The 72089-nt window shown below is 41.6% G+C and overlaps 2 protein-coding genes across 2 annotated transcripts; one reads left to right on the top strand and one right to left on the bottom strand.

Moving 5' to 3' along the window:
* The first annotated feature begins 18086 nt into the window (after positions 1-18086).
* On the top strand, positions 18087-47980 carry LOC147897095 (putative fructokinase-7). Its single transcript, XM_087381274.1, has 7 exons — positions 18087-18613; positions 19755-19972; positions 36448-36660; positions 46259-46456; positions 46722-46859; positions 47058-47174; positions 47518-47980. Exons 1-7 carry the CDS (start codon positions 18346-18348, stop codon positions 47650-47652), a joined length of 1287 nt encoding a protein of 428 aa, XP_087237400.1. The 5' UTR covers positions 18087-18345; the 3' UTR covers positions 47653-47980.
* A 14658-nt stretch (positions 47981-62638) lies between these two features.
* Positions 62639-63930, bottom strand: LOC147897094 (heavy metal-associated isoprenylated plant protein 44-like). Its single transcript, XM_087381818.1, has 3 exons — positions 63690-63930; positions 63489-63564; positions 62639-63375 (listed from the first exon to the last, which is right to left on the bottom strand). Exons 1-3 carry the CDS (start codon positions 63693-63695, stop codon positions 63071-63073), a joined length of 387 nt encoding a protein of 128 aa, XP_087237944.1. The 5' UTR covers positions 63696-63930; the 3' UTR covers positions 62639-63070.
* Positions 63931-72089: the final 8159 nt, after the last annotated feature.

Here is a 72089-nt window from a genome sequence, read left to right as displayed (position 1 = left end):
GCATCACTTCTGAGCCCTAGGTTAAAATCAATTGATGCTATCTATATGTGCGAAGACATACATATGCAAGTGAGTGCTCATGATACAATCTAATCCTAACTAAGGAAGACTTGGTTTGCCAAATCTTTGTTTTCGTTGGGGATGGCTTGCGTGTTGTAGTAGTAGCACTTCAGTCGACTCCCGTTTATTGTTGTGTTGAATTGTACTCCATCCAATGTTTCTAGCAGCACAGCTCCGATGGGATTCATCTTTCTTACTCGGTAGGGTCCTTGACCTAGATACTTCAGTTTCCCCTTGTGTACTCTGGCATTGTATAACAAGACCAAGTCACCTCCTTGATGTCTTTAGCTTTAATATTTCTGTCAAGCCATGCCTTTCTTCTATGTTTTTCTATTGTCATGGCATGGTAGGCGACTAGTCTTGTCTCTGTATGCTTCTCCAACTGATAGAGTCTTTCTTTCACGGATTCATGGTCTCCCATGCATTCCTATACTGCTATGCGTAGGCTTGGTATTACAATTCTAGTGGGACCATAGCGGTACACCAATTGAAAAGGTGTGTTCCCTGTACTAACCTTGAGTGTGGTTTTGTACGCCCATAAGGCTGCATTCAGTTTCTCTGCCCAATCAAAACACTATGGTTCTACTACCTTGGTGAGGATAATGCATAATATTTTGTTGGTGGATTCATCTTGTCCATTCCCTTGGGAGTAGAAGGGTATGCTTTTTCTATGGATTACCATAAAGCCAAACAAGAGTTCTTGGATTACCTCATTGACAACATGTGTGTCTCTATCCGACACAATTTCAATGGGGCATCCGAATCGGGTGATCACATTTTCGTATAAGAATCTTGTTGTGCTTCTGGCATTTGCCTTTTTAACTGTAATCAGTGGCCACAATGATGTAGCATGCTTGTGTTCCTTTTGCTACTAGATGTATGGGACCCACATAGTCAATCTCCCATTTTTCAAATGTTTTCTGCACAATAACTATTGTTAGGGGATTGAAGTCTTTATGTTGTGGTTTAGTAGTCTATTGGCATACATCACAGCCTTTTACATATTCATAGGCATCTACCCATAGTGTTGGCCACCAGTAGCCTGTGAGGAGAACTTTTCTTACTGTGGCTTTCCCTTGGAAGTGTCCTCCTACAATGCCTTCATAGACTTCACTTACGATTGGTGTGATCTCATGAGGCATTACACATCTTAATACTTGGTCCTTGCCCATCTTGTATAGTTGTCCTATAATGAGTTGATAGGGTGCAACCTTTAGAATTAGTTTTCTGGCATCTACTGCTTTCATTTCAAGGGGTGTGGCTTCCTGCCATTAAGTACCCAATGACATCTCCACACCACTCTAGAACAACATCTATTTGAAATAGTGTGGCATCTGGTAAGTCATCTTCTACTCCAGTGGCTTCTTCTCCCGACTTGACATGAGACATGTGATCGGCAATGTAGTGTTGCGCACCTTCGCAGACCACTATTTTGAAGTTGAATTCTTGAAGCATGAGGAGCCATCTGGTTATTCTTCCTATTGTACACGAACGGTTCACAAGATAAAGCAATGCTTGATGGTCGGTGTAGAAGACAAATTCATTTGCCACCAGTAGATAGTGCCAAAATTTCTTAACACTATACACCATTGCTAGGGCTTCTCTTTCTATGGTGGTATAGTTGATCTCGACATCATTGAGTTGTGACTGGCAAAGTAGAATGGGTAGTCTTTCTTATGTTCACTAGGTTGACAAAGCGCACTCCCAATTGCATACTTGGATCCATCAGCATGAACATGAAAATCAATATCCCAATTGGGAGATATAAGGATGGGTGCTCTGATTAGGCGCCACTTTAAAAGCTCAAAGGCTTGTCGCACTCTTTTGTCCATAAAAATTCCACTAATAATTTGTAAAGTGTTCTAGCTATCATGGCATACCACAATATAAATCTTATATAATAACTGGCATGTCCCATAAAGACCTGTACACCTTTGGAATTTGTAGGAGGAGGCAATTCCATGATGATTTTGATTTTGTCCATGTTAGTTGCAATCCCATGTTGAGAAACAATGTGTCCCAAAACAACTCTGTGGGTGACCATGAACTGGCATTTTGTTGGATTTAGGGAGATGCCATACTCCCTGCATTTGATTAGTACTACTTCAAGACATTTTAAGTGGTCTTTTTTTTTCAAATGGATGCACAAATCATTCAAGAACACCTATAAAAACTTATTCAGAAATGACTTGAAAGCTGTGAACATGACTCGCTGGAATGTGGCCGGGACATTACAAAGGCCCAATGGCATGACTCTATATGCAAAAATACCCCATTCTATAGCAAATGCTATTTTTATTGGTCTTTAGGAGCAATTTGCACTTGGTTATAGCCACTGAAGCCATCCAAGAAGCTATATATTTCAGAGCCTGCCACCTTTTCCAACACTTTTTCTGTTAAGGGTAGGGGATAGTCATCCCTAATTGTGGCGGCATTCACATTCTTTAAGTTTACGCATATTCTGATCTTCTTGTTGTGTTTAGGCATAATGACGATGGGTGAAACCCAATCAATATGCTCTATCTCATAGATGAATCCGGCATCTAGGAGTTTTTCCATCTCGTCATAAACCATGGTGCCATACTCAGGATTTGTGCGATAAGGTCCACATCCTTAGGTGATCACCTTCCCTTATAGGTATTGTGTGTACTTCCATGTCTGATGAAATTCCTTTCATCTCTTTGTATGACCATGCTAGGTAGTCACGGTATTCTATTAGGAATGCTTTGAGTTTGGTTTCATCTTTTTGTCGAAGCTGTTTCTCAATGAAAACCAGATTTTCTTCCTCCCCTTTCAGGGCGAGGTTTATTGTGCATGTTTTTGCTGGTCCCTCATAGATTGGAGTTTCTCCAATGCTGCTTAATTTCTTGAACTTCAGATTCTCTTAGTGGTCTTGGCATTGCTATCAGTGCACTGCCACTTGTGTAATTCTTGAAGTACTCCAACACTTCTCAAAGATTAGCCTCTGATGGTGTTGAACTAGCCTAACATGTGCCATGTGTACTGGGTGGTATAGTTTCATTTACCAATTTTTTAGGCTCTTTTTGACTTTCTTTTTCTGAAGTCTCTTGATCGAGCTTCATCCGCACATGTGGCGTATATTTCTGAAACTTCTTACGTTGGGAACTATGGGGTAACTTTTCCACTAGTAAGGTGTTCCCCAATAAGGGTTCATTTGCTGTGCATACTCCTTCCAATCCCTCAGGGGACCATTCAAGAGGTGGTGGTTCTAATTACCAATTTTTTAGGCTCTTTTTGACTTTCTTTTTCTAAAGTCTCTTGATCGAGCTTCATCCGCACATGTGGCTTATATTTCCAAAACTTCTTACGTTGGGAACTGTGGGGTAACTTTTCCACTAGTAAGGTGTTCCCCAATAAGGGTTCATTTGCTGTGCATACTCCTTCCAATCCCTCAGGGGACCATTCAAGAGGTGGTGGTTCTAATTTTGAGGGAGTTGGCTTTGCAAGATACAATTCGACGATCCTTGTTTGGACTCATTCGAATTCATTGAAGTATGCGGCCTTGGTTTTTCTATGATTTCCTCCAACTTTCTTGCAGGATCTTCTACTATTATTCAACTTTAGAGGTTTAATTATTGGAAGATCTACTGCCATTGGGGCATGCAGAATGGCTGTCATTCTCATAGAATTGATCTTCAATTTCAACATTCTCAGCCTCAATTTCAAGGTCCCAAGGAAAATCTGAGTCATCATTGGTATGGGTACCTTCTTCAGGTTCATTATCCCACTCGAGATCAACCATAAAGAATGGCACCTCTAGATCGATTGGTTCTTCATGTGTGAGGTGGAGGATCTACCTGTAGCACCTTAGCATCATCTACGAGAAGATGGGGTCTAATGAATGGTAGTTGTCGATGGTTGCCAATGTTTGTATCTAGTTATTTACATTGCTTTGTGAATCCCCTACTATGGCATGCTATTGCAAGGGAGCTGATTTGCTTGAGATTGTCGTTGAATATTTGTCATCCAATGCTCTAGGCACAATTGGTTTTATAGCTCCTGTTCCCACATTCACCCTGATTGCGGTGTCGTGATTCTGGATTGTTAGTCCATCAATTCCCCAGTCATGGAGGAATGATGCTTCCTGTAACCAAGGACGTCCTAGTAAGATTTGATAGGATTTTTTGGGGAGATAACAAGATTGTGAATTGAAGGGAAAAGCGAACTCCTACAACCTTTATGGACACACCATTTACTATTCCCAAGGGTTTAGCCCGTGAATCATCAGCAACGCATATGTTAAAATTAGCCTTTTGCATTGGTGGGAGACCCCATTCATCGTAGAGCTCCTTTGATAGGACATTTACACCTGCTCCACCGTCCACTATGGCTTGGACTTCATAATAAGCTTTGTGGATCAAAGGCACAGTAATGTTGAATATGTCATCTCTCTCCCCAATCCGCACAGGGATATCTTCGATGTCATTCATAGGTGGAGAGGGATTTGTGACTTCAATCCATCCTTTGAAACTCTCCCAGAGATTGAGACAATTCCATAGGAGGATTCCGATGGGAATTGACACAGGGCAACTTAGGATGCTAGAGAGTGTGGCTCCTTCAATTTAACATGGCAATACATTATGTTGTGGAGTCTGTTGTTGGAATAGAGGCTCGAGTAAAGTATCAATATTTTGTGGGGCCAAGTCATGGATTGGATCTTGAGCTTGTTTCTCAACCTCAAATTGAGCTTGTTCCTTTTGTACCCATTGTTGAAGTGCCTGAAAACGAGCCTTCTCCACTTCTACATTTGGGTATGGAGCTTCTTTTATTTGAGGCTTGGGAGCTGATGTGGATGATCTTGGCTGCTCATTGCTTGGCGGAGGTGGAGGCACTTGTGCTTTCTTTTTAAGAAGTCGCTTTGGTTAGATTGGAATGTTAGGGTCCTTGGTGGCCTCTTTCTATTGGCATCTAATTACATTCACAGGTTGTGATATTATGCTTGCCGACCCCAGGCTTTGATGGTCCACCCTAATGATGCCGATTGGGACATTAGGCTTAACCTCTGTCTGTTGTGGGACCTTATTTTTCATGGGATAATCCATACAAGCATGTCCTATGCCACAATCTCTGCAGAGTGGTTGGAAGGTAGCAGGGCTACCACAATGAGGACACTCTACGATCTGGTGATTTTCTCCACAACCGTAGCACTTGATTGGTGCTCAATATGTATTGGGATGTACTTGATTTGCATAAATTGGTATTAGACCCTCTACACCTTCTACATACACTAGGTACTCTACTTCATACTCGAATGGCTTGTCTACTTCTTTGGCTTGTAATTGATGTATTGGAACTGCCTGAGGATCTGGATTTGGTGCTCTTGGATATGGTCATGGATTCAGATTCTTGAGTAGTTGTGGGACTTGTGTCTGAACGAGAACAGGATTTAGCCTCAGAGTTAGGGGCGCTTGTGCAAGTTCCAATTGCTTGTACATTGGCATGGGTGTTGCTTGGTATTGTTGAGGTCGAGGCGGGTTGTTGCACATGTTGAAGATGCAATTGTTTTCATCATGGCCGCCGATGACACAGAAATGGCACCACAACCTTAGTGGTGGATTTGCTTGTGCAGTGATCTTGGCTCTTAGGACCAGGCACTCATTTGCTATATGATTGGCCATGCAGTGTGGACACTTGACATTTTCTCGCCGTGGATATGTCTGAGTTGGCAGTTGAGACAAGTGAAGTTTTTATTCCATGGCCTGCATCATGTCTTCTTTTAGCTTCATGGCCATGGCCTCTAGGCAATCTTCATTTGATGTTTCGGCAGTGGACTTGGATTTGCCCTTTTTAGAGTGCTTATCTCGAGCATTGGATCTGCCATCATCACTGCTAGTGTCAGAGTCAGTCATGCCATCCTCGATGTCAATGGTTGCTGCATGAGCAGCACTAAACATTTCATAGCTATCCTTCTCGATTTTCTTTCTTAGTCCTACAATGAACCAAGCCATGAGGTACTTTGCATCAGGGCGTGGGTCACATTTGGTGATTAATCTTTTCATCTTGCCAAGGTACGTGCGTACATCTTCTCGACGGCCTTGTTCGATCTTCCTTAGTTGGAGAGCGGGATCATCTTGTAGCCTCTCCATTTGAAAGCGTCTTTTAAATTATGTTTGAAGCAAGTCCCATGTGGCTTGCTCTTCCACTAGAAAGTCTAGGTACCATTTAGACGCTTCATCAATTAAGGCCATGGGAAACCAAGCCACCTTGGTTTCATGGGATTGATCTCCACCTACTCCTCGACATGCGGCATTAAAATGCTGAAGGAAATGGGCTGGATCTCCCCTATTATTATATTTGAAAAGTTCCAGTTTTCCCAATGGGCGCCTACCTTGATTGTTATTATTTCTGTGATTAAAGAAATTGTCAGCCTCTGCATCAAGGTCAATATGCCCATCATCATCATCGCGAACGGCGGTGTCCAGCCATGTTGTGGTGTGGAGGAGTTAAAGGTATTTCTTGAATTTCAAGGGGGAAATCGGGGTATATGATTGTCGAAGTCGATGGTTGTAGCGGATTTGTATGCAAATTTGGTGAGCGTTGGAGTCAGAGCATTGGTGTATTGCAGTTTGGGCGAGAGTTGCAAAGGGTGTCTCTGTCACAAGTCTGGGTGTTGATGTAGTTGTGTTTGGAGGGTTAGAGTTGTGTTAGTGTTGTGGGGACAGTCGTGTTAATAATGTGCCTAAGATTGTCCCACATGTGTAGGGAAATGTGCCGGTGTAGACAGATTGTCAATCGGAGGTCACGACGTAAAGATATAAGCGAATTAGTACAAAACGAGGCCCACATGAGGGTGCAAATGAGCGAGTGCTAGGGATGCTGAAATGGTGTGCAATGAGCTGGAAAAATGCCCCATAGCATGGTGTTTTCGTGTGTGAAATTTTGGTTCAAACAGGGTCCCAAACAGGTGCAATACAAAGTGTTGAAGTAGGGGTAAAATTGGCCTTTGGGGGGGAGGGGGGCCTTGGTCTTAAGGTTGGTGTGAATGGACTTTAAGTCCAACTAAGGGGTTTGAACTAAGTTAATTCCAGTTAGTCTAACTAGCCTATAACCCTAACTATGGGTTAAAACTACCTACAATTAACTAATCTAACCATAATTAGTTAAACTAACTTTAGTACAATTAGACTAACCTAACTATCTAGTTAGTCTCACTAGCTAACAGTTAAACTAATCTAGCTATGACTAACTAATTGAGAGTTAAATAACTAACCTAAGTTAGAGCTAACCTAACCTAGGTGTAAACTAACCTAGGTAGGGTTAGTCCTAGGATCAAGTTAGGTTAGGTTAGGTTTATTTATTTATTTATTTATTTATTTATTTAAAAAATAAAATCAAATTAAAATTCGGGGGGGGGTGTCACGCGGGTAGTGGCATCAGGGGGGGTTTTGCGAACGGAGGCGGGTGGAGATGAGGGGAGGGGTTGGTGAGGGGAGGAGGATGGTAGAGGAGAGGGTTGAGTGCCGTCGCTATGGCACATGCTATTGGCGCACCAACACGGGCTGCATTGCCCTTGGCGAGGGCACTATGTGCAGGCGTCACATTCTTGCTGGCAGGCGCCGCTACCCTAAGCAGCAAGGGCTTATAAGCTCTTGCTAATAGGTAAGGGCTAAAGCCCTTTAGGTAAATGTAGGGAGAGGAGCGGCCGATTGGGGGGGTAGAGAGAGAGAGAGAGAGAGTAGAAGAGAGAGGGAGGAGAGAGAGAGAGAGAGAGAGAGAGAGAAGAGGGAGGGGGAGGGGGAGGGAAAGAGAGAGAGGGGGGAAAGAGAGAGAGGGGGGGAAAAGAGAGAGAGAGAGAGAGAAAGAGAGGGAGAGAGAAGAGGGGGGGTAGAGAGAGAGAGAGAGAGAAAGAGAGAGAAGGGGGGAAAGAGAGAGAGAGAGAGAGAACGGAGGAGGGGGGGGAAATGGAGGGGGGGAAAGGGGGGGGTGGAGAGGGGGGGTTTGTGTGTGTGGAATGAAGGGGGGGGGGTTGGAAGCAAGGGGGGGGGGAGGGGGAGTAAGGGGGGGGATGGGGGGTGGTGAAGGGGGTGAGGGAGTGGTGGAGGGGTGGTGGAGAGGGAGGGGGGGGGAGGGGGAAAGGGTGGGGGTGGAGATGGGAGGGGGGTGGTGGAGGGGGTGGTGGAGATGGAGGGGGGGGAGGGTGGTGGTGAGGGGGGGAGGTGGAGATGGAGGAGGGGGGGAGGGGGGGTGGTGGTAGTGGTGGTGGAGGGAGGGGGAGGGGGTGCTGGTGCTGGTAGATGGGGAGATGGAGGAGGGGGGTGGTGGTGGTGGAGGAGGAGGAGGGGGGGGAGGGGGGGGGGGTGTGGTGGTGGAGGGGGAGATGGAGGAGGGGGGGGGGGTGGAGATGGAGGGGGGTGGAGGGTGGAGGGGCAGATGGTGGAGATGGAACGAGGGGAGGAAGGGGGGGAATGGATGGGCTGGTGGTGGAGGGGGGAATGGTGGAGGGGGAGGGGGAAAAAAGAAAATAAGAAAACAAACTTGACGGACGAAAAACTTTGATGAAAATCCAAAGGGAGGAAGAGATGGTCACCTGAACACTCTCCAAGTCTTTCTCTATGTAATGGGATTGCTAAGGATGAATGGACGGTGGGTGGATGGCTAGCTTATCATTCTACAAGATGGGCTCAAAGTAACTTGCCGTGTCAGGATGGAAGTAGGGTGGTGGTCATCATTGAGGACGAATGGACGGGTGGTGGATGGCTAGGTTATCACTGCGAGATGGGCTCAAAGTAACTCACTGTGTGAGGATGGGATTAGGGTGGTGGTCGATGGAGAGGGAGGAGTGTCTTGCGTAGGGCTCGGAATGGGGAAGAGGATGGAGGCAAGATGTGAAAGATGAAGTATGAGAGGGATGGATGCACTTTTATAGGGAAGGAGGGGGAGCTATGGATTTAGTCAAACACATGTGCACCTTTGAATTTGTCCATGTTTGAGTAGTCAAATACATGTGCAGCTTTGAATTTGTCCACGTTTGACTAGGGAGGTGGTTTCAATTTTTCTTTTGTGTTATGGCATTTAAAACCTTTAATCATTGATTGTACATAACTTTTGGTGGTTGTGTCAGAATGTGTTTCCGTAAAAAGGAGAAATGTTCAAAATTTCTCGCTCTACACTCTGACAACCATCACATGGTCTGATTTATTCCTTAAGGTGCTGTTTTTCTAGAAAATATGCATTTTCCTAAACCGATAACGAAGAGTTTCAGCTATGTTTTTTTTTTTTTTAAACTTGAGTTGGAATTCTTCTATTGAAGGACAAAGAAAGAGTTGGTTGTTTGTTTGACAACCATGATATAGCACCTTTACTAAGGAAAAATGCATATCCTTGAGTGGATCTCCTGGTCTTATAATCTCCTACATAGTCACTGTCACAGTATCCATGCAACCTTGGATGACTTCCTCTATATTCTATTCCAAACTGTCTTGTACCTCTGATGTATCTCGAGACTCTTTTGGTTGCATTCTACTCAGACTGTTTTGGATTTTCCATAAACTATGCAAGTGATCTAACTGCATAACAAATATCTGTTCTTGTGATAGTCAGGTATATAAGAGATATGATGAGCTGTCAGTCATACCTATCATTGACTGTAGGCTCTTTTGGATCTTTTGTAAGTTTCAAACTTTGTTTCATGGGAGTGGCTGCAATCTTGCAATCAGCCATATGAAAGCTCTTCAGGAGACTATTAACATATTTCTATTGGCTCATGAAGGGATTGTCTGAGTCTCTCTAGAACTCAATACCAAGAGAATAGTGCATAAGTCCAAGATCTTACATGTTGAACTCTGCTACTAATAAGTCTTGTTTTAGCTTGTTAATGAAACTATCATAACTTCCAGTCACAATCAAATCATCTACATACAAAAGTGCAATAGTAATGTCTTCCTCTTGAACTTTGTAGTAAAGAGTATGATCTGCATTGGACTTCATGTATCCCAGGTTAGAAAAATACTTGTCGATTCTACTATACCAACTTCTGGGTGCTTTGCTTTAAGCCATAGAGACTTTTCTTGAGATGGAAAACCTGATGCTCTTTCCTTGGTTCAACATAACATGCTGGTTGTTGCATATAAACTTCCTCATCTAGGTAACCATTGAGGAAAGCATTTTTAACATCTAGCTAGTACACATTCCATCTGTTGACTGTCGCTAGTAATATCAAGAATTGTATGGAATCAATCTTTGCTATCAAAGCATAAGTCTCATCATAATCTTGACTGTATTGCTCTACAAATCCTTTTGCAACTAATCTAGCTTTGTATCTTTCAATGCTTCCATATGGATTATACTTCACTTTCTAAACCCATTTGTTTGCTATGTCCATCTTTCTTGGTGGAAGGTCGCATAATTCCCAAGTGTTGTTTCTGTACAAAGTTTCCATTTCTTCATTCATTGCAATTTCCCATTATGGCTTGTCAACTACGTCTTTGAAGTACATTGGCTCTTCTGTAGCCATGATGGTGGCCATAAGAGCATAATTAGTGGTTTCTATCTAAATTTATTTGCCTTCTAAGCATATGTCAATTTGGCTAGTGGTCTGCTTTCCCTAGTAGACCATCTAAATTGCTCTTCTCAGGGTGTCTCTAGCAATTCTTGCTCTTCTTCATCAACTTTTTCTGTGGGTAACTGAGTAATCTATGTGTCTATCTCCTATTTATTTGATGATTCGCATTCTTATTCCTCATTAAATATTACATCTCTGGAGATTATGACCTTTTGGTTGATGGGATCATACAACTTGTATGCTTTGTTTTCTTCACTGTAGCCAACCACACGATGCATTTCCATGACTTCACATCCAACTTTTTGTGATGATCGTCATGTATGTGGGCATATTCTATGCAACAAAATATCTGGAGATGCCCAATGCGTGGCTTGTATCCAATATTGAATGCTTCATAAGGTGTCATACCTTGAATCGATTCGGTTGGAAGCTGATTAAGCAAGTAGCTTGTAGTGTCAATTGCTTCTACCCAATACTGATTTAGAAGTTGCTTCTCACTGAGCATTGCTCTAGCACTATTTGGCTGCTAAAGTACCATTCTTCCTTTCAGCTCTTGCATTCTGCTGAGGAGTATCTACACATATGAATTGTCTTCAAACGCCATTACTTCTGCGAAAGCTCATGAATGCTGAAGACATATATTGACCTCGTCCATCTAATCACATGAATTTGATCTTTCTGCCTATTTGGTGGCTTTGACTTCTTGAAATTTAAAAAACACTTCAGATTTCTCTTTCACAAAATAGACCCGACAATATTTGCTATAGTCGTTGATGAAAGTTAAGTAGTAAAGTGAATCATTGATGCTGCGAGTCTGTGCATAACCCCATACATCTATATGAATCAAATCAAGAATACCTTGTGCTTGAGAGGTGCTTCTGCCAAAGTTGGTTCTCTTTCGTTTATCGAAGCAACATGCTTTGCAAACTTCTCCAAGAAAATGTAGTTTCAAGATTCCAATTGCCATATTCTGGTTCTTAGTTGCATCAAGCTTTTAAAATTGACAGGTCCATATCTCTTGTGTCATACTATGGAAAGTGGCATTGGTTGCTATTGAGCTAACATGGCATGCAAATCTAGTACTGAAGCTAGCATTCTAAACAAGTGTCCTTCCTTGAATACTTTTCCTACTAGCTGATATCCTCTAGATTTTTCTCTGATCGTACATTCATCTCCATCGAGGATGACTCTGTAGTTGTGTTCTATCATTTGCCCAACTAACAAAAGGTTTTTACTGAGCTTTGGAACATAGAGTACATCTTTCACCAATCCTTTCGTACTAGTGAGATTGTTCATAGGGACAATGTCTTTCCCTTGAATTGGATTTGGTGTGTTATTTGCCGTGTAGATAACATTATTTTGTCCTTCGAATGGTTTCATATCTATGAACCATTCCTGATGTTTTGTCATGTGAGATGATGCACCATTGTCTATGTACCAATAATCTTCATCTACTTGATCAACTTGATAACTACATTCCTCTTTGGAATCACAATCTATGTCAAGATACACTGTATCAGTCTTCTACATATCCTCACTTGCAAGAAACATATTTTGAGGTTCATTGGCACAATGACTATGACACCACGGGGTGATTTCATCTTCCACAAAAATTCCCTCGATTGATGCCAGATTGACCTCCTTGTTCATACTTCTTCTTGTGGCAATCTCTTTCATAGTGTCCAAACTTATGATAGTAGTTGCACTCAATGTTTGACAAATTGGTGGATGCATTTCCTCTTCCTTGGAATCTTACTCTGTTGGGATGATGCTAATGTTGATACTGATGTTGATGCTACTGCGGATGCGAATTGCTAATGGTGATGATGCCGGCAATGACTTTGATGCTGATGACCACTCCTCTAAAATATTCTACCTCCTTCTCTGCCTCTGCCTCTACTTCTATCTGAAGCTATGAATACTTGATTAGTGGAATGACCTTTGCGTGTGTGAATGATCTTTGCTGTGAATACTTGATCAGTGGAATGACCTTTGCTCTATGAATACTTGATCAATGGAATGACCTTTGCGTGCGTGAATGGCCTGAGTCCTAAGTTTTTCACCAAGTAAAATTGATTGTAGCTCTTCTAGTGTTGGAATAGTATCTCCTGCTACTGCAAGTTGATTGTTGTAATCCTTGATCCTAAGAACGTAAGCACGACCAATTATGGAAACTCTGGTTGATTTGGTTTCTGAGTGTGAGAATCCTAGAAGTGTTCTTGGACTTGTAAAGGGCTGTGAACATATCCCAAGTTTCTTTGGATGTCTTCACTGTGTTGAGATATCCTAGCATGACATCTTGCACATTTTTTTGATCAAATGATATGCATATTTGTCTTTCTTGTCCCATTCTGCCTATGCTCAAGCAATGGCAGCTAGGTGCGGACATTGTTGGTGCAAGTGTAGATCCTATTGCTTGTGCTGTGGCAATGGTGGGAGTTGATGTCTAACCATCAGATGTTCTAGGTGCAGACCCATCGACATACTCCCCTTTGTCTTGAAGTACAAGAATTGTCTCCATTCGATATTTCCATGTGCTATAATTTGACTTGTTTAACCTAGCAAATGCCTTCAAATTAAAGTTGCTGGTGGTAGACATGGTGCAAGAAATGTGCTCAATCTACTGTGAAAATCAATCTCTAAATCAATTGCAATCTGAACTGTCGGTAAAGAAGAACTGCAATATATATCCAATCTGTTACAAGTATTGTGGCAATCTATATATTGTGGCAAATGATGCCGCGAATAGCCAAGAGGCTTTACAAGGCTTGAATACAATGCACAATGCCAAAAAAATAGCCAATAAGCTTTACAATGAAGGCATGTGATTGTAAAATCAAATCATGTGCAATCTTCCATCACTAATGATCAATTGGCCAATGCCTCTATAAACTCTGAAGTCTCCTCGATGAACTGTGGAACATCAGGTTTCAAAACATGTGATGATGTGAAACCGCATTTGAGTATAGGGTCTAACTTCAAGTAGGTACCATTTTGGAATTTTTGGGCATGGCTTGGATTGGCTAATTTGGAGTTTTCTCCTTTAAGGATTATCTAATCTAGATCAAGACCAACCATTGAGCGATGCAAAAGCAACAACTAATTCCTTTTCTTTTGTTCATTTTAGCTATTGGGTCAGATGCATCGATGTAGAGGCTTGTGTATGTGTAAGAAGTGGATTTGATGCGAAGGCTAAAATGTGTGTGATACGTGTGCCGAAATGTGTGCGTGATGTGAAGAGCACATAGAGCACAAAAAATCAAGCGTTTTATCTTTTTCGAGCGCCCTCAAATTCTTCTTGGATCAAAAGATATGGCTTGATCTAGGTGGAGGGGCAAAAAGGGTGAACATGATGATGTGGCAGTGATGTGGGCACATGCAGAAATAGTACATGTGTGTGCATGTCAAGGGGTAATTGTGCCTATCAAGGGACTGCCATGTGTTAGTGTTGAGGTGGCAGGGTGATGTGGAAGTGATGACATGGCTTGTTGATGTGGCACGCCTGACGTGGATATGGTGATGTGGCTCTGAGGATGATGTGGCAGATGACCTTTATGCTAATGTGGCACTATGACATGTCAGCAAGAAGAAGAAGATTCTCTCTCAATAAGAGAAATCGAGAATTCTCATAAAGAAATGAATGAAAAAGAACTCACAAATCTCTCTCTCAATCACTAGATCTCTCACGAGCTCTTGAAAGAGATGAAAAGAAATCCTATGGATGAAAATTCTCTTTCATCAACGAATTGAAAGGATGCTCACTCAATCGCTCCCAATCAATCAATCACTCACACTTTCACAATGATCGCAATGCCTTATCGGAAGGCAAGGGAGCTCCGATACCATGAACAAATATAGAGCGAGGAGAGGAGAAGAGTGGATATGAGGAGAGAGGGCATAGCTAGAGAGCACACCACAAATGAGTAACTGTACAATAAATTTAGTTGAAAATGATGAATATATAGAAACCCCTTTAGTGTTAGGGTTAGGGTTTCTAACCCTTTCCTTTATAGCACTCTATGTGTTAGTGTTATGCACATATGACAACACATGATGTTGAGATGGTTCCTCAACACTTCTCTTAATCTTATTTTCACTGTCAGGAGATTTCTTGTTATCATTCTTGGAATACTTCGTTTTCCATGGCTTCATTCTTACTTTTGGCTCTATGCGCCTTCTCATCAATATCGCCATCCTCTTTTTTGTCGTAAAACTTTGTCTGAGCTTCCTCTTGAAGCAACAAGGGACCCAACTACTTGAATGTGAGTGGTCTCATCATTCTTTAATGGCAAGAGTAATTACCAACCCTTGGTAGCCCTTTAGAAGCTTGTTGACTAGGAAGCATGCCTAACTATTTACTATCCACCTTGTGACCACTACTCCACGTTGATCCTTGAGAAATTTCACCTTCACCAAGTAGTCATGGCTGAGTCTCCTTTCATCTATCTTTAAGTTGAATAGTTGATTTTAAAGAAAGGTGATCCTCCCTTTGTTCTTGGTCTCATAGATATCATATAAGATCTTCCATGCCTCCTTTGTTGCATCTGCCAGCCGAATATAAGGGATCACCAAAATCAAAGATGTCTCAATGAACATGAAAAGAGCAACTACATTACTCTAGTTCCATTTCTTTAGCTGTTTAGATCTACAGGAACTGTGATCTTCCTTGTAGCATCTAGCATGTTGAATAGTCATATACAAGGCTATTCTTGGATGATAAGATTAAGCTCTAATGCCATGTTAGAAAATTAGAGGGAGGTTTTTTGCTTAAGGGCTACGGCCAATAGTCTTACAGAGCATAAGATTCACACCAAGATCATGAGATATTATGTGGAACACAACTCAAGTACATGTGCGTACTTAAACATAAATAGGGCAACCCAAATATGAAACATAACTCAAATGTACTCCCAAAATAGAATACATACATAGGTAAATCTTAAGTATAAAAACTTGCAACATATGTACCAACACCTAAAAATAATCATTGAGGTAAGGTACCAAAACATGGTTCTATTTTGCTACACCCTCTAAAGGAAAATCCTCCTCGTCTACCACATGACTCAGTGTAAGCTTTGATAGTTGCTCAAGGTTGAGCACTCCTACAAAGATAATGTGTTAATGTGTACTATACACAAAGCTTCCATTTCTATACCTCTTGTGCTCTACTACAAGTATAAGACTAAAGCTTTGATAGTTGCTCAAGGTTGAACACTCCTACAAAGATAATGTGTTAATATGTACTGTACACAAAGCTTCCATTTCCACACCTCTTGTGCTCTACTACAGGTATAAGACTGCACCTAGATCTACTATAGATGTCGTGGACTTGTGCTCCTACAAAGTGCTCTCTAGACAATGATCAATTGGGGCCTCCCACTACTCTTCACCGTTGCACATTGATCTATAGGTTGAGCACCCATGGAATGATTGGAGCTCTATAATGGGCTCCTTTTATAGGTAGAATGCCCCTAGAACTAGCCGAAGGTTGGCTAGTCTAGCTAACCATGTTCCCTTAGACAAGTCTACTATGTCTGTGCATTTTGTAGTAGACTATTGATCCAAATTAGCCCCTCTTGCTTATATAAAGCCTTGCAAAGCACGCACCTATGCTGTAGGTATCTACCAATTATCTTTTGCCTTAATAGTACACTAAGTAATAACTTTATTTAGAAGTTTCAATTTAAAAAATGTAGAACCTTACCAAAGTCATACTAAGATAAAGATAGAAAATAAACTTCATTCACACTTTGTATTGTCGCATTCATGCATCAAGAGCTCACATATTAGTAAAAAAGGCTTGATAAAGGTGGAGATCGGAAGGTTGGAGTGGAGGTGGGAGATGGAAGCTTGGAGTGAGACGTGTGAGTGCACAAGAAGTTTGAAATTGAGAAGAGGGAGAAGGTTCTTGAATCTCAAAACCTGCTATGTGAGGCTTGCAAATGAGGAGTTTTAAGAGTTGCTATATAAGCTTAGGAAAGGAGATCTTGGGTAGTGTGTCTAATGAGTGACTTAAAGAATGAATTTAGAGCTAGGTGAAGTACACCCCTAGCACCTCAAATTTGAGTCTCTAAGCGATCAACAAATTTTAAAATGTTGAGTAACACTGTTTTGGTTGTTTAAGTCATGTTTTGCTTACATTTATGTAACTAGGGACCCGTCCTAGAGTTGTGATTAAGAATTACAATTTCTATCCATTCAGCTGCCTTGTTAGAGTAGCCTAGTCTCCCTCTTTTTCAATATCCATAGCAATAATCATATTCCTCTTTGGGAAAATTCGTAATGAATATTCTAATATTGGAGTATTCAATAATGTGAAAGAGTGCCTATAGATGTGTCATAAATATCATTCTTGCATAACCAAGTGGTACCTTGCTTATCCTTTCGTAATTACATTATATGTAACTACTCTAAAAGAAAGCTAACTTTGCATAATATATAGATTGAGTTCCACTATGCTGTCCTTCATAAAATTACGTTCAAACTAGATACTAGTGACAAATTCAGCAACAACAATGCCATTTTAAGCTGCCTCACATGAGTAGTTCCTAGTAGCATTGTCCACTTAATGAATAATCTAATGGGGGACAAAAAAGAGAGAGTGCACATGAGGAGGATCCAATTGAAATCCGGCCAATAATTGCTGATGTGTTACAGGCAGTTTGAAGGTAACAAGCTCAAGGCTACCACGTGATTGATGTCTTGCAAAACGATACTGATTCTTGGACGGATGCCTCATACTTCACGTGCTCATAACCCAGTGAACTAAATCAGGTAATCATGCACCCCTGATTCCAATAGCATGTGTGACAAGCAAGTCTCTTTACGATTTGCAATCTCTGGTAGAATGTGCTTAACTTAAGAGAGGTTAGGGCATGCATATCAAACATTCAAAATCAGGGTGTTTACAAACAAGAGCCACCCATGCTCGGTGCATTGAATGCATCTAGCCCGTGGACTGGGCATGGGCAGGCAATCTTGCCCATCCATGATTCGTGGGTGGTGCCCATGGTGCGCTAGTCTGTAACACTCTGCATAAGTCTGAAAGAGGTCCCATAGGCTCGAGAGATGTGATGCATTGCACCTTCGGAGGGAGGTTGCCAGAGGGACCCTCAAGTAGCGGGTATGATCCGCATAGTTTCACGAGCTACAACCTGTAGGCCCAGCTGGTTAGCTCTCGTAGCCCTGCTCGTTAGCTTTGCTCTACTTGTCAAACGGAGCCACATCAGCGACGAGCATCTTTGGACGGAGGTTGGGGGGTACCCCTCCTCACCCCGAGACCCTTCTCGAAGGCTGACAGACCCGCGTGCGATGGGGGTCAATGGAGGCTATGGGGACGGCCTCTAAACACACGACTAAGGACCTGTTTCAACGCGGGGCGGGTCCACAAATTCTTGATGGATGCGTGTTTTGAACTGGAGACTCAGGCAAGGAGCACGAGTGGGAACTCAAGGAGAGCGAATGTGAGCATTTGGCCATGTGTGGAAAAAGGAAGAGAGAGAGAGAGAGAGAGAGAGAGAGAGAGAGAGAATGGATTAAGTTAATGTAAGATGTCCTTGTTCATCAGCTTCTCCATCTCCATCTCGATCTCATCAACCAACTTTGGTGGCCTCCTTGACAGCTCGAACAACCTCACACCTTTGGCTATGGAGGTTCCCTCGAGCTAAGCACACTCTCTTGCCCATCCTTCCCTCCCCTCCTTCCTCAATTCAGCATTTGCCTTACAGCTTCTCCTTGCTCCCTCCCTGCTCGCCCCTCCTCTCATGGCTGCTGCTGCAGGAAATCCCATGACTATCGCCGCCTCTGAGCTCCTGCGTTCTTGCTCTTGCTTCAACTCCGCCCAATCCCCCTCCTTCCCTGCCTCTAACGCATCTTCTTCGACCAAATCTAGCTACCGATTCTCTTTGAATTTCCTCAAAAACGCCTCGCTTTTGCCCAAGGTTAGCTTCCGCAAGGGACGGAATGGGCACAGTTGTGGTCTCCAGAAAATCAATGAAACGCTTTCCAATTCGTCGAGAAACGGCAATCGAGGTTTGGATCTACCTTTCGAAAAGGATCATACTCCTTGCAATAATGAAAATACTTTCTCGATCGCTGAGTAACACCAGGTCGCGACTAGTCTTAGAAGATCAGTGCAGTTCTCGTTCTCTGAAATTCCATAACCAGTGGTCGCGTTAGGATCTGGTTCATTCAAACTCTCATCAATGGCGTAGTGTAATTGGCATAGTTTTAAACCTTCCGCTAGCTAGGCAAATCATCATTGTCAGTGGCCGAAGTTGAAATTGTGAACTGTTGCTGTAAAGCTGGTGGGTAGATCCGTAACGACGATTTGCGTCAGGATTGTGATTTGAGGCAACTTGATGGCGTGCATTCCTGTACTCTGTGAAGAGCATGTAGACTCACGAAAGATGAACAGAATTGATCGTTCTGCTACTGTGGAAAAGGTTGCCGGTGATGATATTATCAGGCATTACTTGCGTAAACGGCCATACTACCTCCAATTAAATTTTTGATGCTTGAGATGCGATGGATAGAAAAGGCTTACCTTAAAGTTGAAAGATTCTGCTAACACGGTATTAGTCCCGATCTACGCATGTTGGCCTGGTCTAACCATTTAGCAGGTAGGGGGGGTCGTTACCCTCATAAGATTGTGACAGTGCAGACAGAGTTCTTCAAGGCGGAGTGCGCTTTCATTTTCAAAAATCTTGTAAAAGCTCAAGCATATGGCTCTGTATTAACGTAATGATCTTTTAAAGCAGCATATCCTTGTAAACGATCTACGGTGCTGATGAAGTTAATTTAGGTGTCATGACACGTGATTGAAAGTATTTAAGACAGAGACTTTGTCTCTCTTAGTGAGTTAAAATCACTTGCTTTATCCATACGTTGTTAAGACTGAGGTTGCATAAGAATCTGGGCATTTCTTTTAGCTGAAGAAAAGAGAGAGCGATTTTAGGTGAGATGCCCAGTCTGAGTGCAACTCTGTTCAGTGTTTACATTCTTAATAATGTTTGTAAGTAAACATTTCTTTTCACTTGTGTGCACTTCCTCCTTTTACTGATACATGAAGTTTAGTACTTTTTGGTCTTTTCCAGCTTACGTTGGATTTGCTATGCCCATTGTAGAACATTATCTCGCTATTCCCTGACACCCTTAATCTACTGTTGCACAGAATTTGTGAGAGCTGCATCTTCAGAGGACAGTGAGACACGGGCAGCTGAGTTACCCTTGGTGATTTGTTTTGGAGAAATGCTGATAGACTTCGTACCAACCGTTGGCGGACTGTCACTGGCTGAAGCACCAGCTTTTAAGAAAGCACCTGGAGGTGCACCTGCAAATGTGGCAGTGGGCATTGCACGGCTTGGTGGAAGATCAGCTTTTGTTGGAAAGGTTGGTACTTTTTTTTTTTGAGCAGATGAAAGGTTGGTACTTTTGAGCACTTCAACGTCACCTATCTTCTACATAACGTCACCTATCTTCTACATCTTTTTCACACAGGCTATATAGATGGTGCTTTTGTTACAAGAAAAATATAGCTTGCAGTGTTCCTTCATTCATTTGCTAATCTGTATCTCCACAGCATGGATTATGTCACCAGATCTGATTGTCATTCAGTAACTTGTTCTTCCTATCTTACCCGTGTGCTTGTGTGAGTGCGTCAAGATACTGTTTAGTCTCCTTGAGTGCTTGTATAGGGACTTATCTAGGAGAATAGTGACATACATGCGGATTCTTTATGTGACTATGTTGCATCGGTTTCCACCTCTTCTTCATCGTGTAGGAAGCAATTGAGAATTGAGTGGAAAGCATATGTGCCAATATGAAGTTGGAATACCACAATATCATGTGGATTGTTTTGGTTTGCTTGATGTGTTTCCACCTCTTCTTCATTATCATGTTGGGAGCAATTGAGTGGAAAGCTTATGTGTCAATATTGAAAGTTGGAATACCATAACATACCAATGGTGATGAAATGAGATTCAAGATGAAATGGAGATTCTTATGTAAGTCATTGTGCTTGTTTCTATGCAACTTGATGTCTCTTCTTGCTTTTAAATGGCAAGGAGTGAGGTTGTTTGCCTGCCTGGCAAACATATTTTCCCCTTCCTTTTAGCTGAGGATTACCAGAATTCGAGCGACTGCGTTCGAGCGAGGAATTTCATAAATTTTGACATTCTAGTGTGATGTTTTATGTTCAAAAAGTAGCATGCGTTGCTTACTTTTACAGTTGTCCTACCCATGATATTGTAAGTAATCAATTGTCTTGTAGACAAACAACAATTTCTGAAAATGTTTGGCAATGTTTTTCAAGGGTCAACGAAGGAGGGGTGGAAGAAAGTGGTCAAAGTATGTGTTTTTCTTGTGCAATTTCCATTTTCAATGCAAAAAAATAATGGGAGGAGGAGCCTCCCTAGAGGCCGCGATATCGCGGCCTCTTGGGAGGCTCCTCTTGCCAATTTTATTTGGGCCATAACTTGGTCAATCGGACTCTAAATATGGTCATGTTTGTAGTCAAAACAATCGGAATGATATGAATGAATACATGTATTGTGTTAAAGTGTCAAAATTCTAGATCTTTAGAAAGTTTATACTTATCTTTGTTTCATGAGAGCCGGACCTTATCAAACTCTATATTTAATTATGACCATGGATTTTTCTCATATAGAGTTTGGGTCCTTGGTTTCCTCCCTCCATCCTAGAGGTGTATACATGGTCAAGGACATATGAAGGTGATACATATTTAGCATCATCATGATCATAAGGTGATCAATAATTTATTAGTTCCATAGTTTAAACACTTTATTCTGTGATCATTGTGTATACAAAATGGATCAAATCATGTTGGTAGCATAAAAATTGATGAGCTACAAATAGTTGTTTGTGAGGGATTTTGCTAGGAGGATCTTCTATATCATCGGTGGGACTATTGTTGCAATGTATGTAACTCCATAAAATAAAGAAACCCCTTCAACTCACGTGCTACCTGACATAATTCTGAGTGATCGCCTCGAGGTGTAGACATTGCAGCATTTCCCCTTTTGTATCTATTGAATGATTGCTAACTTGCATGTATTTATTATTTATCAAATAATAGATTTTCTCTTTGTATGGTGCCAAGAATTTCCCCTTTGGTATTCATTGAATGATTGTTGACTTGCATGGATTTATGAGTTATCCGATAGTAAGTTTAATCTTTGTACGTTGCCAAGAATCATACAAAAAATAATTAAAAACAATATGTAATAGTGTCATGTAGATTCAACCATTTTTAGTAAAAATTTATTGCTCCTACAAAGTTTCTCATAAGCATCGCTCGAACTTTGGGCTCACTAGAACGCAGTCGCTCGATGTTTTGACTTACCTCTTTCAGCTCTAATTCGGCAGCTTCTCTTAGCTTGATGTTTTGGAGATTTCGGTCTTAGTCCCTGTGGGTGGGTAGCATTGTTTTAGTGATGTTTGTCATCTTCGATAATGAGTTGCGGATAGCGCTGCTGTTGGATGCACTTTTTTCATCCCTGGCAACCTTGAGAACTGCCGGTACTGTCTGCAAGCCTCAATGTGTTATCCTGTCCATCTTTTTTAGTGTTTATGGAATTTATTTTCATGCCCTTCGGTGAAAGTGATTGCAGTTCTCTGACCTTAAATAAAACCTTCAAAATGTAAATTTTGAATTCAGTGACTACATCCTAGTAGTAGCACTACATCAGGATTGTTTGTGTAATCTGTATACATTCATTAATCCCTTCCTAATTTTCCGTGCACTTTGTATCTCATGTTTCCCATTGCATGCACTCAATGCCTTGAATGTGAGGAATCCATGCATAATTTAACGTAAAGCACACATGCATGGGAGAGAGAATCTGTGCGTCCTATGGCATCAAGGAAGCAAAAAGTTTTCAAGTTGCTAAATGAAATCACAGTATAGATGCACCCATCACGTGCATCTTCCTGCACAATGCCCGTGGTTGCTCCATAGTGATGGAGGTCACAGGACCTGTCACTCGAGGCACGGCATGGCTAGGCTAGGCACAGTGGGAGCTTGAGGACTCCCCCTTATGTGTTGTTATTCCTGTGTCTTCCGCCGTCTGGCACTGGGCCTAATACTGGAATCAGAGCTGCAGTCTCTATGGTGTGGATTGATCCCTATGGTAGGCATAAAAGCGATCTGCAGCAGTCTGACTCTCATTGACTGCATGTGTACAACTCTGAGGGTGGGTAATGGCGGATGAATTTCCCATGGGATGTAGCAGCCCATGACAGTGCAATAATAAAGACTTCCTGAGGCAGCTCATGACAGTTGATGTGACAGTTGGCGTACGATGTTGACAATGGCTTTGACGGCTGTGACAAAATTTGTCATTATGTAGATCTGATAGTGGCATGTGACCATGTACCTGAACGTGGTAGGTATTTGCAGGGGGGAGAATAATTTGAGAGTGGTAGGAGGGGACATGTGGCAATCTAGGAAGATATCGGCTTCTAAGGGCAGACTGCAATAAATGCTCGAGTTTGGCACTTGGGAGATGATTGTTTGGGCATAGGCCTTGCCCTCTCTTGGGGCCCCACTGGCCCAGATATAAGAAGGGATCCAGGGGCGAATGGCCCGCTAGTGCATATGGTGTACCTTGGATATAATGTTGGATCCTCTGCCCTCAGGTCATTCTAGTGGGGAATTTTTGGGGTGCCTTCTCCTTTAGTGCTAGCCTCCATCACGGCTGAGTCTGCCCTTCACCTCCGGAGTGTTGACGGAAACTCAATACCAAGACTTTGTATAAATGGATGCTCAAGTATGTGTGGGTGTGTGGATTTGTATGTGTGAGAGCATATTTATGGTCTACACCCACTGTTGGGCACTGATGACGTCAGTGGGGATGTCATAGGAGCTAGTCCCTGCTATGCGTGATGGAGTTTATGGTTTGCAATAGTGACTATCGTGAGATTGAAACTGCACTATGTTGTGTTTTTAGAGGATGAGTTTGGGAATGTTCCTGGATTCATCTAGGTATATGATCTAAGGCACAACATTTTTAGGCAGTGGGGGTGTAAGGACCACACATTTGACATTATTTCCAAGCCTTGTGCCATGTGGCCCTGGGCCTAACACTTTTTGCATGATTTTCTTAGCAAGCTGAAGGAGTATGAAGTAGTTAATAAATAATGCCACTATACAATGCCCTGTCTTGATTGCTTGGAAACATCTTGTGCAGAGTCAAAATTTAACAAGTAAACAACCAATCCTCCACTAATTGCTAAGAATATAACAAGTGCTCAAGAAAGATAATTATTATTGCCTCTGTTATAATATCTGAAACTGGCTTAAGATACAATTTCCTTGTTCACAACAGTCCTAGAATTTGTATCTCGCATAACTAATGCTTACGCAATTAATACCCTCTGGGGCAGGCTTTGTGCTCTGCTTATTTTGCCCACAAGCACATATGCTAGCAAGCTAAAGGAGTCTTTACCCCACCATGCTCCATTTTCAAGCACTCACATGCCTATCATGCTTCTTTAGGGGTGTTGTCTAACTGCCTTTGTCATGCTCCTCTGCATTACTGTCAAGAAATGCAACATCACAGTAACAAGGTTGGACTCGATGGCCCATGGGCCACTTTGCTCTTCTACAGACCTAGATTGTGCATTGCAAGTGGCATGCAAGTAAGTAGATAGCGTCATGATGACACATGGAGTGCCAAGGATCATCATTTGTAAGTGATCCTGAGTTAAAGGGAGTTTGTTTTCAGCCCTCAATAATAAACTCCTTCCTACCACTACACCTCATTCTTTTTAGTCACAGTGAACAAGCAGTGGGAAGAGTATTTGCAATGATACTCAAAAAGCTTGGGATAACAAATAATACCTTGTAAACATTTGTTATAACATCACAAAGCATAAATCCCTTGATAGATTCCGTTGGGGCTCTATGGTCTACAAGGTCACATTCAACCATTATTGTCGATTTTAGGTTGACTATGATGGCATTCAGGTAACGTTTTGGACATTTGCTCGACTACAGCCATGAAGATCAGCCAAACACAAACTTACATATGTGGCAATGTACATCTGGGTCTTAGAAACTATATAAGGCTTACCTTGAACATCAGTTTGTACACAACAGTGTACGCTATGCTATCAGAGGTCTCACCTATGTGGCTCTAATCCCAAACAGGATCCAGCACTTTCTCCAAGCCAACGGCTTACTATCAGTCAACTTGCCCAACCATGACAGCTCTTTTGTATTTTCAGTTATGTCTCCATTCATTCATGCAGTTTTATAAGCTCTAGCATTACATTTTGAAGTGTAAATCTGTTCTATATCACTATGAGTTACCTCCATTTCAAGAGTTATCATAACAGAAAATCATGCGAATTTGTGGGAATTAGTTGTGTATTTGCTCTGATAATTTGGAGCATTTTATCTACTAAGCATTATCTGCCATCTTTCAAATAACTTGTCCCAGTCAGGCAGACTGAAATTTCATACTGGTCAGAGTTGAGATTTGTTGACATCCTTAGATCTGTCTCGATTACTTGATTCGAGGGTTTATTGATCATTGCAAAATTCCCAAGACAAAGTGCCTTTTGCAGCCTGTACTTGAGCCGCCGGGCAACTGACTCGTGTCCGTGTGAGAGATTAATCCCATAAGCATATGGGAATTTGGAGATCCTTGAATTTAAATGGCCTATTGAGACCCTCCTCTCCTATCCCCCCAGGGATGTTTTGGGAGGAGAGGGGGTCTTGCGTGGCTAGGAGGCAGAGGAGTGGGACCCCTCATACTCAGCGCATCCTTTGAAACATGGCAGCCTGTCTATGGCTACATGGTATCAGAGCAGGCAGATCCTGCAGGACTGTGAGTTTCGGCGTGGCCCTCACGTGTTCGACACATGACGGTTGTGGACTGTTTGGCGGCAGAGTTGGCGCAATCCGCGGCGGTGTTTAAGTGTGCATGTACCTCTGTACCTCGATTTCAGTGGCGCCTTCGGCTGTTCCTTCCTGAATGCCCCCACGTGGCGGCTCCCTTGTGGTCTTTGGCACATGTGCTGCTACTTGTGGCTTTTGTTGGTGGCTGGTCCTTGTTGATTGACCCGGCCGCATATCTAACCTCAGTAACACATGGAGATGTCACCAAGAACAGTTCTCCGACTACCACATTAGCCAAAGCTTTTGACTCACCATCTGAATCTGAGTCGCACTCCTTGTTTCTCTTTTGATCCGCCTTCTGCTGTCTGCAATCCTTGGCAAAATGGCCTGGCTGATCACAACAGAAGCACTTCTTCTTGTGCTTCTTTTTCTTACTGGAAGTGTCCTCTTCATCTCCAGAGTCATCCTCCTTGGGATTGTTGTTGCTAGGCTTGCCCTGACCTTTGCCAACAACGCCTTGTCGTCATTGTTTTTGTTATAAAGCTTCTCCCGAGCCTCTTCGTGTAGCAATAAGGGACCAAACTCCTCAAAGGTTAGAGGTTTGTTCCTCTCTCTTGTTTTCACAGTCGCAACGAAGCTCTTGAAACTCCATGGTAACATCCCAAGTACTAGCAAGGCGAACTGGCTTGAGTCTATCTTCTGACCAACTAATGCTAATTGATCGCTCACCACCTTGACTTTTTTTGTCAAGTGGTCATTAACTGAATCTCCATCATCCATATCCATTTTGTAGAGCTGATGTTGAAGAGTCAAGATCCAGGATGTATTATTTGTTTCATACAAATCTTTAGAATGGCCCACGTCTCTACTAACGTATCTGTCGTCCGGTTATGAGAAATTACTGAGTCCGTCATTGTCCCTATGAGAAAGTTATAAAGGCTTAAATTAATTTTCCAAAGTACATACCAAAACGCCATCTTGCCTGTGTGCTTGCTCTAAAAGCAAATCATGCAGGTCCTAGAGGCACATACCAATGACCTGTGTAGTCTTGTAACGCCCCCTTCTGAATTACAGTACCTGAAACCCTAGAGCAGTCCATGTAATCCACCCTCATGTTAGAATTAACATCCAAGCACTTGGAAGAGTCCAAGCATGCCTTGCTTTCCTTCGCCTTCACAGAGGTTTTCGACTCATCTGCCCATATCTCAGTACCAGACATCCTGAAACCAAGAAGGTAATTCTTTTCACACAAATTCACCACTTAATCAATTGGAGAAGAACACAATCACACCATGAAAATGACAGTAGACTAGGTATAATCTCCCCTCTCTAGATGAGTGGCTCACGCTTCCTCATCTAGAGTATTTATGATATTTCATAAACGCACCAAGGAGCCAAAATTATCCCTCTCATCCAAAAATGAGGGATTTGCTTTACATAGCCTTCTTAGGGCCCAAAATGAATTATGTTCACTATAAAATATATTGCTCAAACTTGCAATAATAAAGCAAATACAAAATTGGCCCATGGCCATACATAATGCGTTATGCGACACCTCGATCGGTACCCTCGCACTAACTCCAATCCTCGCTATAAGTTCCATTACTTCTACTCAAGCCGCCAATTACATTAGTTATTAACAATCGATTGAACGAATCACCGAATCAACCGATCCCAACATAACCGTGCTCAAAGCACAATAATCAAGCACAACACCAATAATACTAGCGACATCAGTATTAACATGGAATCACCCACAATACCGACCATCTAGCATGGCAAAACACAAGTTAGTCAGGCGTCCCCAACTAACCACACAAAGTATCCACTAGGACCCCCGTCGCGTTCGGTGCGCTCCTATGGAGTACTTTGCCAGAGTCACACTTGACTAAAATAATAATGTCCAGAGCAAGATATATTAGAAATATAATTTTCGTAACATCCCTCTTGCTTGGATTGCAACTGACCTCAGTTGCATGTTTGATTATAGGAACTAATGAGGTCTGGAAAAGTTTGAAAGAATCGCTCAGGCATCCACCGAGGATCATCTCTCGGATGATTCTTAAATTTGAGCAAGTATTTAATATAGACATTTCCATTTTGGATCGAGGTCTATTGATGATCACATTTCTCAACACTCTTCAATCTTCTTTTCTCAATCCTTTAAAGAAGTACATAATCGCCTTCTTTAAAAAGCATGTGTTTTCGTTTCTTATTAGCTTGTTTTGTGTACTTCTCTTGAGCTATTGCAATGGCTTCTCGAACCTCTTTGAGAATATTTTAATAGTCATGGGTAAATGCATCTGCTGCCTCTACTCTATGGGTCAATCGTGTGATAGGAATAGGTAAAACCTTCCCATAGATAATCTCAAAGAATGCTCTTCCAGTTGCAGAATGAGGAGTATTATTATAAGCAAACTGTAAGAGATGAAGATATTTGTCCTAAGTCTTTGGTTGACTTCCCGCATAAGCTCTTATCATATCCAAAAAAGTATTTTTTGTAACTTCAGTTTGTCCATTCGATTCTGGATGAAAAGCTGATGAGAAATCTAACCTAGTGACTAGATTATGAAATAATGCAGTCCAGAAATTACTGCAAAACTTCGAATCTTGATCAGACACTATAATCTTTGGCAAGCCATGATGAACAAAGATATGCTTGATGAATAAATGTGCAGCTTGCTGAGCCGTTAAAGTCTTCTTACATGGGATGAAATAAGCTTGCTTACTAAAGCGATCTACTATCATCCAAATCATATCATTTTGATTTGCTGTAGTAGGAAAACCTGTTATGAAATCCATAGATATTTGTTCCCAAGGTTGCGTAGGAATAGGCAAAGGCATTAGCAATCCTGGGGTCTTTCCTTTGTAACTCTTGATCTTTTGGCAAGTGATGCATTCGGTTACAAACTTAGCCACATCTTTTTTTATAGTAGGCTAATGAAATTCTCTTACTGTTACTTGTAAAGTGGCAGTCACTCCCCTATGTCCCATATATGGTGGTTGGTGCATGTCTTCCATTACAATTTGTCTAAAGGGTCGAGTGATGCATAATTTCTTTTGATAAAAGAGGTATCCATCATTGCATGAATAGTCCAACATAGGATTCCAATTATTATTCTCTAATTTGTTCCATATATCGGAAAAGTTTGGATCCCTTTGATAAGAATTTTTCATACCTTCAAAAGGCTGGGTCTCTACAGGAGTGATGTGATTAATACTTGGCTTTCTGCTAAGAGCATCAACAACTACATTCTCTTTTCCAGGTTGATACTGAATTATGGGTTGAAAACTCTATATAAAAGATGCCCACTTGATGTGCCTATCGGATATAAGTGGCTGAGTCAACAAATGCTTGATACTTTGCTGGTCGGTTTTGATAAGAAGCTCAGCTCCCATCAAATAGTGTTTCCACATTCGTAAGGCATGCACAACAGCGGTTAATTTTTTATCATATGTGCTATAATTGCATTCTGCTGGTTTTAATTTTTGGCTCTCATATGCTATTGGATGTCCATCTTGCATAAGCACGGCTCCAATTCCATATCCACTAGCATCGGTTACAACTACAAAGAATGGTCTAGAGAAATCGGGTAGTTGCAACACAGGAGCTTGTGTGAGAGCTTCTTTCAAAGCTGTAAAAGATTTATCTTCACGCTCGGTCCATAAGAAATGTTTAGCTTTTCTAAGAAGGTCTGTCAATGGATGTGCAATGTATGCGAAATTCTTGACAAACTTTCTGTAAAAGCTACACAATCCCAAGAATGATCTTAATTCATGTATATCTCGGGTTTAGGCCATGCGACTATGCACTCAATCTTCTTTGGATCTACTCGAATCCCATCGGCAGATACAATGTGACTCAAATACTCCATCTGATCTTGAAAGAAACTGCTCTTTTCAGGATTTATGTATAATTGATTTTCTTTCAAGAGTGAAAAGACTAGCTTTAGATGTTCCTTATGCTCCTCAATATCTTTGCTAAACACCAATATATCATCGAAAAATACTACCACACAATCTTGGTGTTTAAGAAAGATTCGGTTCATCATTCTACTAAAAGTAGCTGGAGCATTAATTAGCTCAAAGGGCATAACTAGGAACTCATAATGTCCCGTTTGAGTTCTAAAGGCAGTCTTATATATATGTCTTATATATATCCTCTTCTACCATACGAACTTGATGATAGCCGGGATTTGAGATCTATTTTACTGAAGACCTTGGCCTCTTCCAATTTGTCCAAAAGATCATCAATCCTAGGGATTGGATATTTGTTCTTTACTGTGATTTCGTTTAGTGCACGATAGTTTGCACATTCAATAGGTTCCATTTTTCTTTTTGACTAATAAGACAGGTGTTCCATAAGGAGAACTGCTGGTCTTATCAATCTTCTCTCTATTAGTTCCTCCACTTGCTTGTGAATTTCCTTTTGTTCTAGCTGATTGACTCTATAAGGAGCTTTGCAAGGTGGAGTATTGCTCGGTAAGATTTCCATCCTATGATCTTCAGGTCGAGAACATGGTAGTCCAGGCGGTAAATCCTCTAAGAAACAATCAAAAAATTGAGAAAGAAACCTTTGGTGTGTGGGCTTAGTGTTTGGCTGAGAAGCCGTTACCGTATTCACCAAAATCAGATATGTCTTCTCACGTTTTCTAATTGCTCTTTTGGCTTGTGTGTGGTTGAGTAAAGGACTGATCTCAGGTTTCATTGAGCTTTTCAGACATATTTCTTGTCTGTCCTTCTCAATCCACATCTGATGTGATATTGATGTCTCCATGGCGTTCCTAAGATGATGTCCACTCCCTGTAGGGGTGCCTCTAGAAAGTCTCGTTTATCCTTGTAGGGTTTGATTGAGATTTTTAAGATTCTTGACTTCTCTAGTGCAATTGTACGTTGTTTTGCTAAAAGCAGATTTGACCTTATAGTTAGATGGGAAAGACTCTAGGTTTAGCTTTGCTAAGGCTCTTTCCGAAATGAAATCATGTGTAATGCAGAATAACAACCTTTTTGCCAATAATGAAACCTTTCATTTTTAGAAGAGCATGACAATTATACTTACCTCTCTCTTGCTTGGCTGCTTCGTCGTCAATCATGTGTACTTTCGCCGTCGGGGCCTTCTTTCTTTCGGGACACTCAGTGGCTATGTGTCCCACCTTGTTGCACTTGAAACACCTTATTTCTTTCTTTGGAAAATTTCCACCGTTCGGCTTCGAAGAAGAATCAAATTTAAAGTAAGGCTTTTTATCAAATCTCTTTCTCTTATGGAAGGGTACATGCCGTTCCAAATCTTTCCCTTCCTTTGGAATCCCATTCTTTCTCTCACAATTCATTGCAAGAGAAATTGCAGAGCTCAGTGAGCGAGGATGAAACATGTTAATCTTGGCTCTCAACTTAGACTTTAGACCTGCCACATACTTCCTGCGTTAATCTCGCTCATTAACTTTCTCTAAGGACTGTAATTGGATCAACGTCTGCCAAAACCTATCAGTGTAAGTGGAGATCGTTTCCTTATCGAACTGCCTGAAAGTATCCCACTGTTGTCTAGCTTTTGCTTTGAAATGTGAGGGAAGGTAATCTCTCTTAATGAGCTTTTGAAAAGACTTCCAAGATTTTGGTCACCTTTTACTGTGCTTAGTGATATTTCATCAAAGTGCAATACTCTCTACTAAATGATTTGCAGCACATTTAATCTTATCTTTTTCAGAGAATTTCTCCCCTGAAAAATAATCATCTAGCTGATTGATCCAAGACAAGATAGTGCGTGCTTCTTTCTTTCCATCAAAATTTTGAAATGAGAAAGCTTTTCTACTTATTTTACTCTTCTTCCTCAAAATTTGTGCTCTCAGTGTGGCTTTGACTGTCCTGATAATAGTATCATCGTTGGAATCATCGTCGGATGACTCACCGTCAGATGAATGTCTTTTCCTTTTCTTACCATTGATTTCTCTCCCTATGCTTACACTCATTGGCCAACTGTGCCTGAAGTGCGTCTAACTGCTCTTGAAGCGTGGGTGGTTGTGGCTGATGCGCCATGATAATGCGTTAAATACAAATAAAGCGGAGCGGGGAAAAAATAAGGATACTAAGTGTATGAAAATTTAAACGGATGAAAGAAAATTGTGACTCAAGTGTATGGTAAGAAATGGATGGTGGAAGATACTAAGTGTATGAAATATAAAGCAAAAGAAATCACTTATCTCGCTCTTTGATCGGAGGTGGACAAGACTAGAGTGGGAGATATGTGACCGATGATGTCGCTCGTAGTTGTCCTTGCGCTTGACTGATCTCCAATTAATTGCTCGGTGATTTCATGATTCCAATCGCCTTCTTGATTCGAGCTTCTCAGATTTTTCTTTGCCTTTTTCTTCTTCTTTGAAAAAATAAAAATAAATTTGGAAGACCTTTGAGCCTTATACCTTGAATTTTGGCAAAGAAGAACTTTTCACTTGACAACCCCGGCAGATGAGAGTGTGTCGGTGGAGATTAGAGCTGATGGGACTGCTATTAGCTGTCCGTGATGGCAGACTAATAATAAAGGTCACTTTTACGTATTAGGACTGCTTGAATACATATCTGCTCTGCGCGTGGACTCAGAGGCAAAATTTTTTCTTTAAATGTTTTGGAAATTCACATGGGTAGTGGGCTCAGCGGCGGTTGATAGTCCTACAAGTAATGATTCCGATTGGTGCAACTCCTAGTGCTGCGTTGACGAGCCAGCTACCGAATACTGTAGGTTTGCGATCCGCAGACAGGGTCGCGCAGAAGAGAGAGACTACCAAAGTCTCTTAGGGGGGCTGCCAAAAAAAATAATAGAGGTTAGGACAGCCTTTGACGTATCGCGGCTGCGCTACACGGCTGCTCCTCCCAAAAAACGGCGGCACGGAAGGCACGGTTGTGCGTATAATTCATGACCCAAGGCTTTCTAAGGCGGCTGCTACGAGGCTCTTATGTCAAGATCAATATGGCTTGTTTTAATGCAAGGCTTGGGCATACCAACGTTTCGCGGCGGCTGAAGGTCTGCATACGGGCTTCTCTTTCCAAAGTAGACTACTCACAGAGAAGCTCTTGTCACACAATTTCTTTTTTTTTAAAAGATCCGTGACCTTAGATGTAGGTCTCGATAAATCCGTCCTTTATTGCTCCCATAATTCATGATTAGCTCCTTTCTAAGTGGTGGCAAAGCTATCACATCCACAGAGAACTTCTCGTTTTCTCACGAACTGTGTGCCTTTTTAACATGCCACTTTTCACACGTCCTTAATTCCTTGAATCTCTCAGCACTCCATAGATTTGCTCCTTCTTTCGATTTCCACACGAGGGATATTCTCTTTTCTTTCTCCACAAGAGCGTCACCAAGGCTCTGATACCACTGAAACCAAGAAGGTAATTCTTTTCACACAAATTCACCACTTAATCAATTGGAGAAGAACACAATCACACCATGAAAACGACAGCAGACTGGGTACAATCCCCCCCCCCTAGATGAGTGGCTCACGCTTCCTCATCTAGAGTATTTATGATATTTCATAAAAGCACCAAGGAGCCAAAATTATCCCTCTCATCCAAAAATGAGGGATTTGCTTTACATAGCCTTCTTAGGGCCCAAAATGAAATATATCCACTATAAAATATATTTCTCAAACTTGCAATAATAAAGCAAATATAAAATTGGCCCATGGCCATACATAATGCGCTGTGCGACACCTCGATCGGTACCCTCGCACTAACTCCAATCCTCGCTATAAGTTCCATCACTTGTACTCAAGCCGCCAATTACATTAATTATTAACAATCGATTGAACGAATCACCGAATCAACCGATCCCAACATAACCGTGCTCAAAGCACAATAATCAAGCACAACACCGATAACACTAGCGACATCAGTATTAACATGGAATCACCCACAATATCGACCATCTAGCATGGCAAAACACAAGTTAGTCACGCGTCCCCAACTAACCACACAAAGTATCCACTAGGACCCCCGCCGCATTCGGTGCGCTCCTATGGAGTACTTTGCCATAGTCACACTTGACTAAAATAATAATGTCCAGAGCAAGATATATTAGAAATATATTTTCCGTAACATCATCCTCACAGTGACTTCTGGGTTTGCATATCTAACCTCAGTAACACATGGAGTTCCTTGTTCTTCTTTTGATCCGCCTTCTTCTGTCTGCAATCCTTGGCAAAATGGCCTGGCTGATCACAATATTGTGCTTCTTTTTCTTACTCGAAGTGTCCTCTTCATCTCCAGAGTCATCCTCCTTGGGCTTGCTGTTGCTAGGCTTGCCCTGACCTTTGCCAACAACGCCTTGTCGTCATTGTTTTTGTTATAAAGCTCCCGAGCCTCTTCCTGTAGTAATAATAGAGGTTTGTTCCTCTCTCCTGTTTTCACAGTCGCAACGAAGCTTTTGAAACTCTATGGTAACATCCCTAGTACCAGCAAGGCCAACTGGCTTGAGTCTACCTTCTGACCAACTAATGCTAGTTGATCTCTCACCACCTTGACTTTTATCAAGTGGTCATGAACTGAATCTCATCATCCATATCGATTTTGTAGAGCTGATGCTGAAGAGTCAAGATCCAGGATGTATTATTTGTTTCATACAGATCCTTCAGAATGGCCCACGCCTCTACTAACGTATCTGTCGTACGGTTATGAGGAATTACCGAGTCTGCCATTGTCCCTATGATCAAGTCCAAGGCTTGGGCATCTCTAACCTCCCATGCTTTGCGTTCATCTGCATCTACTGGTGGAAGTAATTTCCCCTTGTTGTTCAGCACATGCTCCGGCTTTGCCTCCGCTCCCGTTCTAAGCTTCCACAATTTCTGATCCACTACATGACTCTAGATCTTCACCTCCAGATAGGATAATTTGTCCCATCCAGTTTCCCGGACTCTCCAAAGTTAGGGATAGTGAAAGAAGGAGCATGACTCGAGCAGGAGCAGGAAGGAAGAGAAATGGCTGAAGAGGCTTCTGTCTCCGACATCGTCAAAATCCAAAAACTAACACCACCGTCTATAGACAAGAACTTTTTACACACTTGACTAAACCTGAGTCACCCTCCTTCTCACAAGGGCACAATCCTCTAGTCGTGGAAGTCAATTCCCTACAGCCTTGAATCAAGGTCGTCCTTCAGCAAGGCTCTTGCCTTCAAGCTCCCACACTTGTGAGCCTCCTACTTGGGCTCTAATACCATAATCAACCAAACAGAGGGTATGCACAGAGGGAGAGTGATAGAATTGCCCAGGAGCTCACACAGTGGTGGTGTGGGTGGAATCACAAACTTCCTTACTTAATGTGCTTCATATATATGTGCAGATCAGAAAATAGACAATGTCCAAGAGAGATATAGAAACAAAAATTTGACACAATACAACAGAGGGCCAAAGTCCCACCAAAAGATGCTGTCTTACTACCTCCGAGAGACACCTAGATCCCGGAGTCCGCGTGCTCCCTGATGAGCGTATGTAGAATTTGGTCTCCATGTCCCCCGCACCTTGCTGCCCTGAGTGTCAGCCTAGGTGTGCAGCCCTTCTTCAAGCTCTTTGTTTGCAGTACACAGCCTGCTTGGACCTCCAGAACGTAGGCCCCAATCTGCTGCTCCTCTGCTGCAAACCTGCTCCCTGAAGGCTGCCCTGGTGGATGATCCAATGGATGGTGAATGACCTCCCAAGGGGCCCCTTTTATAGGCTTCAAGGCCCTCCAAAAGTGGTCGACTGCCCAGCGCTAGTGAACTGACCTGTAGGCCAACCCACCAGCCCTTTATAGGACTGTGGGCACCCTCCATGGGGCTGTGTGCTGGTGGACCTGGTTCACCAGCCGACCAGCCAGCCCTCAGCCCTATATGAGGGCAGGGGACTGCCCCTTTGCAGCCCTTTTCTGGCCCCACCCTGCCCCAAATAGTGTGCAGCCCTGCTGCCCTATTTCCGTCTGATGTCAGGCCATTGCCAGGCCCTGGAATCTCTCCAACAGTTTCGTACACCCTCTGCAAGTATCCCGTACAGCATGCGTCTGTCATGCCCTTTGTTCCATGCAGCCAGGTACACTTTTCTGTGTGCTGCCCACATGGCAGCCCATGTGCTGCCCATGTGACGGTCCCATCTTTCCCTAGGTACACTCTCCCCCATGCTCTCCTCATATGGGGGCTTACAGATGGGGAGGTAACCTTTCCAACAGGGAGTTACAGATCGGGCCTCAATGAAACACCCCTGTTTCTAAGACTGTGGTTGTATTCTTTCATTTGAATATACTGGGTAGGGTACTCTGAATAAAATTTGAGTTCTCTTTCATGTCAACACTTTATTTGTTTCCATTTTCTGTTGGATTGGATCTTGGTTACAATGTTTAGTAGTGCACATACTAGCATTCCATGCTGAATTGATGCACATATGTATCAGGGGTTCCTTTTTGGAGAAGTAGCTTTCTTAATGAGGAACACACATGGCTCCATTCTATCTAAGAATTCAGCTGAATTCTCACATTCTTATAATCCTTAGTGTATTGACCCTTGGTTACAATGTGAGCTGGGTGTCAGTACAGTATTTTCTACTGAAATGGAAGCATTTTCCTTTTTGGTGATATAATTTTCTGAACCCTGTGGTGCGCACTGAGAGCCAGTCTGAGTTTGCATCTTAGTTATTCTTTTACAAGAGCTTTTCATTAGGTAAGTTTCTTTTCTTGTACATCTCACATGTGAAAATTGGTGTAGATTTCTGACGCATAACTACATGCAGTACAAGTCTTGTTTATGGATATACAGACTATTCTATTTCCCTGCTGTCTGCTGCCGCACGTGTGTGGACACAGGATGCTTTCTTTTCACTTAGACAGGTGTCTATCATGCAAGGCTGTTACCTCTTCCCAGTTTTGAAAACCTCCTAGAGGCTACTAATGCTTAATGGATAACTAGTGAGTATTGGAAATCTATTTTTTGCAATGGCATTCCTTAGGCAGGTTTGGTTGGGGCAGTTTTGACTTTACTTTTCTGCTGCAGGTAGGAGATGATGAATTTGGCTACATGTTAGCTGATATTTTGAAGCAAAATAATGTGGAAGATGAAGGAATATTATTTGATAAAGGTGCTCGAACTGCTTTAGCCTTTGTTACACTGCGATCAGATGGCGAACGGGAGTTCATGTTTTTTCGTAATCCAAGTGCAGACATGCTATTGCAAGAGAGTGAGCTGAATGTTGGGCTCATCCAAAAGGTCTGGCTAATCTAATGTGTACTTTTCTTGGTAGTTTCTTTTTTTAAAATATTTATAGGAGGTATCCATTAATAACAGGAATAAGAGATAAGCAGGAGATTTCAGAGAGACGTTTGGAGGTTTGATTCTAAAGGCTTGTAATGTACATAAGATATTCTATTGATATTTCAAGGCCTGTTGCTGCTTACATATGTTCAATGAAATATGCTTCAAACGTGCAGTTTAGGCCTGGTAGAACATTATATTGCATATATGACTGACGTTAAAATAATGTTTATCCTTTGATGGTGATTTCCATCCAATCTTATTGTAAATGTCAATTTGAAAGCCTCCCCCATCACGATTTGCTCCTGAGAAAACCAACATGTGTCAAGCAATCCTGAACAGATATACACAGAAGAACAGAATATGAGAGCCATTATGCTAGAACAAGAGAGTGCATCCGAGATTTGGAGTGGATGTGCTGCATAAAGAAGCGCAACACTTGATCAAGAATCTCTGTAAGAGGGGGTTGCATGGAGCACCAAACGAGGATACAAGAGTGGACAAACTTGTCACTAATAACACGACAGCATGCTAACACTGAGGGCTTCTACTGCATAGGACAACTGGGCAAGAGGTACTTTAAAATCTGCTTCATGTATAAATGTTTTTATCCTGATATCATCTCTAAGGCCGTCAACAGCCCCTTGGGGCTTTTATACTGCCTTGGTAGATGCCCGAATAAATTTTGCATAGCAGCTTGGGCCAAGTAATTCATTGGATGAACTTCAAGGTTACAGCTTGAAGAAAGGAGAGAAAACCCTCAAATGAAAAAGGAAGGAAAGGAAGCAAAGGTTACCTGGGTGGTGTTGTGAGATGGCAAGATGATAATCTTGGCATCCTTGGCCTGTTCTTATATGAATGCATGGTATATGTGACCACAGGACCTTTACTCTCCTAAGCTTTGCAGATATCCGATCAACTCCCTGGTATGTGTTAGATACTTTTGAGAAATCATTATGAGGGCAGACTACCCAAAGCCAAAATATGGGTAGGAGGGACTGAGGAGTATCCAGACGTTATAAGACAATTAGTGTTATGCAATGAAAGTCACACTCGAAAAAGATTACAGCGAGAACAAGGGACAAACTTTCTTTCTTGAGTAAGTTTTCCATTCATCATTACAGCTCACAATGCAATAAAGATGCTCCTTGGTCTCCCAATACAATTGCTACAACTTTAGAGGATCTAATCATAAGCTAGTACCCTTGTTACATTACTACACACAAAGAAACCAAGAAGAATAGGCTCTCCTTGCTGCTGCTGGTATTGCGATAATTCTTTCTATCTTAAATGGTGCGTTGCCCTATCAGCTAGATTTAGATGCTCGTTTGGGTGCGAGTAAAATGAAATCGTTTAGACTTAGACTTCACAAGCAGTTGTAGCTTGAATGAAGAGATTTTGGACTACTTTTTGATTTACCCTTCTCCTTTAGTGCTAGCCTTCGTCATGGCTGAGGCTGCCCTTCACCTCCGGAGTGCCGACAGAAACTCGGTACGAAGACTTTGTATAAACGGATGCTCAAGTATGTGTGGGTGTGTGGATTTGTATGTGTGAGAAGAATAGGCTCTCCTTGCTGCTGCTGGTATTGCGATAATTCTTTCTATCTTAAATGGTGCGTTGCCCTATTAGGTAGATTTAGATGCTCGTTTGGGTGCAAGTAAAATGAAATCGTTTAGACTTAGACTTCACAAGCAATTGCAGCTTGAATGAAGAGATTTCAGACTACTTTTTGATTAGCCTTCTCCTCTAATGCTAGCCTTCGTCACGGCTGAGGTTGCCCTTCACCTCTGGAGTGCCGATAGAAACTTAGTACGAAGACTTGGATGCTCAAGGATGTGTGGGTGTGTGGATTTGTATGTGTGAGAGCATATTTTTATACTATGGTCTACATTCATTGTTGGGCGCTGATGATGTCAGTGGGGATGTCATAGTACCTAGTCCTTGCTATGCGTGATGGAGTTTATGTTTTTCAATCTTATGAGTGACTATTGTGAGATTGAAACTGCACTATGTTGTGTTTTTAGAGGATGAGTTTGGGAATGTTCTTGGATTCATCTAGGTATACGCTTTTGCCGTATTAGCAGACATACACATTTTACCTTGTTAAGTTTTCGTCCATGTTGCGGTCTACTGGTATTGTGATAATTCTTTCTATCTTAAATGGTGTGTTGCCCTATCAGCTAGATTTAGATGCTCGTTTGGGAGAGCCGGATTAGACCCTATGATGACCCCAGATCTAGTCCTAGATCCTTGCCAACAAGTAGGCCTAGGGTTTAGCGAACCCTATACCTGCGTTTTGTCTAGTCATGGACGTAGCACCATCTGCCACTCCCTCTGCCTACATCTAGCCCCGTGTCTTACCTTCTTCCGCCCTCCCCACCTCCATTTCCTAGCACTGCCTCCCCGTTTTTCTACTTCCTAGCCGCCTTCTCTCCTCCATCCCTCCCTCCTTCAGCCTCACCATATGTGCCTTCTCCCCACCCTTTTTCGTGCTGGCAGCCCAGTTGTTCGTACCTTCTACCAGCTCTTTTTGGCTTTTGTGCTCCTCTGTTTCGAGCCAGCCTGGTGCTGGTTCAGCAAGGCATTTTGGCCTTTTTCTAAGGGGCCAAGCTAGCTGCCTAGCCTTCCCCCCTTTTCTTGTTCCTCCTCTGCCGGCTGTTTCTTGCCAGCCCAGGAAGGTTTTTGTCAGGTGGCTGCAGTCCACAGTCCCCCTTCCTTCTTCCTCCTTTTCCCACCCATTTTCCTTCCTGTTTCCTCCCCTCCTTTTCATCCTATTTGCCTTTCCTTTACGCACAAGCAGTTTTTCTCCTTTGTCTCCTTGGGGATTATGATCAAGGTGGTGACCCTTGGTCTAGCTAGAGGGGCTCTGATGGCAAATCCTCCCCTCCTTTTCATCCTATTACCTTTTCTTTGCGCAATAGCAGTTTTTATGCTTTGTCTCCTTGGGGATTATATTCCTGGTGGTGACCCTTCTGTCTAGCTAGAGGGGCTCTGAAGGCAGCTGCCTCGACTACCATAGCTGCTTAGATTTCCCTCTTTCCAATGGAGACAAGCAACAAGTGAAGATTGCAATTTGGTCATTGCAGGACAGATCAGTGGTGGGCAGCTAGTAGGCTTCACGCCCATGAGGAGCCAAGCTAGAGATTGGGTTCAAGCAAGTTTGGCACTGGAGAGTGATCACATTCAAGAGGTCACCATCAATGGGAGATATGTCTTTCCCTCGACACTACTCAGGCCACTAGTGGAGCAGAGTCCTATCTTCCTTGGCCCGCATCTAGTGCTCTTCATCCATTGCACCATGTCTTCATAGTTGATGATATGGATATGACGCACCTTGTGCTGCATTTTCCAATGAGGCTTCCCAAAGCTTTAGAAGGAGTATTGTCCCATCTTGGCTTCCATCAGGGGTTGCTTTTGTATAGTGTTTGAGTCCCCGCCTACAACAGCCTCGGTTCTTGCAGATGAAGGGATCCTGTAGCTCATGGTGACTGTGGTGGATCCACAGTCCTTGCCGGAGGAGATCCTTATTGAGAGGTTGGAAGGGGGTGAGTTTCGTCAAAGGATTAAGGTTTCAGGTCACCCAGGACAGTGTCTTCAATGGAGGCACATGGGAGACCTAGTGAGAGTCTGCCCTCATGGCAAATTTTGGGCCTCCGCCCACCTGCAGCCCCAATCGTGAGAGGGTAAAGACGTAAGGCCCCACCAACCAGTCAGATAGCAACATGAGTCGCATACGATTTGGGTTGATCCCTTGGAGGGGGTTTGGACAAGAGTGGACCGAAGGAAGCGAGGCAAGAGGCTCCTCGCACGTCATCAATAGCAGGTGATCATGGGGTCACCACCATCCCCTCCTACCCAAGGAAATCAGTCAGAGAGGATTACCTTAGGACATTCTTAGATACCTGAGGAGACGTCTTCTTCAATCTTCTCTCTTGAGGAGACGTCTTCTTCAATCTTCTCTCCTAACGCCTTAGGACGTTCTTAGACACCTGAGGAGAGGTCCTCTTCAATCTTCCAGCAAACTCTCTCCTCACATCTCCCTGTTGGCTTGGAAGATTTTATGTCCACCCTGGACAGGACGTGGCTAGTGTTATGGAAGTAGGTTAGCCTTAGTCATTTGTCCTTCCCATGGGAAAATTAGGACACATAGTACCTTTGGTACACTAAGGGGAGTCTTAAACTTGAGACACCTAAGACACCCTACATCTAGACCCATTTTGTGACTTGCAGCATTCTTGAGAGTGGAGCCTCTCCAGAATACCCAGCTAGGTTGAGAGCTCGTCCAAGCATGTCTCTCCCTGACGACATTTATGCGCAGATGCATGGTATGGGATGCGTAGCCTTACTTGGATGGACTATGGTCGGAGGTTGCCTGAGGGATCTATGGTTGGGTGGTGACGCACTAGCCGACACCATATGTGTCCCTATGTGTGTATACAGATGTTGGGCTATGCTAGGTTAGCACAAAGATAGAGAAGATCTAGCAACCGAGCTTGGGGGTTGTTTCATTTGGTATCCGAGCCAACTTATCTTCATGATTCTCGAGCTTCCAAAAGTTGTCATACTCATGAGGTTCTTGAAGGAACTCTTTCATGAAAGCTTCACAAAATTCAGCCAAGTGTTGGGAGAAGAAGGCTTTATCTTCAACTCTCACCACCACGTAAAAGATGTTGGAACACTGAAAGGAAAGAGTAGAGTTGACACAAAATCAGAATACTTGCATATAGAATGAAGAAGAAAGAGGTCCTTAAGTAGGCACCTCATACAAGGTCACTGACATCACTGATGACCTCAAAGCTCCACAATCATCTCCTCAATCTGCTCCTAGATTCACTCAATCATCCTATGTGGCTTTTCCACCACCTAACTGTGCTTGTGGGCACCTAACTGTGCCTCTAGCACTCACACATAGAAACATAAGGTGTGCCTGAGGCATACACCTTGAGATATCCCAACAAACCCCCCCTCAAGGAGATGCCTCAGGCTATGTCAAGGATACATCTAGTCTCATAGTTTCTCATGCCATCTCATGGTGGTCAAGGATAAATCTATGGCTAGGTTCTCATGCTAGCAAGGGTTTCCTTGGGTGTAAGGTAAACAGAAAGGGATACAAACAGACCTTCCAATGGTTATCTCTCCTACATGTACATGCACACAATGTCTGTAGGAGGTACCATGGAACAAACATACACATGGCCTACATCATAAGGTGACCAGAGGTGTTTACAAAACACACAAAACACAACACACAATAATTTATTTTCATTCATTTTGGAGGACTATCCAGGCTGAGTACCTTGACATAAAAAGAGTGATCTGGAGCATACATAGAGATGATTTAAAATGCATAATCTTTATGGGATGCCTCATCTTGTGGAGGCAAATTCACTGTAAGTAGATTTGCATTTTCTGTCTTTGCTTTGTCTCTGCAGAACTTCTCACTATGGTTGTTTTTGCCACAGTGCTTACATGGATTAACTTTGAAGCAGTCCTTTGAAAGGTGATTTGTCTTTCCACAGTGATTGCAAGGAGAATACTTGCCCTTCTGGAATTTCATAACATAAGCAGTGTCATTGCCTTTCCTTAACTCCATATGTCTTTCTTCTTCTTGGAGAGCTGAGATAATGCCTTCAAGATTTGGATTGGGAAGATTCTTCAAAGTGCTTACAATGTGATCAAAGCTTTCAGGCATACTCTTAAGTAGTACTGCCATAGCATCATCAGGGGTGATATGAGAGTTAATAGAAGCTAACTGAGTCATAAGACTCCGCATATAGTTGACATGGGCAGCTAAAGTAGTATCACTTGCCATCTTTAATTCAAAGAAAGAGATTTTAAGTGATAGTTTAGAAATATGAGAGCTTGCACCAAAAATCAAATCTAGCTTCTGCCATGCTTCCGATGGAGACTCCAAGTCAGATATATGATGTATGTAATCATCACCCAAAGCTAAAGCAATTATACCATATGCTTTTTCTTCTCTTGCTGGATCCCTTGCCGGTCGTGTCGGAGCTGAAGATTCCCCAGCATTTGAGGCCGTAGAAGAAGCGGTAGGAGTAGGTTTGACAAGTCCCCATAAGTTCTCCCGCATTAATGCAAATTTTACCTTCATTTGCCATGTATGGAACCCCTTTCCATTGAACTTCTCAAGATTATATAAAGTAGCCATGAGAGGGTCTAACCCAGATATTGGGCAGTGTCTATCTCTCTTTCAAGGCAAAAAGAACTGAAATACTTCCAAAGTATAGCCACTTGATGTAGCAAATAGTAGTGACTAGTTTTCAAACAATGATGCTACTTTTGCATGCTTCATAGGAGTGAATGAAATAAGCACTTTCCAATCACATCCAAGTCTAGCAAGTCAAAACAAAACTGAAGCAACACTTGTAGTGAAGTTATTAAAAACTTCAAAAGACCAGAAATGCTAGAGTAGCATTTTATGTAGCATCATTTTCAAAAGTATGTCAAAACTGTCAAAACTAGAGAGCTGAACTTGGAGGGCTCATATCACACTCTTCAAAGCAAAAGAAAGAGGGCTTTCTGAGGCAAAAGAAAGCTGGTATACCATAGTAGATCCTCTGGGAAGAAGAGGCGAAAATATGCGTCAGGTCGCCTTCACCTTCATGAACAAAGTCGACTGGTTTTTCTTTGTTTTTACCTTCAATATGCAGCCATTGCTGCTCAGATTTCAGCACAAGGTAGCTCTAGGTATGGAGAAGCTTGCCCTGGAAGGAATTAGGAAAAGACAGAGCAGGTGCAGAGAACTTGCAGTAGAGGATTTCGACGACTTTTCTGCAATGGCGACGAGCAGCGCGCGAATTTCGTCGATTCCTTCCAGCCCAAAGTTCGCCCCAACCAGAGGGATCTCCAGCAGAAAGGACGTGGGAAATGGTTGAGGATTGAAGGAGAACAAGCTCAAGCAAAATTTTGGGAGAAGAGGGAGAGTGGTGAAGAAGAAGAAGAAGAAGATGATGATGATGTGGCAGAAATGGGCTCAAGGAGGATCAAATGGCTCTGATACCATGTTGGAACACTGAAAGGAAAGAGTAGAGTTGACACAAAATCAGAATACTTGCATATAGAATGAAGAAGAAAGAGGTCCTTAAGTAGGCACCTCATACAAGGTCACTGACATCACTGATGACCTCAAAGCTCCACAATCATCTCCTCAATCTGCTCCTAGATTCACTCAATCATCCTATGTGGCTTTTCCACCACCTAACTGTGCTTGTGGGCACCTAACTGTGCCTCTAGCACTCACACATAGAAACATAAGGTGTGCCTGAGGCATACACCTTGAGATATCCCAACAAAAGACTTCCCTCATAACTACATTTCAACAAGGGTTGGACGGATATTTTCAGGATAACTAATGATGGCGAAATGAGGTCCCTACCTGTTTAACAAGGAACAAACATACTCTGGAGTCAGTGATGGCGAAATGAGGTCCCTACCTGTTTAACCAGGAACAAACATACTCTGGAGTCCTTTCCTTCTTCTAGCCTGAATGTACCTCGGGAGAAAAAGGAGGGCATACCATTATGTTTCTTGTGGGCTTCCTGAGTTCAGAACCAGCAGTTTTTTCTGTGTAGTTTACATTTGACTGAACAAAATTTGAAGAACATTTGCATCAATCTTGACCACCTGCCCTGTGGTGGAGTAGAAGGTCCAGCACCTGATTGGTCTGAGTTCCATTGCCGGGATATATTTACGCCTACAGAAATCCAAAAAAGCCTATGAGACCAATGTTATAGGAGTATGTCAGTGACCAAAGGAGTGATGTCTAATGCACTTTCCAAATCTTAAGCCTGATCAATCAATATAAAAATGAAGAAGACATAGGTGCGGAGTGGTGCTGGGTCCTAAGCGGTTTCCAACTAGTAATCTAATCCCTAATAAATCAATATAAAATGAAGAAGATATAGATGCTAATTATAGTACTAAAGCCTGCTCATGCTAGTAACGGTGGAGGGATGCAAAAACAATCATGGCACTGAAAAATGCATCCAGCCTTTGGATGCAGTAAATTTTGGGGGAGACCTCAGTCTGGACCCTTTCGGGTCTTGCCTGTTTTCGTGAAAAGGAGACGTCCGATTACTGTCCCGATGCTTTCTCCGTTGTTGACCCTCAGAGTTGGTGTGCCCCTGATCCATGGGCTATGTGAGAGAGAGCATGAGCCTATGATAAAATGTGGAGGTGGAGAACCAAGTAGAAGGATTCTTCAAATAGCATGATACTACAAAAGACGACAAGGTGTGAGGGTGAGAGTGAGGGACTGCAGGAAGGGGGCCGGTTTAATGTATTGCTTAGTGAAGATCTCTATGTATCCACCTTGGGCATGATGGTATTGGCTAACGCTCTGTTGTTCTCTTTGAGTACCTTTCTAAAGGTCAAGGTCCTGTAGTTTCTTAGCCCACCTTGCATTGTGACCTTTAAATGGATAATGGTTACATGGTCACTTAGTAATTTTATGTTCTAGTATTCCAGATCTGATACTATACAAACAGTGTTTGCTTGACGTCAAAGCATGGGGTAATGGAGAACACCTCCTACCCATAGGTTCAGTACCTTTGCTACGAAGAGACTGACTTCTGTGTGTGAAACCCAACATGTGACGTCTTGGTTTCACCCTATCATCAGGTCATTCTCTGTGCCCTTAAGCTAGTTCATATTGAAACGTCAGATAAGCATAAATAAACATTTGATAGAAGAAGATTTTCCAAGAGATATTTGCACGTCTTCAACCTTGCTTGGATAGGGCCATTCTAAAATAGTACGAACTTTTGAAATTCCATAGAAATCTTGTGACAGTCAAGCAAACTGTGTTTTGACCATCTAGTTTTGTGATATTGACTTTGTTACTTGCCTGTCTAAGGTTCTGCGACCATGGGTCCGACTGTGTTGCAACAAAAGTATAGTTTTTTGTGGGCTTTGGTTTTTCCATGTATATTGTAAGCCATGGATCAGTCTCTCTTATTGGAAACTTTTTCCCTTTTTTCTTGTGGACTTCAGCAAACATTAACGTACCTACCTTTCTCTCTCCTTTTTCCTTTCTCTTGCTCCATTCAGTAATAGAGATCCTTTTCTGGCAAAATCAAGTTTGGATCTATAAATTTCTAATATTCAAAGAAATGAATTAGGGGTTCGTTTTTTTGTCATGATAATTTCACAGCCAAGGTTGTGGTTACCTGTTTTCATCTTGCCATATGGCACACCTGGAGCTTTCCCACCTCATCAAAGAAATTGTGAAAGTGACCTAGTTTTATTGTATTCAGCTGTCAGCCCGTCCCATTAGCACATGACTTGTCTCCCTCTTTTGCATCATAGCTGTTTTTGTGAAGCCTCAGATCACAGCTCATAGGCTCAAGAAAATGCAATGTATTTAATGATGCATATATGATCTTAAAACCTGTCAGATGATGAAATTTGGTTTCAGAAGTCTGGAGATATTTTACAATGGCCTGTCTAGTCACGCAGGAAAATTGCATGCACATGCTTTTTAGTTGGAAGTAGACATATACAATTTTTTATTTACATATGAATTTTTCTGCAGGCTACTATATTCCATTACGGGTCCATAAGTCTTATAACAGAGCCATGTAAGACTGCACATTTGGCTGCCCTGAAGATTGCCAAAGATGCAGGTGCACTTCTTTCGTATGATCCCAATCTCAGGCTTCCTCTATGGCCATCAGCAGAAGCAGCTCGTGAAGGCATTTTGAGCATTTGGAATGAAGCTGATATTATCAAAGTAAGTAAACATATGGTCTGACAGTACAGAAACAAGAAGGGCGAATTTTGAGAAATTAATCTGTTGCATCTTTTTTGTTAAATCGCTATCATCGTGTGTGTCAAGGAAAGGTTAAATATATCTCTATTCAGCATGTCAATAGCTCTGTAGTACCATATTATAGCGCATCCATAGATTCTTAATCGTTTTGCAATCAATATCTTAACCTGTATGGTTCTGAGCATGTGAAAATATCAGGTTATTGATTGTTTGTAATTATGTTCAGGTAAGTGAAGATGAAATCACTTTCCTCACAGAGGGTGGTGACCCTTACAGTGATGAAGCTGCTCGGAAGCTGATGCATCCGAACCTCAAGCTGCTGTTAGTGACTGAGGGGCAATACGGTTCCAGATACTATACAAAGGTGGGTCCAAAGTTTCACCGGGATAGCCAGATTTTAAATTAAAGCTGTATTGTGACCGGACCAGGAAACAATCATATGCTATTGTGATGCTCTGTCTGTCCTTGGTTTTGTGGGCCAAATGGAATACTACTGAAAATATTCTAATTCTGGGCATGGGCTATAATAAAATTTTCTGATTGAAGTGTTTGTGGCATACAGAATTTTAGCGGGAAAGTGGAAGGAATGAAAGTTGAGACCATTGATACCACTGGAGCTGGGGATGCCTTTGTTGCCGGAATGCTCAGCCAACTTGTACAAGATCTATCTTTGATACAGGTATTTTTCACATTTATGTTCCCTTGGAGGAAATGCAAAACATCTTTGAGAAGAGTTTCGTTATGATCAGCAGTCTCCAGGAACACAGCACCCAGACCGTTGTGGTTTGTGCCCCTGCAAAATGTCATTTTGTAGACAAGAATGAGCTTTGCTCCTCTTCTTTAACACAAAGCTGTCTGAAGTGTATTTTCAAGCATTAGCGTTAGGTCAGTTACAAGAAAGAGACAGTATTGCATCTTCCAAATCTCTGTTACAAATTGATAGGACTTCGCTGTCTATTAAAAAGCCTTTATTCATGTAGTTTCATCGATCCAACATAATAGCAATAGTTCGCTTTTTGCAGGATGAGAAAAGATTGAGAGATGCTCTGCAATTTGCAAACGCTTGTGGAGCAATTGCGACAACAGAGCGAGGTGCTATCCCAGCATTGCCAGACAGGCATGCAGTGCTGAAAGTCGTCAGCAAAGTTCCAGCTTGAGCCCTGCAGAACTTCGCTTTCCCTGAAGTTCAGGTGCTTTTTATCTTGTAGAACGCTGTCATAACATTTACAAGGTGAGGTTTTTGTCTAGCCGCCGCACAAGACGTGGTCAGTGAGACCTACCAAATAAATGCCTACGGATCATGATCTTGACAAAACATTGGGAGATTTTCTACCTGTACTAAAAGTTTTGATTTGCACCCAGCTGGTGCTCTCCTTTGTTTCTTTACGCATTGTTCTGGAGCCTAACAGACTTCAGATGTGTCAGAGGGCTCCAAGTCACCATTAAATTTTTTTGGGAAAGAGTATGTTTTTCTTTCGTTATTCAGTCCGTTCCATTTCTCTTCTAACCAGGCAACCAGGAAACACGTTATTCTCCACGTTTCTTTTTACATGTTCTTTGGGTTTGATGGGTGTACATTTTGTTTCTGTAAGTTCAGATACTGATGAGATCCTTAATATTTAATTCGGTTTTTTGTTTTGCTGTGTTTACTTTCCCCTTGAGTGATGCTCGCTTGGGTTCAGGGTGTTTTTACTCTTGTAAGACCTTCATGTAGCTCAGATAGTCTTTCTTGTACGCTCAACGGACGGAAAAGGCTATGTTTTTGCAGCGAGCATGTCAGCATTCACGATTTTCTTTTTGTTTAGTGTGACGGATGATTTTACTCTTCTAAGACCTTCATTTACATTAGATGGTCTTTCTAGTTTCAACTGTAACTACACTCCCAAAACTAACGGGGACTCTTAAAGAATGAATTCTTCGCCGTAAAAAGTGGCTGCAGTTAGCTGTGATTTTAAAAGACGGATTTTGCAGCGAGAATGGTAACACTCACAATTTCCTTTAATGGGCACAAGGCAATGTCACGAGCTCATGCGGTAGCGGGGTAACAACCAACACCTGATGTGGAATGTTGGCAAGGAAACCAACATGCTAGTAGATGGTATTTAACAAGAAGCATATTTTGAAGCCGTGAGTTCAATTTTGAAGAATTTGGGATTCATACATATGCAAATATTTGTGGGGTATTTATAAGTGTGAATGTGGTTATAGGGTACACGCACCCCATCAAGGAGGGAGAATGCTCATAAAAGGTTGAGATCCTCATCAACATGTGGCATAGTACTGGCCCACCAATGCCTTTGGTATTGGATATTTACGTTTTCCACCAAGCTACTTCCTTTGCTGTCTTTTTTTTTGGAAAAATTTATATTGTTATCCCCGTGACTCCATTACATTTTGACTTCGTGCAACCCATTGCACTAGAAAAAATTTAGGGATGCTTAGTACTGTCCCCTTCACGCTAGATAGATGTTTGCAGGATTGGGAAGTAAACAAAACATGAGAACAAGCTCTTTCTTGCCAAGTACTTCTCTCTTTCTGCTGCCCACATGGCAGCCCATATGCTACCCATGTGGCAACCCCCATGTTGCTCCTTTTTCTTGCGTGTATCTTGCCCACATGGTAGCCAATATGCTGCCCATGTGGCAGCCCTAACCCTAAGCCTACCTCCACCACGCTCTCCTCATATGGGGGCTTACAGATGGGGAGGTGACTTTTTCAACACCCCCTCTTACTGACACATCCTGGCCTGATCCCAACTCGTCAATGAAGATGCTCCATTGGTTCCCATCTTGAAATCCTCTAGAACAATCAGGTGTCGATCTCAATTCTTGGCTTTTCATCCAATGGCTCTTGCTCCGCCAGGTCCGGTCTTGTATAAGCAAATCGCCTTGGTACACAAGTCCATCCAAGGTAGCACCTGTTGGCACCACTACCTTCAGTCACATTCTTGCCTTCGAGCTTGAGCAATCCCAGCATCCTCCAACTGTCCCCCTCACGATAAGTGACCAGCCTGGAGTCCTCTAGGCATCATGCTCCCAGGGTCTGTTTCAACCCACCCTCCATTTTGCAAGGCCTGCAACCAAATAACAATTTTCGTATGCATGTCTCAACCTGAGCCTCTCTTGTAAGGGTCGCGTCCTTCAGACGTCTCAGTAGATTTCCCCAAACTCTGAATCAAGGCTTTTATGCATATTTTTGTGAGAATCCTTTTCTCAGTTTGCTAATGGGAAAGCTATCTTTTGATTGTCACCTCCCTTAATGTGAGAGTGTGGACATTGTCCTCTAGTAGCTTCTTTGTATGCTCACTCTAGGCAACCATGTGGGGGTTAAAGGCCACTATCAATAATCAAACACATATATATATGGATGACATAGAAGATTAGGGTGTTCTATACCCACCAAAACTTGTGTGGCTCTCTCTCTCTCTCTCTCTCTCTCTTTCACACACACACACACACACACACACACCCTCTTGTTCTGCTTCCATTGAGAGCACTCTCAATTAGTATCAGAGCCCAAGCAGTCTATCTGATGCTTGTGGGCCATCTATCTGATGCTTGTGCGCGGTCCAGTTGAGCCCGTGTGCATGCCTGGAGCCCGAAGTCTACTGTTGCTGTAGCTCTTTAGGAGGAAGGAGAAGCTTTGTGGGAAGCTGTATGGGTGATTTTACATGTATCCTGGTGTGCAGAGACCTAGAAGGAATCTTCGAAAAAGTTGTTTTGGCTCTTTTAAGTGGTTTTTTGCAAGCTTGCAGGTAGTTTTAGAGCAAGAAGTCGTGTTTTGACGATTCCCCTATTCCTTTTGATGATTGAGAGTCCGGAATGACTTGTAGAGGCAACCATTGCCTGTTTTTGGTGTCCATTGCACTTTAGGGGTTCAAACCCCTTCATTCTTAAATTTAGGATCATTTTGTTGGATTTTTGACTCAATGTCTCTGCTTCAACATTTTTCTACTAGTGTGTTGGAACTCAAGTTTGAAGCAACCATTCATAGATATGTTAGTTCCGGTGGTCTCCGGAGGTCCTACAACTTTTGTGTTGCTCATCATTTGCACTCTGGTGGAGTTTACAAACAGATCGGTTCGCTAAAACGTTTTTTAATCCGTGTGTTAGACCCAGTGATTGGGACCACGGTTTCTGAAACTGTTTGTTCCATTGCATTCTAGAGGCCTGAAAAGCCCTATCTATCAGCTCTTGCGCAATGCCATGGAGATTTGGAGAAGTTTCATCTCTATGAGAAATCAAATTGTCTATTTCTCTTTCAAAAATCCATTCAAAGTTTCAAATCTTTAGTTTTTTAGCACGTGGCATTTTTAAATTGAACCTTAGGCTTCCAAGGTTTCATTTATAGGTCAATTGCAAGCTTTGACTTGGGTTTAATTCACATCCGAAGTGGTTTTTTGAAGTATTGTTTGAGCCACGGAAAGTGCAGGTCATGTCATTGATAAAAAATTACAGTGGTTTTGAGTCATCTCAGGTTTTGGCAAGGGGTGCCAAGTGTGGGACATTGTATCCCTTAGATGTATCAGGGGTGTCTGATCATGTTGTTGCAATAACCGAGTAGCCAAGTACTTCTTTATGGCATTACTGGTTGGGCCACATGAGCCACAATGGAATGAAATTCTTATGCCATTTGGGTTATGTACCGCATTTGAGTTTTTCTGATTTTGAATTTTGTGAGCACTGTCTCTATGGGTAGCAGACTTAATCAACCCATAAAAGAAGGGGAAAGAAAGGGCTTAAAGGCTTGATTTGGTGCATTCAAACGTATGTGGTTCCATGCCTACATAGTCATTAGGCAGGGCTGAATACTATGTGACATTCATTGATAATGCAACTAGGAAAGTGTGGGCTTATGCTATAGCTCGGAAGAGTGATGTGTTCTAGGTATTTCAGAAATGAATGGCTTTGGTTGAAAATCAGTCAAGTAGAGTGCTTCGATGCCTACGGACTGACAATGGTGGAGAGTACCACTCTCATGACTTTCAACATTTTTGTGATACACGTGGGATCAAGACGGGGCTCACATCCCCTTGTACTCCAGAGAAATGATCCAGTTGCAAAAAAGATGAACCGCACCATTCAAGAAGGTTGCAATGTATGCTCTCCAATGCAAGTCTTTCTTATGGTTTTTGGGCTGAGGCAATGAAGACTACAGTGCATGTGATCAATAAATCACCTAGTAAGAGTTTGGATGGTGCTATTCCTGAAGAGGCATGGAGTGGCAAGAAGCCCTCTTACTCTCATTTGCGTATATCTAGTTGTGAGGCATATGCACATGTGCCAAAGAGCTTCGAAAGAAGCTAGATCCTAAGTCTAGGACATGCATCTCTCTGGGTCATAGTGAAAGTGGAGAGATGAGCTATTGTATCTGGGATCCAGAAGCAAAGATGATCATATGAAGCCATGATCAATGTGGTCTTCAATGAGAAGAAGATGCATAAGACACCCATGAGGGATCTAGGAATGATGAGAAGCACTTTTAAGGATGTGAATCCACCCTCATATGTTGATAGACAACAAGCTGTCCATACACCAAATGTGTAGGAAAAGGTGTCCCTAAGTACTTCCACAGGTACACAATCAAGAGCAGATGATGGATCATCTATTGGTGGAAATGATGAGTCAAATTTGGCTGATATGCAAGAGGGACAACCGGCTAAAATGCCCTTGATAAGATTAGCTAGAGTGTCCAGACTGCTTGAGAGATTTGTTCCAAGGCAGACTATGTGATGCTTACTGATTGCGAGGAGCCTTTTACTTACAAGGAGGCTATAATGCGCGAGGATCAGCGCAAGTGGGAGTATGCTATGCAATCAGAGATGAATGCACTCATGAAGAATAAGACTTGGGACTTGGTTTCTTGGCCACATGGAAAGAAAACATTGCCTTGTAAATTGTCTACAAGATGAAGGTCACAGGTGATGATGTTCCTAAGTACAAGGCCCATTTGGTTGCTAAAGGGTTCAAGCAAGAGAAGGGTGTGGACTTTGATGAGATCTTGTCTCTCGTGTGAAGATGACCACACTTAGATGTGTACTTGGACTTGTGGAAGTAGAGGATATGGAGCTTATGCAGATGGATGTTAAGACAACTTTCTTACATGGGGATTTGCATGAGGAAATTTACATGGTACAGCCCAAGGGCTTTGAAAAAAAGGGCAAAGAGTGCATTTGCAAGCTGAAAAAGAGTCTCTATGGCCTTAAGCAAGGGCCTGGAGAATGCTATTAGAACTTTGATTCTTTCATTCAATCCCAAGGCTTCAGAAGAAGTGAGATTGATCATTGCCTCTACACTCAAAGGGCTAAGGACAATAGCCTGATACTCCAAGCACTTTATGTGGATGATATGCTATTGACTAGCGAGAACACTTATGAACTAGATGCTTTGAAGGCCAAGATTCATGAGGCCTTTGACATGAAGATTTGGAACCTGCAAGTCATATTCTTGGTATGTGCATTAAGCATATCCGGAGTAGGAAACTCCTTTTTCTTTCATAGAAGGAGTATGTTAAAGTATTGCAGTGTTTCAATATGAAGAGGGGGAGAGCAGTAAGTACTCCATTGTCTCCATATGTGAAATTGAGTCAGGAAAATAGTCCCAAATTAGATAAGGAGAGGGCCATGATGGCCAAGGTTCCTTATGCATCAACGATTGGGAGTCTTATGTATGCTATGATAGCTACTAGACCAAACATTGCATTTGGGAATTGTTAGCTGGTATATGGCTAATCCAGGAAAGAGGCATTGGGAGGCATAGTGCATCATGAGGTACATCAAGGGTACCAAGGATATGTGCATCTGCTTTGGTAGAGAAGAGATGCGTGTACTTGGATACACCAATTCAGACTATGTAGGGCATGTATCCGGATAGCAGGAGATCCACTTCTGGTTATGTGTTCACCTTTGCAAGTGGTGCAGTGTTGTGGATGTCTCCGGTACAAAAGTGTGTTTCTTTGTCTACCACAGAGGCTGAGTATGTTGCAACCACAGAGGGTTGCAAGGAGGCTATATGAATTGATCAGGTGGTGGGAGATTTGGGGATTCATATAAGTGTACCGACATTGCATAATTATTCCATGAGTGATATACAGCTAGCACGGAATCTGGTCTTTCATGCAAAGACCAAACACATTGATGTCAGGCACCATTTCATTAGGGAGGTACTTGAGGACAAGCGCATAGAGCTTATCAAGGCTCATACAGATGATAACCCTGTTGATATGTTGAAGAAGAGTCTACCTAGTCAGCGGTTTGAGAATTGCCGTGTATTGATGGGCACTAGATAGTATCTCCACTGGTAAGGCACATCGGCCTTTAAGTGGGAGTTTGTGGGGGTTAAAGGCCACTATGCCTTAACCCCGATTATGTACAATACTCAAACACATACATATATGTACGGATGACATAGAAGATAGGGTGTTCTACACCCACTAAAACTTGTGTGGCTCTCTCTCTCTCTCTCTCTCTCTCTCTCTCTCTCTCTCTTCCATTTTGGTGTCATTGAGAGCACTCTCAAAGGGCTCTAATTGAAACATGGCAGCTAGTAAATTGAGGAGCATATGCTCTATGAAAGAAGCCTACAAACTACCTCCAAGGATATAAAACATGTTCTCAATTGTGAGTTTATCGACGATGTAGATTGTAGTATCCTACAAACAATGTATCCCTCCTTCATGTTCACTTCTTTTACAGAGATTTTGTAAATTGGGTAAGGGAGACAGACATGGACACATTAGATGCCATGATCTTAAAACGTGTACGTGGAGGAGTTTCCTAGAGAGTTTTGGACCTTGGAGTGTGTAGAGATATCCACGATATGAGGAAAAAATGTTGCAATGAGTAAAAGAAGGCTTCTAGGGATGCAAACTAGGTGCAAGCATTGTAAGAAGTAAGTAGGGGTAGGCTCAAGAATGATTGTATGCAAGGCTTGCAAGGAAAAATACTTGTAGGGAAGATGATTGAGATGATTGAGCTAGAAGAAAAGAGTGTCATGAAAATGATGGTGCATCTCTAATTTAGTAGTTGAGATCACCCACCGTGGTGAATAACTTGGTATGTTATTCTATCCATCATGGTGGTGAGGGAATGGGCTACTATGTTGGCTTGAATTTTTGGGTGATGTGATTGATGTCTATTTTAGCATGGGTTATCTAGAGTTGTGGCTTCGAGTTCCATTGGCTTCATTTTCCAATTCTAAGAATATGAACAATTAAAACCACTAGGCTAATATGACCTAAAAAATTATGGTACAGTGAGGATCCTAATCTAGTGATTTAGAGTGACACATGTATCACATGTGTTCAATGGGTGTTTAAAAATCCCCCTCACCTAAAATTTCCCCCCAATTTAAAACCACGACTTTATAGTAAAGTTGAAGTTAAAATCCCCTTTTGTTATTTTAATCTTATTAAATTTTTTTCCTGAAGTTGAATTTAAAATCCTCTCATTTTGAATGCACATAGTACACTAAAATTCTTTGAGGTGAATCCACTATGGTGGTTTGAATTTTTGGGTGATGTTACCAAGTGATGCCTATTCTCACATGGGTGATCTAGAGTGGTAGCTCAAAGCTCGATTGAAAATGAACAATCAATTTCAATGAATTTATTTGGCAGCTCTAACCACATGGATGATTACACACACCAAGCTTGCATGATGCTGATATGCATGAATTTGATACTACACTAAAATAGTGTAGTGGTGACGACCATATAATCCACTATGGTACATGACATGATCCAGGATGACAATAGCCATGGTGGATGAGATGAGTCATGGTGGATGAGATGTGTGATGGATAACAAGCATAAACGATTGTGTAGTGAGTATCATATAATTTGCAAGATCTGGCAAGCTTTGGAATTCCACTAGGCTCCAATGGCCAATAAATTTCCCTGATGGGCCATCGCTAAGACATTTCCCATGAATTACAATAATGTATATGACCGGCTCCGATAGTCACAAGGCTAGGCTATTAGAGTAGTCAGTGGACACTGGTATTTGAGTGGGAATTTGCATACACTTTTTGGCCACCCTCACCTTTTAACTTATCAATTTCAAGTTCTCATCCGCCTTCTTCACCCTCATCTTCACACTCATCATCAAGCCTCATTGACCTCAAGATCTTGTCATCTTGTTGTGCCATTAGAATTGGGGTCTTAAAATTGTTTCTACATCCACATATTTGGTGGATGAGGATATTGGATAATATTTGGATTGGTGATGAGGACTTGGTTCCCTACTTAATGGTGGTCACATCCTTGTATTGTATGGACCAATCTAGCCTTCCACATTCAAGATGAAGTTGACACTAAATGCATGATTATGTGTTGACTTCATGTGTGTGGTTCTCCACTCTCTCCTTCCATCCTTGTGAGCTTTCCTCTTCTAATTGAGGACTCTCTCTTGTTTTATGACATGGTATCAGAGAGCCATGGTGATAGTTCTTCTCCCTTTCCTCAATTGCTAACACTTGTAGCATATTGGTAATATTCCTTGAGGAGTGCAGTTGCTAGGTGTCTTCATCATTGGAGGAGATGTTTTCACAAGTTTGTAATCGAGTTTTTCATGGTATAGCTGTGATTTGTTTCATCAATTTCTAGATAGATTTCTTTTTTCCTACATGCTACTATAGTTGTCTTATTCCAAGTAGTGTTGGTGCTAAAAAACCACCATCTAAATAAGTTCTTCATTGGTTGTAGCCTACTTCATAGACATTCATTGTCTAAAAAATTGTTACTTGCAATACTTCCTTTTAGTATATCTTCTAAGGCTTCATATGCCATTTATTATTCAGTAGGTTTCTCAAGGGCCTATCCTCTTCGACATATATTCTTCATCGCATTTTTTACTAGGAACCCATATTTTGTTTAGGCTTTGAGACTACAAAAACTTTGTCTCTAAGAAGTTTTGGACATTTTTGCTCAATGACCCATTATTGTTTGCTTGGGTGTAGCCATTTTATGTGAGGTTCAAGGAATTTTGTGTCTAAAACCTTATTTAATTAATTTTGGACTTGTCAATGTACAAATTCATTTTTATAGATACCTTTGGAGTAGTTTTTGGATCAAATTAAAAAAAAACCCACTCTACAAAGATGAAACATAAAAATAAGCAGGAAATTAAATCAAAATTATAAAATTTAACATGACACAATTTACATTAAAAAAAATTATAAACTCTCATTAATGGTTACATCAAAAGACTTAATTATTTCTTGATTATTTAAATTAATAAAAATAATTTGAATGCATGAATAAATTTATGTATGTATGTATGTATGTATGTATGGCCCATGCATGATATTAATTTACTATAAGATTCCTTGTATGTATGTATGTATGGCCCATGTATGACATTAATATACCATAAGAGTCCTCTAAAATCTTCAACATTTTAAAATGGTATCAATAAACACCTTTTGAGAGTTTAAAAACTTTAAAATCTTGTACATATGGCATGGCATCACACAAAACGCTGCACATGCATGCATGGAATGTATATGTCCTTGGTTCATCGATGGAAGGCCATTGATACATATGGTGGGACCAATGCAATGCACTTGTCCATATGGCATAGGCATGCCCGCAAGGCTTTTAGTTGATCCATGTCTGTGGGGGATATAAGCTGTGACTGTTGAGACAAATGGGAGGGAGGGGGAAAGAGAGAGGGGGAGGGAGGTAAGAAAGAGAGGAAAAGGAAAGGGAAAGGGGAGGGGAGTGAGAAAGGAAGGGAAGGGAAGGAGAAGGGGTAGGGAAGAGCAAGGAGAGGGAGAGAGAGAGAGAGAGAGAGAGAGAGGGGGGGGGGGGGGGGAGGAGGGGGGGAGTTAAGGGGAAGGGCAAGGCAGGGTGAGTAGGGGCAAGGGGAAAGGAGGGGGACGGGAGGGGGGGGAGGGGGGAGGGGGAGGGGGAGGGGGATGGAGACGGGAGGGAAAGGGAGACTCAAGGTGAGGAAGGGAAGGGGGATGGGGAGGGGGAGGGGGAAGGGAGGGGAGGGGAGGGGATGGAAGGGGTAAGGGGAGGGGAGGTGGAAGGGTAGGGGAGGGGAGGGGATGGAAGGGGTAAGGGGAGGGGAGGGGGAAGGGGAGGGGAGAGGTGAGGAAGGGAAGGAGTGGGGAGGGGGACTCTCTAATGCATGCTCTTGGAAGGGGAGGGGAGGGGTGAGGAAAGGAAGGAGATTGGAGGGGGCTCACAAATACATGCTCTGGCGACTATGGCCGCTAAGCCCTTGGACACATACACACACACATAAAGTCAGGGGCTTCGTGGCCACGGCCGCCTAATTTTTTTTGGGATTAAAAGGGGGAGGGGTGAAGAGAAGAGAGAGGGAAGGAAGAAGAGAGAGGGAGAAAGGAAAGAGGAAGAAGAGAGAGGGGGGAGGGAGGAGAGAGAGAGAGGTGAGTGGAAGGGAAGAGAGAGGGAGAGTGAAAGAAGAGGGAAGCGAGGAAGGAGAGTGGATGGCACGGGAGAAGATAGCTCGATGGTTGGAACATCATGCAAATCAGCATTAATGCACTTGGTAGAATTAACATTATTAATGGTAATATCTTGAGAAGCGAGAACACTACTACCAAAAATATGTTACTATGAGAATTATTGTTTGTCATTAACTAATGATAACTTTCTTGATATCGACAATAGTAGGATAGCAATTGCAAAAATTGATTGACTATAATGTGGAAATTATTGCCAAAATCATTTCTCCCTTTTTCGATGAACTTTTGATAGTATTCATGCTTTCATATATATTCACACTACTTTTGGGCAAAAATTCATATGCTCATGCATAAGCATAAGCATAATATTTCTCTCTTTTTCTCTTATGCATATGTTTTTCCTTCTCTTATGCTTATGTTCTTTTCCCCTCTTCTTTTTCCCTTCTTTCAATCTCTTTTCCCCTCTTCCTTCTTTTATTTTTCACTCTCTTTTTTCCTCTCTTTTTCTCCTCTTTTCATAAGCATATGTATTTGCCTATGCTTATGCTTATGCATGAGCATATGCTCATATGCTCATGCATAAGTACAACTTATGCTTTCTCTCTTTTTCTCTTATGCTCATATGCTCATGCATAAGCATAAGCATATGCTTTCTTTCTTTTTCTCTTATGCTTATGCTCTTTTTCCCTCTTCCTTCTCTTATGCTTATGCTCTTTTCCTCTCTTCTTTCTCCCCTCTTCCTTCTCTTCTTTTCCCCTCTTCCTTTTCCCCTCTTTCAATCTCTTTTCCCCTCTTTCAATCTCTTTTTCCCTCTATTGTTTTTCCCCTCTTTCAATCTCTTTTCCCCTCTTCCTTCTCTTCTTTTCCCCTCTTCTTTTTTCCCTCTTTCAATCTCTTTTCCCCTCTTCCTTCTCTTCTTTTTCCCTCTTCTTTTTCCCCTCTTTCAATGTCTTTTCCCCTCTTCTTTTTTTCCCTCTTTAAATCTCTTTTCCCCTCCTTTCCTTCTCTTCTTTTTCCCCTCTTCCTTCTCTTCTTTTCCCCTCTTCTTTTTCCCCTATTTCAATCTCTTTTCCCCTCTTCCTTCTCTTCTTTTCCCCTCTTCCTTCTCTTCTTTTCCCCCTCTTTCATGAGCATATGTTTTTTCTTCTCTTATACTTATGCATATGTATGAGCATATGTCTCCTTCTCCTTCTCCTTTCCTTCTCTTCTTTTTCCCTCTCTTTTTCTCTTCTTTTCATTCTCTTATGCCTATGCCTATGCCTATGCTTGTGCTTATGCTTATGCTTATGCTTATGCATGAGCATATGCTCATATGCTTATGCATAAGCATAAGCATATGCTTTCTCTCTTTTTCTCTTATGCATATGCTTTCTCTCTTTTTTCTCTTATGCATATTTGGTTCCTTTTCCCTCTCAATCTCTTTTCCCCTTTTCTTTCTCTTCTTTTTCCCTCTTCTTCTCTTATGTGACATCATGGTCTCTATTCTCTAGAGAACTTTGATTCCACTCAAGCAACACCTCAGGGGCCTACCCCTATGACTACCCCCGGCCCGACTCCTCTCGGGCGTAGCACTATGACTACCCCTCGGGGAACTCCTTTGCTAGTAGCCCATGGCTTTGTCGAGAGTCTCAACGAGTTTGTTGCACAGATAAGCGATGAGGAGGCAGCAAGATTCTTCTCTCTGCTATCCCAGAGGACCTCAGCGACTCTCACCTACACTGACAGCTGGACCTACTGTCCAACCATCCCCTCTAGCCCCTTTGACTGAGGGATCATCCCCTGGGCATGTCCATCGTAAGGGAAGAAAGAGTAGGAGGGGTTGCTTATGTTGTGTTGACTCAGGAGATGTAGACAAGTCAGCACACTCACATCCCTACATGTCTCCACTTGGTCCTGAGACCCAGTACCAGTCAGGTCCCTTGCCCTCTCCTACTCCCACTGCTACTCCTCGCTCCGGAAGTGCTCACACAAACACCACTCGCTCTGACTCTGCCACTATCATGAGTCCTCCTTACTCGGTCAAGGACCTGTCCTATCAAATCACGGCTACTGGGGAGAGATAATAGAAGATACAAAAGGCATAGCAGTGATGGCTACCATGAGGCGGTTGATGAGCCACCACTTCTTGAGCAGTATAGCTACTGACTGGCGGTACCAAGATGACCAAAAGAAGCAAGGAGTCATCGATGAATTGAAAAGAAAATACCCTAACCTCTCAAATTGGGAGTTCAATGAGATTTACATGCGAGAGCGCATGGTTTTGGTCTTGAAGCATCATAGGTCAACCTTGCGTACTTCCATCACAAAGGGGAAAGCTAAACCCAACTGGGCAAACAAAGCTAATTGGAAGTTTTTCAAGAAGCAAAACAGGGACCATCCCAAAATGTTCGAGGGGCAGAGAAGGGCTACGAGGAGATGGCTAGACTCCGTAGGTACTTCGCACTTTGGTGCAGGCAGACGGTTGGCATTCGAGGCAATCGTAGTAAATCTAATTCTTCTCATTTAATGTATTGTTCTATTTGTTTTACTACATATTGCATGCACTTTATGTAACTCTTGTAAATTGGGCCCACAGCAAGCTGCGATGGGTTGCCTTTCTGTAGACACAAAGATGAGATGCACGTTTTGCATAGGAATAAAGCCATGGTTATTGAGCAGGAGGCACTGGGAGTAATGGTCGATTGGGCTGAGGTGGTTGCTCGCACGGTATAAGTCTACTCCTACTTGTAATCTCACTTTTTAAACTGTTTTATTCTTTAAGTTCCAATCTAATTTCCAATTAATATGGTTTCACTCTTAGAATCAAAGCTCGAACATCCCATCAGTGGAGGTGAGCGGTGATGATGAGGGATTAGGCTTACACGGCTTCGACAAGGGCTAGGGAATAGACACAGCTCATGAGGGCCAGGGAGCAGACGCAGCTCACGAGGGCCAAGGATCAGGCCAGCAAGACAAGGACGAGGATGAGGATGATGATGATGACGACTCGGATGAGCAGTAGTAGTAGTAGTTTGCATATACTTTGCCATATATATGCTTTTGTATATCGGCTCATTTGAGTGATTTTGTATTACCCTTTTCGAAAGGGTAATTTTGTAACAAACAATGTTGTATATCTTTGACATGTATATGCTTCTATCGCTCAGTTCATTGGAACGATTTTGTATCACCCTTTCTACAAGGGAAATTTTGTAATAAAAAACATTATTTTGTAATTACCTAATAAAAAACATTAGTAGGGCAAAACAGGGCTTGTTGTGGCCCTGTTTAGTCCCATTAATGTTTTTTAAAGCTTCTGTTAATCGTCGCTATATAGCGACGTTTACCAGTGTCACTATATAGCGACGTTTACTAGTGTTGCTATATAGTGACGTTTATAAGTGTCGCTATATAGCGATGCTTATATAGCGACCATTCTTTTTCGACATTTATTGCGACGTAAATAACGACCTTTACGCCTGTCAAAAAAAAACTTTTTAGTGTAAAAAAGGTAGGTATTTTCATCGAAAAAAGACCTATGCCTTGTGGTGTTATCCATGATTTTTCCATTATTAAAGTGCACCCTTTTCCTATTCAATCTGTAAAATTTTCGCCAAAATCATTTGAAAATGTGAGAAAAAATGACATTAAATATGCCCTTATGTTGAACTCACGTGATAGTCACATATATTATTGAGTGATCCCCTCGAGGAAGATACTCAAATGTTTTCTAACTACCATATTTGACTTTGTGTTTATAGACCGAAAGAATCTCACAAGGTAGCTATAAAAAGTTCATGCTATGAGATCTAACTAATCTCCCTTGATATTAAATGTGATGATGAAGGAAATGCCAAATAGCCAAAGTGTGATGTATAGGTACAAGGGAACCATGGCTCCCATATCTAATATATTTCCTAGAGTATCAAGTTTGAATCCTCTCCTTGGGTCAACATCAAGCCTAATGTGCACTTGGAACCTCTCATTTTATACATAGTGTATTTTATTTTTTTGATGTTGTTTATAACAACGCACTCATTTTCACACATGATAGATACTCCAACGGTGGTGAATTAGAATTGTGCCTTAAAGTGTGACCAAATAAATAGAGTTGATGACATTAAATATATGACTAGCTAGAGTTCATTAAATTTTTCCAAAGGATGAGAATCCTATTTTTTTAAAAGAATATTTAAAAAGTGGAATAGTGAATCGATGACACAAACCCATGACTCGTCCGCACAATACACTACTAAAAATAAAAAATGGAAGTGGCATGTGAAAGTGTGAGTTTATGTAGATGTGTCACATGAAGATCAAAAAATAGTTTAATATCAAACTTGTGGGTATTTTAGGTACAAATGAATAAGCTAAGGTGAATAATATGACTATTAAATGCAATAATATTTTCCTTTTGCTCAAAAAATAATGACTTCAAATGAATAACATTTCCTTTTGCTAAAAAAAAGGAGAGAATAATTTGACTATTATGTACATGTTTATTTTTAACACGTGCCTCTACTTCAATTACGTTGAGAGCATATCAATCTAGCTGAAGCAGTTCAAAGACACACAGTATTCGAGCATGTATGTTAATCTACACGATTTGTGGGCAGTCCTATGCTTGACGCTAAGCTCAAATTCAAAACAAAATTCATTCTTCAACTGGGTTGACTGCCGCAATATTAACTTCAATCTAGCTGAATTTGACTATTATCAAGCAAATCTACACTTTTGTGATTTGCGGCAGTCATAAGCGTGACGCTGAGTTCAAAGTTCACTCTTCAACTGGGGCTGAGGGGCAGCTGCAATATTAACTTGAGAGCATATCGATCAGCTAGCTGAAGCAGTTCAAAGACACAAGCATGTATGAGTCTCAAGCATGTATATTGTTCATCTAGACACTCTTTTGTAATTCGTGGGCGTCCTAAACTTGACGCTAAGCTCAAATTCAAAACAAAATTCAGCCTTCAACTGGGACTGAGTGCCCTATGCACCTGAAATATTAACTTGAGAGCATATCCGTCTACCTGAAGCAGCTCAGAGATCTTATTATTGCATATCATTTTGTTGCGACTTCCGACTACAGAAACATATAACCTTGTTCATCTTTACAGCAAGCTCACCTTAATATCTGATTTCCTACAACACTATTGATTCCCTACATTATGGAGCATGAATGCGCATTTTCGTCGCTAAACATGACCGCTAGACCCGTCTTGGGGATCATCGACGCTGGGTTTTTGTAGCCCTGGATGACATTGTAGCCATGCTTCTTGTAATTGTACGTCTTCTCGAATTTTTCCGACTCCTTCAAATATGGGTTGTAGCCAGATATTGACGCCGGCATGATCAGCTCCGCGCTCTTCCCACTACTCCTCACCGCCTTCAACACCTTCTTCCTGTCTACGTACCCCGTCACAGTCACCTTGCCTTGCTTCAGATTAACATCCACCGTTTCCACACCTGCTTTATGCATTCGCCACGGAATCACAATTAGCATCTCAGCATCCAACGCATTTATCTTAAAGTTTTAGCATGCACTCCTACGTAAAGCCTCGCCTCGAAGCGTACAGTACCTTTGAGTTTTGAGAGTGCATTCCGAACTTTCCGCTCGCATCCGTTGCAATCTAATCGCACACGAAGTTCTACGACCTGTTGTAAGGCCAGTCGACGAAGGACAATGTTAGCTCGCAGCTTCCAATTCTCGCTTCCTTGATACGTGCTAATATGGGACGTTTCCATTTGGATTTCAAAAGGCCAGTTAAGAGCGTACGTACCTCCATGAAGCACAACGTTGAAAGGCAGTTTAAGATCTAGCTCTATTGTTCAGAATAGCTGCGCCGCTTCCTATAAGGAACAATTCAAGAAATTTTCAGAACTGCTGAGGAAGGCGAGTCCTGAAATCTGCGTCCTCTAAAGACTCCTGATCAGTGGTTTCCTGTTAGGTAAGATGAAGATTGAGCAAAAGGCCCAGGAAAGGTTTCAATTCCCAAAGCGTCAAATCATCAGAACCGTGAATTGTGCAACGGGTGCCACCTATTTATCAATGAAATGAGAAAAACGGTAGGCGGTGCTTAGGGACGGCCAAATCCGCTCCTTTACTAGCGGATTCAACGCTTCAGTGACGTGCTCCGCTTGCGGTTATGCATAATTGTCCGGTTGATATTTCTTTTGAAAATATCTGTCATCCTCCAGAGGTCGCCATCATCTAGTTTTGAGGGATACATATCCCACCTAAGCAGAGATTCTTTAGTCCAAACTTGCGAAGGATTATTTACGTCTCCAAGTACCTCTGGACATGTTTGTCTCCTTGTTCCGCACACTGCAGCACCTTGCGCGCTAAAAGCCTGTAGTCCGCCCAATCCATCTATAACTAGATTGATCACGTCCGGCTACCTATGCCTACACTTATATTTCTTCAACGAGTGCACTTCATACGGACAAGGAGCGTACCTGCACAGCTGTTCAGATGGAACAAGGCATCATGCATGGACATCAAGAGAGGGCTAGCTATATTTCAGGCTCAGGAGTCAGGACATACAAGCTGCAGCGTGCAAGCAATACATTGAATCTTGCTGCGCAAAAAGGCACGGAGAGTGACGTCTGTGGAAGTGCTTATAAGTTATGGCCAACGTCCTACTTCCAAGTTCCTAGTATGTTATAATAAAGCACAAAGACATGAGTTTGAGTGACAGTATTGGAATCACAAAACAATTCAACTTGTGGTGGTTCCATCAACCATGCCCAAGTGTTCGCGTCCTTTCAGGCGATCAAGTACACACTGTGAAGCGATCTTTAAAAATGACAGTGTCTCAGGTATGATTGGTAAGTTCTGGACTCCTGCGTCTACAAGCAAATTAAGAAAAGGGTACGCGTGCGATCCGTGATGCGAGAACCTATCCGTGGAAGACCTTTCCTGATAGATTATAGTTATGGAGCTTTCTCTACAAGGCCAAGTATCAGCGCTGGGTGCCTGCAAATCCGACCGTCAGTGTCTCTCAACTAGAACGACGACCGACACTAAGGCTTGCACCGTTGAATGGGGAAGATCTAGGTCCACTACGCATTTAGAATTGAAACTACGTATCTTCCTGTCTTGATCTTCATGTTGCACAAAGTTAAGAACCTTTGATTGATCGTGTTGCTTGCACAGTTCAACCTGCAAGATAAAAAAACACGATTGATCTCTTTGTTTGCACGGATAATTCATAGCAGGACAGGTCCACAACCATTCAAAACCGAAGGCACCTACATGTAGATCCTTTTCTTTATCTTAATGGTGAACAAAGATGAGAAACTTTTGATTTCTTTGCTTTATTTATTGAATCAAGATATCTACACAATGGATTCCTTTACCTTAGTGCTTTTCATCTCTTTGGGTAGTTTAGGATGCTTAAAAATGAATTGCTTTAATCAGCAATGTTTTAACAAACCAAAGATATTAAAAATTAAATATAATTCATTGGAAAGCATACATAATACCACAAAAGTTTAGTTCTATATTTGATGATGCAACCCTCATTGTACGGATCCATATTATTGACTTTATGAAAGTCATCTAGAGCTTTCTACCCAAGACTAATTTAAGTAAATTTATTTTTGAATAAAATTTTCATGCATGAATTACTTCCAATTGAATCTTTCATGAACCATATAGTTTTCCTTTCTTTATTTCATTTTATATCTCAAATGGCTTGACCATCCACTATAATGAGCAACCAAGGTCAGCTCACCTCTATCTTGAGGTTGTACACACCTCTATTCTAGTGGTGCATATTGGAGTTTGTAGCATAATTCAATGGTACTCATGGCTAGTCTTTTAGAGAATTAACATTTCCCCTAGAAATAAAAAGCACATATGATAAAAACATACGTCAAGATCATCCCAAATTTTGAGTGCATTGATTAAATAAAATTGCTATTGTCATAACTATATATAGTAATTAGAACAAGGACTAATTAGTAAGGATCTATATTTTCTCAATCAACATAGAGCACATACAAGGTGGTAAGCACTCACATTGGGAAATACATATGGTATTACTACCCACCAAAAATGAGAAGCGTGACTTGTTATAGATGCATGATCTTTGGGCATGGGTTTTGATGCCTCTATAGAGTAAAAAATTAAATTTTTAAGAAAGATGCTTTCACAATGTCTCTTGCACTATCTATAAATTGGTAAATCCTCTAGCTCAAGTTCTCCTTATGAACACTTTCACAACAATGCTTGCATTATTTATAAATTGGTAGATCCTCCATCTCTTCTAATTTAGATCTAATCCTTATGGATGCTTTCACTGCTTCTCTTACATTATCCATAAATTAGCAAATCCTCCATCTCCAATCATTTGGATTTTCTCATTATGGGCAATAGAGTAGACTAAGAGGACCTATCAGCTTGCAAGATGCAATACAATCTAAAGAATGGGTACATGCCATGGAAGAAGACTATCATGACATTCACAAGAATAATTCTTTGGATCTTGTAGAACCACTCAAGTGAAGGAATTTCATTGGTTGTAAATAGGTCTACAAGGTCACAAGCAGAAGATAATGGGAGTGTAGTACTATTGGTATTTAGAAAAAAAATTGAACTAAAAAAAGATGTTCGGTCGAAAAAGTAGCAGAGCATCAGTAGTCAAGTTGTCATCGACACGGATTGAAAAAGTATGTTTTTAAAAATAAAATACGTACTTTTTGTTAAAAAACAAGTCTCATCACTTTGAATACAAAAGACATATTTTTAAAACCGGTTAAAGGCAGTCAGTTGACCGGCCGTATAGTATATGTGAAAAACACCGTGCAACAGCACATTGTACAGTGAAAAATACTGTGTGGTAAATACGTATACCACTTGATGACTTTAGACATGTGAAGGCAACTTTGGAGAAACTTTGGACATGTTTATTAACTAGGATCCTTCAAATATTGCATCATAAATAGACTTACAGCATGATATTTCATTATAAATCTATAAAAGCGCTTCTTTCCATGTTTTTCCTCATTCGATGCCAAAATATTTATTCGCTATCATCATAATCACCTTCCATTTGATGATTTTTTCTCTTTATTTTACTGTTTTTGTGTGTCCATCAGGCTAAGCGATGGCTAGCTTTGACCAACTAAAATCACCTTGCCTTGCTAAGATGAAGGATGCTAGAGAGAGAGAGAGAGAAAGAGAGAGATGCATGTTTGTGTATGCTAGTTGGGCTAGGTGATGGCCCACTTTGATCGGTTGAAATTGCCTTGCCTTGGCTGACATGTGATAGTAGAGAGAGAGAGAGAGAGAGAGAGAGATGCATGTTTTTGAGTGTCAATTGGGCCAAGTGATGGCATGCATTCAACTGGTCAAAACCGCCTTGCCTTGACTGACATGTTTATGATAAATAACATTGAAGTTGGGTGGTGGCTCTCTTTCTCTAGTTAGAATCCCTCGCTTTGATCTAGTGATATTTATATATATTTATATTTATATTTATATTTATACTCACGAGGATCACTATGTATAAATTCTAACAAATATTATTATTAAGTTAAAAACACTTTGCATTATGATAGTCAATTGTGTTGCATACTTTTGTGAGTGGGTTGTGTATTAAGTGAAATTTAGACTCCATTTTTTAAGAATATTTGGTAGTTTGTTATTTGATGGCATGGAAGTTCTATGAAAATTTCTTGCACTATGATAGTTAATTTTATGTGAGTGGCTTAATCGACATTAGCACTCCATCGTTTTAGAAACCAAAATGTATTTAGTAGTTTATTATTCTATTGGCATGGAAGTTCTATGAAAATTATTTTGCATCAAGATAGTCAATTGTGTTGCACAGTGTTGTTAGTGGCTTAATTGATATTAGCACTACATGCGTAATTTCAATGTGTTGCACTGTGTTGTTAGTGGCTTAATTGATATTAACACTACATGTGTAATTACTATGTTTCTTTATTTTAGAGTAGTTTCAATGCTTAAATAATGATTGTCATGTGCTTTAGATCACTATACACCCATCCATCATGGCAACATAGGAGATAGAGAAAGATTAGCTAAAGGCCAAGATTCAAATGCTTGTCCATCAATTAGAATTTGAATATATGGTAGGATTGAGTGAGGAGGATATTCAGGCCATTGCATCTTCAAAAATATTTGCGAGATCAAATGCAAGCCCAAGTATGTGGTTGAATATTAAAGTCCGATGTGAAAATGAAAGTGGAGCACTTTTTACCTTGAGTATGGGAGATCCGATACCTAAATGGAATACATTTGCTACGTCGGCAAATGTAGCCTTGCCTATCAATGTAAGAGAAGCTTGCACTCTAGACGACTGCATGGAGTTGCAAGCTTCTAGTCAAATAAAATATGTAAGGGAGAAAGGGGTTGTAGGAAAAGTCACAACTAATGCCTCGATCCATTTTACCAAGATGGCAATTGGGCCAAATGTAAACAATGATCCATCCCAAGTTGTAGGGAGGGCATAAATACATTTTTTTTCGGCATATGCTGACATGTGGTCTCACAAGTGCACTTTCCATTGGAAGCAGTAACCATGCATGAACCAGTGGGCAAGGGAGGGTAAGGAAAGGTTTATCGTGTACACATTGTGGGTGTTCCAGGTATTAGACCAACATCATGGTGCATTGGCAAGCAAAGTAATAGAGATTATGCCCACACTCATGTATCACTAAAGGACAAGCTAGCATTGACAGCAGTCCACAGAGCTACCTATTGGATACTCACACATCCAAGAGCTTTGGTTTATCACTCTATTTTTTAATGGAGGTAGTGTGCATGACATGCTAATGTGTCTCCCACATCTTTATGGTACATATGCAAAATTGGTTAAAACTATACATCCAAGAGAAGAACCTCGCTTTGATTGGGATTTCCCACTCAAAAAGTTGTGAGCAAGTTATTATGTCAGCATGCTTTGTCTATTGTTGCTGTTATTGCAAGTGCTTTAAGAGTAGTCTATGAATAAAGATATGCTCACACTGATCTACAAGCAAGTAGGAATCATTGATTGGGGAAGAGGCCTACACTAGACTGAAAATAAGTATCAGCAAGATCTAGCCAAGGACATTTTCCTTGGTTTGCTCCTGCCCACCCGAGCACACGTCCAAATCCAAAGGGTGCATGGAAACTAGAGTCAAATTGCTTTACTATGGATTAGCTATTTAAAGAAATGGCCATTGAAGGGAGGGATCCTAGTCAAACTCTTGCTCGATTGTTGAAGTATTCTATGCAAGACTAATCCAAAAGAGAGAGCTACTATGGGAGAAAGATTTACAAAACTGCATATAAACCCTTATGGCAATGCAAATCATGGAGGAGATGAAGGCATACTTGTGAAGACAAACTACACATATTTTTGCCTTGATACCATTTTATCATAATTTTGACTCTCTTCATATATCTTTGGGTTGTACATTTGGATATTTGAAGTTGCTATGACTTGTATATTCGATTCTTGGTAGTATTGTTAGATTGAGGTTATGCATTTAATTGTAAGAGTTGGACTATTTTATTTTACAGTCGTGCATCTCTTGTTATTCCTTTTGCATAAACATGATGCATATATAATCAAAAATTCAAGTTGTTCTTTCTCTATGAAATAGTTAGACAATTTTCCACATCATATAATTTGAATATGTATCTTAAAGCTAAATACTTTAACACCATACTACTCATTCATTGTCGGCATTGTAAATAGAGTTTGCTTGGTTTTTGTCATCATGACATCTTCCTCACAATTATCAACACAAGCTTCATACGAGGAACAAGATCACCTTGTTCATACCAAGGGAGCCATGAAACAGCTAATGGATGTGGTTGATCCTACCTTGCAACCAACAAGGAGACAACAGGCATGTGTAATTGCTATTGGTATTCCTTACCGTGATCCATAGGGCTAGAAGTGGGAGCATGTAAAAACGTTGTCTCCAACAAAGAAATAGGCCGGGTTTAGGAGAAGGGCGATGTTCCACACGAATGATGACCCATTACATTCTGCAAAAATAGAGCTATGAAGAACAATGCACATTATCTTTTTGTGATGGTGTATTCAAAGAAGTCTCATAGCAGTCGCATCTCATTATATTTTGCGAAGGTGTTGTATGCAAGGTTTGTGCTAAACGTTCCACTTGTTTTCGTACATGTGAGTAATGGAGTATGCCACCACCAAGGACATCAGCAGCCACCATGCCCGTGGTAGCATCACCATCCACAAATATTTAAATCTTGGCTTTTGGGTGAATATATAGATATCTCTACAAGTGCATGTCAATTTATTGAATCTGTTTGAATAATTCATATTTCAATGATCATGTATTCATTAGAATTGTTTTGCATCGTGTAGCTTCCATGAGTTACCAGGATCTCTTCATGGGAATTGTAGAAGATGAAGGTGCAGAGCGGGATGAGAGTGAATAGGGTCTAGGACCTTTAAGAGAGGATCTCACTTTCCTCTCCCTCCTAATTAAATGGTGAATAGTAACAAAAAAGAAGAATAAGGAAACATGACTAAATTGGCCCAAATATCTTCTAGTGGAGCTAGTAGCCAAGAAAGCACCTCAAAGTGCCATGAAGGCCTAAGTGAAGTTCTCGATTACTTCAAAAACTACACCAGGGACAAGCAACAATAGCAATGCCTCGGCCAGTCAAGGAATCAGAGCTCACAAAAATAGAGAATATTGAGGATACCTACATTTATGAAGGACCAGCCAAGACAAGGTGGCTATCTTGGAGAGAACATTAGATTGGAGAGCATTCATAGAGCCACATTTAAAAGGGGTAGATGATGCATTAATAGGGCACACAAATCCACACTATTTCCAATTTAGCATGCATAACAATATTCCAATGATGCAATGGAAGCACTATTCAGTGGATGGAGATCATTTAGGGAGTGAGCCACATGCTTTATTATAGAGAATAACTCGACGGAGGAAACTAGATTTGTTTTTACAATGAACAAAGCACTTGATGTAGATGAAATGAAAGGCTTGGATGCCTTTATCAAACATCTTCAAAGTATGATGCAAAAATATCCTGAGTAGGCAATAAAGAATGGGGATATAATCAAGTCAATTGAGTCACATGTCAAATCTTTACAAAAACAAGAAAATTTAATGAGCATTGAATACTCTGAATCTTTTTGGCCAGAAGAAGCTATGTCACTGAGACCCACATTGGATACAAATACGCCAATAGATGAGGATGAAGCTGAGCAATGCCTTTTACCTCAAAAATATTGTGGTAGAAAGGGGCTAAACCCATACCAAAGTTTGTACCATCTGATGAGATTGAAGAGGGTAAGTTTGTTGCAATTTGGGCATCTGATGTAGATTCAGAGTTGGATGAACAAGGTGGCCCAATTTGGGTGGCAAAGCTTGCTCATATAGCAAGGGATGAGAAGGAAATTCCTATAACATTCAAAGCTTTATGGTATGAACCAAACCCTTGAAAGTCTCCCCAAAAAATATAAAATGAAACAACTATATGATGCAGGGATTATAGAGATAGCTTTGCTACTAGCTCATGTAAAAGAGACGATACAACGTGGGGGTTCATGCTTCTAGGTGGGGTCCAAGCCAAAGGGTAGTGGAGCAAGGGCAACTGAGTAATGTATGGCACAACCTACGGGATCTTCGTAGGTTGTGGAGAGACCGCCACGACTAGTGGAGCCTCAAATATGATTGCGTAAAGGACATAATGGATTGTGTGGAGGCATTCATGGGGATTGCGAGTACATAATTGCTGAAGATCATGACCACATATTAGAAGAGGTGGAGGATGAGGTCCCCAATGACCCACCTAGTGGTGCGGAGAAGGAAAGTACCTCAGACAATAACGCAGAGCAATAGACCTCCTCCACCATTTTGGCATTTGTGGAGAATGTCTCTTTTGGAGATAAATTTTTCTTAAGCATACTTTGGAGACATATATTTTTCATATACATAATTTTGGAGACATACTTTTGGTCTCTATTTTATATATATATATATAAAATATGAAAATGTTATTGGATTCCACTTGTCTTTCATAAATATTTGTCTTTTAAAAACTGGCTTTTCATAATTGTCTTAAGTAAATAATTGTCCTTTCATATTTATCCTTTATGCATTGATGTCATTTCATAATTTTCAAGTGATTAATTGCCTGCCCGTAATTTCTTGAG

This window comes from Dipteris shenzhenensis, chromosome 11 (genome assembly GCF_047967505.1).
Source record: "Dipteris shenzhenensis isolate YYH24624 ecotype China chromosome 11, Dip_SZ_1.0, whole genome shotgun sequence".
In the NCBI taxonomy this organism is placed as follows: Eukaryota; Viridiplantae; Streptophyta; class Polypodiopsida; order Gleicheniales; family Dipteridaceae; genus Dipteris; species Dipteris shenzhenensis.
The sequence above is the reverse complement of the archived record's forward strand: the minus strand, read 5'-3'. Positions and strand labels throughout refer to the sequence as shown.

Bases quoted from the DNA above. Each gene is read 5' to 3' on its own strand.
- LOC147897095 (XM_087381274.1), top strand. From the start codon at position 18,346: ATGGCTGCTGCTGCAGGAAATCCCATGACTATCGCCGCCTCTGAGCTC. The intron at 18,614-19,754 runs GTTTGGATCTAC...ACTGTTGCACAG, and splicing joins GTCGAGAAACGGCAATCGAG to AATTTGTGAGAGCTGCATCT. The intron at 46,860-47,057 runs GTGGGTCCAAAG...TGTGGCATACAG, and splicing joins GTTCCAGATACTATACAAAG to AATTTTAGCGGGAAAGTGGA.
- LOC147897094 (XM_087381818.1), bottom strand. The intron at 63,376-63,488 runs GTACTGTACGCT...TGCATAAAGCAG, and splicing joins TGCACTCTCAAAACTCAAAG to GTGTGGAAACGGTGGATGTT.